At 37.2% G+C, this 60948-nt stretch overlaps 3 protein-coding genes across 5 annotated transcripts; 1 reads left to right on the forward strand and 2 right to left on the reverse strand.

The window, feature by feature from the left end:
- Positions 1-18009: 18009 nt before the first annotated feature.
- Positions 18010-20626, reverse strand: LOC113119140 (stathmin-like). Of its 3 annotated transcripts, none has more exons than XM_026288373.1 (5): positions 20496-20626; positions 19309-19376; positions 19046-19218; positions 18623-18814; positions 18010-18543 (listed from the first exon to the last, which is right to left on the reverse strand). In XM_026288373.1, exons 2-5 carry the CDS (start codon positions 19322-19324, stop codon positions 18478-18480), a joined length of 447 nt encoding a protein of 148 aa, XP_026144158.1. In that variant the 5' UTR covers positions 19325-19376; positions 20496-20626; the 3' UTR covers positions 18010-18477. The 3 variants fall into 3 exon arrangements, with proteins under 3 accessions (XP_026144158.1, XP_026144159.1, XP_026144157.1); XM_026288374.1 differs by having other exon boundaries at positions 19309-19355; positions 20496-20595; XM_026288372.1 differs by lacking the exon at positions 20496-20626 and adding an exon at positions 19989-20056 and having other exon boundaries at positions 19309-19355.
- A 10829-nt stretch (positions 20627-31455) lies between these two features.
- On the reverse strand, positions 31456-46390 carry LOC113119141 (cAMP-dependent protein kinase inhibitor beta-like). Its single transcript, XM_026288375.1, has 3 exons — positions 46262-46390; positions 32474-32630; positions 31456-32380 (listed from the first exon to the last, which is right to left on the reverse strand). Exons 2-3 carry the CDS (start codon positions 32613-32615, stop codon positions 32298-32300), a joined length of 225 nt encoding a protein of 74 aa, XP_026144160.1. The 5' UTR covers positions 32616-32630; positions 46262-46390; the 3' UTR covers positions 31456-32297.
- Positions 46391-48697: 2307 nt separating this feature from the next.
- On the forward strand, positions 48698-59680 carry LOC113119142 (glycoprotein endo-alpha-1,2-mannosidase-like protein). The gene is made up of 4 exons (XM_026288376.1): positions 48698-49831; positions 49995-50104; positions 55006-55082; positions 58327-59680. The coding sequence occupies exons 1-4, from the start codon at positions 49327-49329 to the stop codon at positions 58961-58963; spliced, it is 1329 nt and encodes a 442-aa protein (XP_026144161.1). The 5' UTR covers positions 48698-49326; the 3' UTR covers positions 58964-59680.
- The last annotated feature ends 1268 nt before the right edge of the window (positions 59681-60948 follow it).

Below are 60948 nucleotides of genomic sequence, written 5' to 3' on the forward strand. Positions count from 1 at the left end.
TTGCTTGTTTCTGGCACAAACATTTTCTTAGCAAATTCAACACCATGTAAAGCACATGCAGACTGTTATCCATGGTGATTGTGTAACCAAGTATTCATCTGAGGATCCTTTACACTTAGATAAAATAATTAAAAATGCAATAAATAAAATATCAATGTGGAGGAAGTTGTCTGTATCCATCTGTCTTTCCAAGCATTGTAGATAATTTGTGCAGTGTTGAAAGCAACCAGAATACATAATACACTAATAAACTTTAATAAATAGGTATATACATAATACAAACGTATTAAAGTTTATTTTGTGTATTATGTACTCTGGTTGTTTTCAACACTGCACAAATCCTCTACAATGCTTGGAAAGACAGACATCTTGTTTTATCTCAAACAAGAAGAACAAGTTGTTTTGCTAATCAGGGAAAACCACCTCCTTATGATTGTAAAAATGTCTCTGCTCTGTGAACTGTGGGCAGTCTGGTTTTGATAAATGTTAGACATGAAATGCACTCTGGTGTAAATGTCATAGCTGTGAAATCATACACCGTTGGACGTGAGTGAAGTGCTGGATGTCAGTGTGACAAAATGAGGAGAAAAAAAATGGTAATTACTCTGGGCTAAAAAAAAAAAACACACATATTAGCATACCCACTGCAGCAGTCTACAAATTCAATATTTTACTAATTAGCATCAAACACACCACCTCAGATCAGCACATGTAAGTAACTGCCCACTAGTGTTCACTGCATTTATGTCATTAGGAAAACGTCTTTGACTGAATGTGAAGAACACACACAGTGCCACATTTTAATTATTTTAATTGTAACAACGGCAATTTCTCTAATCATTCCACTTCAGCTCTACTCTCCTGCTCACTATACGGTAGCATTTATTTTACAGTTGTCTCTGAATATCTGTGAATACTGTATATGTGGAAGTTCATTTTCTGCATAAGAGTTTGTACATTCTGCATAATTATTTGCATTATTATTGACTTGACTGCACAGACACTATTAGATGAGAACTGAACTGAACTGGATGATGACGTCACTGTTCTCTCCAGAGCTGCTTTATAGATTAATTAAACTCATCCCATGATTGACAAACTTTACATAGTTATTAAACTGAATTGACTCAGCAATGAACTGATTTGAAATGAATAATGACTGTTGTACTCTTTTCAGAACTGCTTTACCGCAGAAATGAATTTTGTTTGCATCATTGATACTATTTCCTTGTTTATCACCATAAAGCTGCTTTGAAACAATCGGTATTGTATAAAGTGCTATATAAATAAAAGTGACATTGGCATTACTTGTTGTGATAGGGCAATTTGCAAGCAATTTTGGAGCAGGTGTTTTGATGCTGGAGAAACTTTGCTTATTGAAAGCATGCAGCTCTGGATACCTGATGCGGTTAAGGTTAATGAACAAACTGAAGAAGCAAAGTAAGAAGTTTTTTTTTTTTTTCCAGACAGTGATCTTGTGTACCCATCTCAGCTCACAGAAAAAAAAGAAAAAAAAGAACATTACTGATTACAGTTATCAGCCCTCGGCAATATTCCAATAAACTGAATACATGAGTTGCTTATAGAACTAGATTTGCATTTCCTGAAGTAAATAACAGTGTTTGTAAAGGCACAAAAAACAATCATGTTAAAGGTTACATATGATATTTCTATGCCATGGTGGCCCTGTGGCTGTAAAGATGCAAAGACCAAAACAGATTTACGTGTATATATAGATGATATTTCTTCAAATTTGTTACTGCAGTTAATGATTTTAATTATTTATTCTAATATTATATTAATGATGTATCCATTTGTTATTATGTTTAAATATAATTCACTTATTATAAGTTAAAATAAGAGTTTGATTGCCACAAAATGTTGAGACAATGTTGTGAATGAATCACAGAAATGTAAACAAGCAATGAATGCTTTAAGTTGCTCGTTTCATATTTGTTAATATTGTAGGTAAGGTAATCAGAATTATTTTTATGTATATGTTGGTTATAGTGAGTTGGCCAGAATAGCCAAGTGCCTAAACTAAACTATGAGCAAAATGTATGTATAATGTCAGTCAACAGTGATGTGACACAGTTTTAGTGTTAAGTCCAGCTCCTACATCATGTATAACGACAGCATTTTAATATATGTAAAGCCATCTAGGTTATTGATTATACATATTTCTCAAACAGGGTCCCTTGTTGTAACACTTTTTGTTTCTTCACTCTATCTCTCTTTTAACATTACATGACATTTATTGGCGTTTTAATGCTATTATAATCAAACATGTCTGTGTTCTTCTCACACAAGCAAAGAAATTAATTCAGATAGGGACATCTTGCTGGACACACCACATATTACAATTTATATCTACATGTGCATCAGTTGAGTCTAATGGAAACTATAACAAGATTTATCTCACTGTTAGAATGCAGAAACAGAGAGCCTCGGATAGATACTCTGAAGAGATTACTAAACAAAGAAGCCCACAGTGACCACATGGCTTAAACAACACAGAATCAGTTCTAGAACATAATTACATAAAAAACATGGTTTCCATCAACACTGATCAAATATAGTGTCTCTCTCTCTCTCTCTCTCTCTATATATATATCTATCTGATAGACACACAGGTATGACAGGTATTCAAATAGGTTAAAGCTCAGTCTAACATAATGAATTATGAATTAATGAATTATGATTATTTTGATTACAACTGGCCAGAACTAGTCAACAAACAAGGAAGTGCATCAGTAGTTCAGAGTCAAGTATCATGTTTGCAGTACAAATGAACCATAATCAGTCCTTTATGGGAAGTGTGAATGTCTCATAGTCTGTAAAACTTTAGCAAAATGTGAATATATCTATCTATCTATCTATATATATATATATATATATATATATATATATATATATATATATATATATATATATATATATATATATATATATATATATATATATATATATATATATATATATATATTGAAATCAGTTTGTTGCTTTCTTTTATTAGTGTTAACTTATTTTATTCAACTGGATAAATTGTTTTGATAAAAACAAAGGTTTATTATTGTATTGTAACTTGTCTCAGATGTTTCTCTGCGTCGCTTTTTGCATAACTCCGGGTCATCGACACCAAGCTTCGTTGCTATTTCTTTCTAGGAATGAAATACTGTCTCTACATCTTTAAAGTCTGTCCGCGAGCAATCGTACAGGTGCAGATATATTTGTGCAGCTCAGCTATTCGACACTCGGAGTATTCAGGAGATACTGCTCTCCTTAATGACCTCCGCTGAATGAGGAACGAACAGAGAAAAATAAAATTACATGTCAAAGAAGGTGGAGTTTCAGAACACACCCACCAATTGTGTTACCGCCACGGACCAATAAAAAATCTAAAGTGTTTAGGAGCCATACAAAGTACCTCAGAAAGTTCACTTTGGTGAGCCATTTCGAACTGCCAAAACAAACTCAAATTTGGCCTGACTGTGTTCGAAATGACATTATATCAGTTCATTCTTCAGTTTCGTTTGAAATATATCGGGCCTTTAGGCTGGTCCTTCTCAGCGGCCTATGGGCGCTTGTCAATGTCACATTCAATGTCAATGTGAACAGAGGAGTATGTCATGTATTCGTAAAACAGCAGACAAGATTTTTAGGTAACCAATTTGTAACAATTTTACTACTGGGGTGCCTCAGGGCTCAGTTATTGGACCACTTCTCTTCTATGTCTACATGGTATCACCAAGTTCATGTTCTGTAATTCAGAAACATGGCTTTTCATATTACTGTTTTGCTGATGACACTTAACCACTTAACTTAACCTCTCATTTCATACTGATGAGCCAGCGATAGCTGCTTGCATCTTAGCATGTCTATCAGACATTTCTTGCTGGATGAAGGACCATCCACTTTAGCTCAGCCTTGCCAAGAAAGAACTGCTTGTGATTTGAACAAACCCACCACTTCATCACAATTTTACCAGTTAAGCACATCAACCAAAACTCCTTCAAAAACAGCCAGAAACCTTAGAGTTGTGATTGACAAAAGATTAATTTCTCAGAGCACATTGCTAAAATTGCCTTTTATCTAAATATTTTCTTACAAAAAAGTTTTATAATTCATTTTCAATTAGTTTTCTAACTGCTTGTTTTTCTTTAAAAACTCTAAGACCAACTTTCTATGTATTTGTTTTTATACAGTTTACTTGTTTATTCTGATTTCTCTTTTCTTGAGTTAAGATGTCATGTAACTAAAGATTTTCTATGAAATATATTTTTCTGATCTGACAATATTAGTGCAATTATTACACACAAATACTGTTTTAATTCCACAAAAACTAGTCTAGCCTTAGGGGCCCAGGCATTGAACTTGAGCTTTTTTAACGATTTATTTAAAGCTACATATCCTGCATTTTTTGAAATGCTACATATGTATGTGTGCTTGAATTGCATTTAACATTTAAATACCTACAAATACTAATGAGATCACAATAGTCTGTGAGCAAAACAAGAAACAAAGATATAATAATTACCAAATAAAAAGACAGAAACACCACAGAACTGCTGTATGGTGTAGTTTTGAATTTCATATTGAAATTTTACGCAGCACTGAATCAGAAGTACGGTGAGCCAGATGACTACAGGCCAGACTAAACGTCCCAGCGTGGCTGATAAACGTCGCCCAGCAGTCACACTTCTCTGACTTTAGCTGGGTGTATTGTCTTTCCTGTGACAGTGAAGTTAGTTTTAGGCCCCTCGGGTGTTCACATTGTCTCAAGACAGCCTCTCATTTGACTGAATCGTAACAGCGGAACAGGGAGTACATTAGGGAAAGTGCGACTCTGCTGTCATTCACTGTTCTGCAGGGCTTTTCCAGTCTGCATCTTTTCCAACACCATCCGTCCCTTTACCTCAGATTCAGCCATACGTAAGAATTTACTTATATCTGCATTACAGCATTCTTCCAGAACTCAAAACCAAACTGTGTGTGTGTGTGGGTAGTCATTTGTTTTTGTCATTTTGTCACATATATCATGATTGAAATGACAAAAAAAAAATCACACAATGAAAAAAAAAAACAATATATATATATATATATATATATATATATATATATATATATATGTGTGTGTGTGTGTGTGTGTGTGTGTGTGTGTGTGTGTGTGTGTGTGTGTGTGTGTGTGTGTGTGTGTGTGTGTGTGTGTTTAGGTGTGTAAATGGGATCCAGGGGGTGGAGATGTGTAGGTTTAAGGGTGTAAATGGGATCCAGAGGCTATAGATGGGTAGGTTTGGGGATTTGTAAAGTGGTAGCAGTTAGCTCTCAAGTTGGAGTTGGCGCACTACTGTAATATCAGTGTACTTACATGGTAACTCCTCAGGATCTATCCACAATATAAAGTGTAACATCTGGACACCAACCACAATTTATATGTAAAGCCTAACTTACTGGCCGCTGTTGTGTAACATAAGAGTAATTACAAGGTAAATCTAATTTACAGTATAACACTTTCTTTACCAAAAAGCCATGTTAGTCATGTTACACACAGTGGTGTATAAAGTACCTGAAATTCATACTCAAGTAAAAGTAAAGATATCTTACCAGAAAATTACTTTGGTAAAAGCTGAAGTCACCATTTGGAATATTAATTGAGTAAAAGTCTTAAAGTATGTGATATTTATTGTACTTAAGTGCAAAAAGTATTTATTTATTTTTTATCTTAAAGGGTTAGTTCATCAAAAAATGAAATTATGTAATTAATAACTCACCCTCATGTCGTTCCAAACCAGTAAGACCTCCATTTATCTTCTGAACACGGTTTAAGATATTTTAGATTTAGTCCGAGAGCTCTCAGTCCCTCCATTGAAACTGTGTGTACGGTATACTGTCCATGTCCAGAAAGGTAAGAAAAACTTATTTGAAGTAGTCCATGTGACATAAGTTAACCTGCATTAACCAGTAAGTTAACCTGCATTGAAACTGAAAAGCTATTGTATGTGTCTAGATGCACATATTTACTGTGTTTGAGTGGTGTTTGTCTGTGCAAAAATCAGTCCCATGCCACTCAGTACTGATTTAGGTGTTAACTAGACTACTGCTGTGCAGTTTGTTCTGAGTAGGAGGCACCTGCCATTTTTAACTGCCAATAATATGAACAATCACTGGCATGCTTGAATATGCCGTTTCTTTCTTCAAAAAAACCACTAGAAACCTCTACTTCTAACGGTTTCTGGTTGCCATATTTTTACTGAATCCCCTCACCAAATTTGGCCAAGTACACCCTTTTTATTGACCACAGACAGTCTGGACCATAGTTTAACTTCTCACTTCTTACAGTACAGCATCACTGCAATTGAAACAGGAACATGTTTTATTTTTTGTATTATTTTTCCCCCTCTCTATCATCCAGGACCTGATCATGTTCAACCCTGCCAGTTTCAGAAGTTAAACAGTTTTGAAGGCCAGTCATTCTTCAACTCATGTTCATCCCTTGTCCTTACACTGTCTTCATTCTTGTAATAAATTTGTCAAATATCCAAACTTAATGAAATAGTTATACTTGAGGCTACAGGTCAATTTTAATTTAACCAAACAAAAGGCAAGTTGAAGAACCCTTTAAGTGGATAGGTTACAATCAGGCCAGAGTGAATGCTTCACCAATGCAATGCAAGCAAGTGGTCCTATTATGAACTGGGAAAACTGGGAAAAGCAACAGTGCGTGAAATCAAGTTTGCATGGCTTAGTGCTTTCACTTGCATGTAGAGTATGTTTGACCTTAGTTGATTAGAATATTTCATTCATCAGCTGTAAAGGTATTTAAGGACAACATTATGATAGTAAGCAATAACAATAAACAGCAATTAGTGTAATGAAAATTTGCTTGATGAAACTGGCCTAAGATTCTGATCTCACCTACAGCTTTGTTAATGATAACTCCCACTTTTTTTGCAAAACGAATGCCTGGATATGATGAATGTTTATTAACTAGTGTGTTATTATCATTAGCCTTTGTGTGCTCGTGTGTAATAACCCTCCATCCTTCATTTGAACCCCCTACCATGACAACTGCTAAATCTGAACACAACATCAGTAGATCATTTCCATGATTTAGTGAATAATCTCTGTGCAAAATAAAATAACAGAAAACTGAACATGATCCTCAATATTATCTTGCACAATAAAACAGTTAAAAGCTATTAAAATCTCTGATGTTCAGTTTTATAAATATCCTCTTAACTATGAATTAAATCCCTAATTGGTGCGCAACATAAAAAATGTTTAAGAATGTCCTTACAGACTAAAAATTCACAGACATAGTATATATTTAATCCACAATTCATATACATTTATTCTAAAACTCAAATAAGTTTTTTTTTCTTCACCCTGAAAAGTGATAGCATTTCCTAAAAGCATTGTAAGCCTAAGTTTATCACATGGAAAAGTGGTGAACGAATGAACCAACACAACCTCATTAGAAAAACCTGTCTGTGTTAACATGCATGATGACATTATGTTGCTTCTTGACCATTTTGTGACACTTTCAATGTGAATTGACCAGTAAGCAGTCCTAAAGCACACTGAGTTTCATTCAGAATTGTCAAACATGAAGATTTATTTTAAGATGCTTTATGGATGGTGAGTGGCACTAAACGGTTCATTCTCAATTTCATTTAAAAATAGCATACCACCTACACTAATGCCTGCCCTAAACCTAACGGATGCTGTTAAAAGCATGCCAAGTTCCTTTGCGTCTACAGTACAAGTCTTTATAGCACGTTTATTGTAACTGATGTTCCATGGGACTCGCACCTGAGCATCAAGAGTCTGTACCAGGTATGCTACTGAGCAAGTTTACTGTAAAAGAAAAGGGTAGCACTTTATTTTACAGTCCTGTTCCTCATGTACATACTATGTACTTATTATAGTAATTACAATAACTACGTAATAACTAGGTACTAACCCTGAACCTACCCCTAAACCTAACCCTACCCCATGTAGTTACCTTGTATTCCCAGAACTTTCTTAGGTAAATACACTGCAAGTACACTATAAGTACATGTTAGTACACGTACTGTAAAATAAAGTGCAACCAAGAAAAGATGTATATCTAAATCTTTGGACTTGGTACAAGTGTTTTGAGGTCATTATATCATAGTGGTGCGAAAGGAGCTGCATGAAAACACATAATAAATCAATAACCTGCCCCTGTAATCATAGTTCAGTCAGGAACCACTTTGGCAAGTTTACTTGAGTTTATTGAACACAGTTTATCTTTGGCGGTATGGTTCCTTATGGGGGTTCTTGCTCCCAGAATAATTGAACATACAAGAGCTTTAACATTAACCCCCCTGGAACCATGAATTTAGAAATACATAATAATTAAGACTTTTAATAAAGTCTTTAAAGCAAACTGTGATAATCATGTAGATGTGGCAGTGGTACGTCTATCCTGTAGCCTGGTTATAAAGATGGGTGTCTCTCCGCAAAGAGGTCCATGCCAGCTAAGATTTTTGGAAGCCTTAGTGATCTGAAACAAACAAGACAACAGCCAGAAGGTGCGCAGTAATGTGCTCATGCATATAATGGGGAGGGAGGGAGGGTTGCGAGTCGTTGAGCATACTTACCGAGCAGTAGTGGCACGTATATATATGTCCCGTGTCTAATAGGAGAGAGGTGGTGATTGGAGCGATTTGACAGCTGACCGCATCAGCTGTTCACAGCCTTGCCTCCGTGGCCTGACTGAACTGACGCTGCGCTCGATTTCAGATTAAAATGAATAAAAGTTGTTGTTTTACTGCCTCTAGTGTTCACTTCAGCCGGAAATTGTAATGAATTGTGCATATTACTTTCAAAACGGTTATAGGCATATTTTTTCTATAAGCCTATGTTAGACAAAGGATCTGAAATACTGAGTGAATACATTACAGCTCATTGTGTAGTAGACATTTAGATGAATCTAACAGAACTTGGTTTATTTTAACGCATTTTGGCTGTCTTCTGAGGGGCATCATCAATTACTCCCCACTATTTACATGCTTTCATCCAAAGACACAGTCAATGCAATGATAATTCAGAAGCAGAAGAAGATGAACTCGACACCTGCACACAAAGACGCTGACAAAAAAAGCAGAACTGATGAAGGCCAAGAAGAATCTGAGGGGAAGACCATGCTTTTTTCTGGGCCAAACTGCCACAATATACAAATATTTGTGCTGAACTTCTGTAAGCGTAATTTTGTGAGTGTGACATGTTTTATGTAAATAATAATAATAATAGTAATAATAATTGTATTTGTAAAAAGTTCTAAGAGAAAATAACACAGTCTTCTGCCATTTACACAAAAAAAAGAACAGCAGATCAATAGTTAAAAAAAAAAAAAGCTAGAGGAACAACCATTAAAGGCACAATATCCGATCAGAACTAATGGCTACTATTGTGCCACTGTGTATAGGGTATTATTTATCATTTGAACAACCATAATCATTTTTGTTGCATTACACTATTATGTTGATATATTTGCAGACTGGAGTTAAAAACATAAAAATAATACAAACACATAAAGTAGCATCTCCTTCCCTTAAAAAACATAACTGGGAATCTTGACTAGAGAATATTTCTCTGAACTTATTTCTCCCTTTAAATCAACTGTATAAACTTGATTTTGACAAGTATGCCAGCCCCAAAAAGTCGAGTGACTCTTTGGGAAAAGTCTTCATGTTATTGTCAGTCCATCCCTGCCTTCTTCCAAAAAACAGCTTGTTGAATCTTAAGGATGAAATAGATAGTGTAAAGTGACTGTTCTAGGCACACACAAATAAAACACGAATAAAACATCCCCTTTTGAATCTAGATTTGTTTTGTTAGCGAGAATCGTGCTTATCAATGTGTAACATCCCTGGCAATGCTCTCATATTCATGTGGTGTCACAGTGACGACGGATGGCACACGCAATTGAATTTCTGAAAGGTCTGGAGTGAAAACCTCATCCTGTCTGATGTCTGTGGACTGTTGATGTGGTTCTGAGTTTGCTGTGAAATGGCCCCATGTCAGATGTACGTGATGGATTTCAAAGTCCAGGGTCAAAGTGTGCAAAGAAGAGATGTATCATGGTGTGAATGACTGAGGCAGAAACATATCCACCCACCGAGGCTGAGCAGAAAGCACCGTGAAACTGAATGTCCAAACACTCATGCTCTCATGTTATTGCTGTAAGAGATTGTTAAACTCAGTTTCTGGAACCGAGAAACTGAATCCAGTCATGATGACCATTGGAGCAGAGGTTAGTTCTGCAGCTGTAGCTAACAAACATTAGCTTTTACCATCAGGAAACGATTCTGCCTCCCTTACCTTTTATTGCTCATTGAAAAGATACATTTCTGTGACAAAGAAGAGATAAATAAATGACAAGAACTGGTACTTTTTACTTAGGATGTAAGTTCATTCAAGTGCACAAATCAAGTACTTCAGTAAAAGTATAGAGACTATAATAAAAAATATTACTCCCAGAGAAGTTTTAAGTACTCCTCTTCAACTGTATTTCAGAAGAAGTAAAAGTAAAAAAAGAAAAGAAAAAAAAACTTATCTACGAGTAATTATTTTGTAATTTTAACTTTAAAATTTTTATATTTAATAGTTTTATATTGTATATTTTGTATAATCCTACTTCTCAAAATACCTAGTTGTGTCATAGACTATCGAAATTTTAAATATATTAAAATATCAATTTAGATTATATTTCATCTGTACGAAGCCTGGCATGCGCACGATTTACTATTTTGTTCCCTCGATTTGCTAAATTGTGTACACGATTTATAAACTGAGAGAACAAATTAGTAACTTGTGCGCACGATTAAGCAGATCGAGGGAACAAAATAGTAATGGTGTGCATGTTTTAGTAGATCGAGGGAGCAAATTAGTAAATTGTGTGCACGATTGATTTATTTTTTCTTGAATGTCATGTGAGGGGCTCCGTACAATTGCACTTCATGTGTGCAAACAAGTGTAGGGGAAAAAAAAACAATATAAATATATATGTTTTAATATATCTATATTTAAATCTCTCTCTCTCTCTCTCTCTCTCTCTCTCTCTCTCTCTCTCTCTCTATATATATATATATATATATATATATATATATATATATATATATATATATATATATATATATATATATATATATATATGTACTGTATATGTGGTTGATTTGAGATGTTGTGGAAATGACACTGTTAAAAATTACAAAACATCTTCTGTGTTGCATGTGCACAGTTGGACACACTAGACAAATAAACTATCCAGAGTGTGGTGGGAAAATGATTTGAAGTTAATCAACATGGCAGAAAAAGAAGTGCATATTCGAAGAAACGCCCACATACAGACATTTCTTTCCTGGAAGTAATAGAAACCATCTCTTCACACTCATCTCTGCCATCATCCATCCAGAGAACATGTTGTGAAGCCTCCGCACTTCTCTCCTACTTCATCCCTCGCTTCATTACGATGCCACCCAGTCTGATGGGGAGTAGTCAGCCCTCATGGACATACATTACTAATGTTACATGTATAGAGTGTACTTCACAGAAAATCAGTTTAACTTTACCCTTACATTTAATTTGAAACAATATGCAAACATCTCTGAAATGTATATCACTACTGTCAAAAACAACTTTTTTGTATACATTTATACTGAATAGTAATGCAATAAATAGTTGGCCTGTTCCTAACACAGTACTTCCAGAGCTGTGGTGTCTGCAGCTGGGCAGGAGACAGACCTGAATCATGTGAGAGTAACAGTAAAGCACTCCTAGAGCAATTCTGAGATTGCTAGTAAACATGCCACCGCTTTAGCTTGCTTGCTTTCTTTCATCAGGGCCAGCACACACAAAGGGCTGACAGGAGGCAACATTACAAAGAATTGTGGGAAAATCAATCCCAGGTTTGACATGCAAACGATGTGTCCCACAACTCCTCAGACTAATGTCAGGCTTGTTGAAATAAGTGCTGAAGCTTTTAGCAATCATGCCTTCTGATCTGGTTCACGGTATGTGTGTAGATTGAAAGTAAAATACTTTTAAGGATTTTACTTTTGTGTGGTGTGGTGATGGCTTTTTCTAGATTGTAAAAGAGAAATAAGCTGAAGAACAGAACAGGTACTGGATATTTATATCAGGACATTATTCATGGACATTTATTTTGGCATTCAAATACATCACAATGCAATGCATAACTCAAAATACGGGTAAAAAAATCAATCCGAGAAAAAAAATAAAATAAATACTTATACACGTTGGTACAGTTCACTGGGCGCGATTATTTATTTATATTTCTCAGAGTGTATGAAGGATGTGTAGTGTAATTTTCCTAATTTTAAAAATGCAATAAACAAATACATTTTCAGCTAATTATCCTTTTTTAGGTGAACTATTCTCATGAAAATGCACTGCACAGTAATCCTGACCCAGTCCCCTGAAATAATTATACCTGTGAGGAGAGATAACGCTGATTAACCTTGTACAGGCTCCGCTGAAATCTCTTTAACTGCTCATCTGCCCACACTGCAGTTACTCTACATTCAGTCGCCCCCTCAACAGTCTTCATCACGGTCAGACACAAGCACCAACAAGACCCCGTTACACCTTTTGTCAACCAGCACTCACCCAGTGGCATTCAGCTGGCTTGTCAGCCCCATATATAATCCATCAAGACACAATTAATGCTAAAGGAAGTGGACACCACCTTGCAAGACACAGACAAATGGGCAGAATCTGAGAGGAACAACTATACATAGCCAGAAGAAGAATTCATTACCGCTTATCAAGTCTCCCGTGTTTCATTCAGGACAGGCCAAAGATTTTGTTTCCGGATTTCATGCAGGTTTTTGCATTAGACTGAAACAATCTGAGGGAAATTCTGTCTGAAAAAGGAACGCTAATGTCAAGTTGCTAGTGTTTTGGTAGCATATGCCTAACTTTTACATTACGGAGTGTCTATTTACATTAAGTGCAAAAAACCAGCTTTGTTGGCAGAGGTTTTACACTAACTCCGCCCACTAATATGTGACTGGAATAGACAACATTACAAAAGGTGACTGTGCATCAGTTTTTCCAGTGTAGGTGGTAAAACGTGAGTTAGTCTTAATCATTTGAATTAAAATGATCATTTACACTCAATACATTATTACTGCATACTGTTTTATAATGTACAATACTGAGATACAATATAAAACCTGCAGATAATTCCATATTTTTTCAATAATTAATATAAATAGCAGAAAATCCTGTTATTTCAACAGTGTAAATAGAATATTATGGAGAATAGATGAACAAAACGCGATGATCAGCATGATTTGATAATATTCCAGGAAAAGGAAGGAAGGAATCATATTTATAATTATATTTAAGTGCTCATTGCCAGAAAATTATTTCATTTTTTAGTGACTTTTAATCCCTTGAACACACACGTATTTCATTTTATATCATAACCGTTCTTCGTTATCCATTTTTCAGAATCCAAGATCTCTACCTAAGATCTGTGAAGCCTAGCCCAGTGCTGTATCAGACATTATGGCTGATGTTCAGTTTTCAGCTGACACAACCTCATCTAGTGAATAACCAACCATAACCGGCTATGTGCACTTTCTGTTTCGGTATCTATTTGTGTCGATTTTTCAATTTTACTCGCAAATGCATGAAGGCCAATATTTGTTTATGTGTGCATCAGTAAGCAACGTATGGCTGTAGATGATTTTAATGCAGGCTTTTATGGTTGTGCCAGCTACTTTCTGAAAGCGCTAGAAACGTTAGCGGCGTGACTATGGATGCAAAGTATTTCTACAAAATGCAAACAATATACCGGAGGTGCTGCAGTTTGAAGCACCTGGCAGAGCTCAGACAGGCAGTATAAATCTGGCCGAGTCCCACACTGACACTGTGTTTGGACCGGAGTGGGTTGAGAGCGAACGAGAACAACAGAATAGTTCACAAGGGCTTTCAAGGTCAAGGATGCTACACACACACACACACACGCACACACACTTTCTATTCCCAGTCACACAGAGCTGCTGCCTACTTATGAGAGTGCATTGAAGTGCAGTATAACCAGTTTTTTTTTTACATTCTCGACAGAAAATGTGACAGTTTTTTTTTTTTTGTCCAAGCAAAGTGGCATAAAGCTAGGGATCTGCAGGCAGTTGTGATTGTAAGGAGCTGTTCACTGGCCCAAATCAAATGCCTTTCCAAGTCTTTTCACATTGCACTTAACCCCGGGTTATCATCTTTTTTAAGCATGCTTCTAACCCTTGCTAAAGCATGGGTGTAATATGGAAGAGCATTAGCACTGCTTTTAACCCAGTGTTTTGAAATCCTGCTCTGAAGTTTTAACCCATGAAAAAGAGAAATAATCAATTGTTCAAACAGGTCTGATACTGTGTATTATTAAAGGGGTCATATGATGCGATTTTCACTTATCTTGAAGAAGAGCTGTAAAGTTGCAAAGACTAAAGACTAAAATCCAAAGAGATATTCTTTATAACAGTTAAGAGTCAACTACATCCCCCAGAAATGGCTTGTTTAAACACGCCCACATCTCTACATCACTATGTGGGACGATTTGCATAACGTCGCCCAGATGTTCACACAAAGAAAGAAGGTCTAACTTTGATTCTCACTGTTGCTGCTGCAGCCATGGTGTGAAGATGCTGCATTTCATTATAAAAGCAAAACAACTTTCTTTGTCCTTCCAAAAGTTCATTTTTTATATTTAGAGAATTTACCACTGATGATTCAGATGTGAGTTTTGAGCAGTGTAGAGTAGGCTTGTTGTTTGTCATTTATCCGATCAAAAATGCAGACGTGATTTTATGTTATGCTTGGTGATACGCAACACAACGTGTAAAAAGACAGAATAAGTCGTTATAATCAGTAATGATGTCCCCACTGGATCAGGAAATGCCTCGTTTGTAATGGGTTTTATTGGTTTTGTCTCATCGCGCTGGGACACATAGTGTTAAGGGGTGTAATATTTCTGTAACACACTTGAGGTATTCGGCCAATCAGAAAGCACTGGATAGCTGGCCAATCAGAGCACACCTCGCTTTTCAGAACGATGAGATTTGTAAAAATCGATGCGTTTCAGAAAGGCAAGGCATAGAGGATAAACAATAATGTACAGTATGTAGAAAATAATAGGTTTTTTGAACCTTAAACCACAAAAACACATTTTATTACACCTGATACACAAAATAATGTTATTTTTAGAAAGGTTATTTGACCCCTTTAATACTTTTGACACTGCAAATACGCAAATAAGAGTGTTAACTCGTGTACACCGTTAAACCTTAAAACCTATTATTTATTATTTAAAAGAAAAAATATATATAAAAATGTATTAAAACCCTTTTTTGCCATAATGTAAACGATGTGAGTGATACAGTTAAACTAGTATGAATATGATAATAAAGAAACATTATTTTGTTAAAAAACGAAGAGAAACTAAAGAAAGAAAAAAAAAACATTTATTTAAAAAGTCAAATCTACGGAGCCCCACACATGGCATGCAGGAAAACAAAAAATAGTAGGCTAAATTGTGCGTGTGATTTACTATTTTGTTCCCTCCATTTATAAATTGTGCACACGATTGATTTATTTTTCCTTGCATGTCTCCGTACAAATCAGATGCAACCATGTGAAAAGAAATAATAATTAAAAAAACATAAAACAAGAAATCATAGCATAAGGACTCGGGGTTGATTATGTGACCTTGTTATTAGAAGGCAAGTTATAAAATAAAAATGTAAATTATATTTACTAAGCAATATATTTTTTTCTGTAACTAAATAGTTTCCTTTTATATGTAAAAACTAAGATGAATATGTGTTCCCTAACATATTCAGAGTGTAAGAATTTTTTATGGATTATAATGCATACACCATGTCATTTCAAATGCATATATGAATTGAAACTCCTCTTGAAAATGCTTTTAAAGTTCACCATGAATACAGACAGTGCAGGTCTTAAATGAGGTTTTTAAAGGAGTTTTTCTTTTCTTTATCACGAGAGTCTGTTCTGTTCTGTACTGTGTGCTGTTGACCCAGCCCTCACTGATTGTACTGATGTTCTGTTGCTCTCATCAGATGTGTATTTCTTCCTTTATCTACATTTGGGTCGTGTGGGGGCAACTTCACTTCTCTTTGAGATTTTGTTGACCTTAATGAAATGAAATCTGAGGGGGATGTCAGCTTTTGAGAGGACGCCTGAAAGGTTTGCTGTCAGAGTGAGTGGCAGAAAGGTAAATAGACCGGGAAAAAGCTGAGAGAAAGAGCTGAAGTGACACAGTCTGCAGCGATTATAACCTTCAGTTCATTCACTGCGGGGATTGCTCCAGACATTATCATGACTATCTGCACGCCGAGATCCGTGCTGCTGCATTGATGTTACACTGACCCCAGCGATTGTCTGCGTGACCTTTGACCTCTGGGTATTGAGTATACTTTACAAAGACACCCTCACAGCGGTGCAGGACAAGGAATACGATTTCTTTTTCAGTTCTCTTTAAAGCCAGATTAGTGCGCATTAGAGGAGCAAGCCACAATCAAATCTGCTGTCAGCACAGCAGCCGAATGAAGAGGTTTTTCACAGGCCTGTCAGAAACTGCAATGGTGCATTTTGTCAGCGTGTCAACACAACAGCATCGGCCCTAATCTTGGAAGTGTTTGTGCAATGCTCCCCCAAGTGGCTCAATATACATTTCCTCAGAAACATTCTAATAGAGGTCTAATAGAATCAAACTAAAAATAATAATAATAATAATACACCAGTAAATAAATAATTCAAATCTGTTGGAGCACATTCGTTACTAAATACTTGTCCTTATATGTTGAACTTGTAATTATCTATATAAGCTTGAAGAGTTTGACATGATTGGCCCCATAATGGTATCCAATTCTGAAACTACATTTGAATGCATTTTATTTTAACATTTAAAGAACAGTTCACCCGAAAATGAAAACTGTCATCATTTACTTTACTTTCCCTCATGTTGTACCAAATGTGTATGAGTTTCTTTCTTCTGATGAAAGAAACGAGATATTTTGAAGAATATGGGTTACTAGATGCTGGTAGCCATTGACCTCCAGATCATATTTTATTTCCAAAGATGGGGGAGACAAAAAAAAAAAAAAAGGATAAGGTAATTTAATTCCAGGAATGTCCAGATTCAAGTGAATCGGTGTAAGATGAGCTATGATTATTACTACCTGACCAAGATAAAGGTGTCAATTTGTAGAATTGCATTCACTTCCCACATCCCAAAACCTATGTTTTGAAGTCATAACTTCGCATACCCTTAAAGATGGTCACCTGACACCTCAAAAGCCACTTAACTCGCATAATGTTTTTTAATTCCTCGATTTCTTAAATACACCTTGCTTGAGCCGGGGGAAACAGTTTGCAAACAGATTCACGCCGAGATACATACACGTTAAAACTGCGGTCCGTAACTTGTTCAAAACTTATACGCGAATACACCATAAATCATTTTCAAACCTTGTTTCTGGCTTATCGTTAATTGCTACGATAAATCTATATTAAGTGTTAATAATGGGACTATTTAAGACTGGTTCTGGCGGAACCGCTGCGGAGTAGCCCAGAACCTGCGTGATTCGTCAAACAGAGAGAAGTAGCTCCGGCTTCAATGTTCTTCCGCCAGTCGCACGCAGTTCTGTCTATTAACCGCTAGAGCGCCAAAAGTTACGGACTGCAGCTTTAAAGTATTGGAGCAAGAACACACTCTCCGCACCAGAGGGAGACACAATCCATGTTATACCTGCTCTTCTGTGACGGCTGACACTGGAATGGGTTTCGGATCCACAACTTCAGCTTATACTAGACTTAAATCAAGCTTCACTTTACCAAGTCAACATGAAAACAGACTTCTCAAAGATAGAATATGCAATACTTTAACTGTTAAGATAAAAATATATATTTAAATAATGTAACACTTGAAAGCCAGAACTAGTTTAATTATTTTATTTGGTACAACCATTAAGTTGACAAGTTAACTGTCAAAGATAAACATGTATTGCTAGTTTCACATGTAAAGGCCTCCAATACACGGTCTAAACTTGTACAAAGAACAGTCGTGTGCTTGAAGCAAAAACACACAAACAAGCTTCTAACCTCAAGAAAAGCAAAGAGCTGAAGAAATACAGCACACCAGCATGTTAAACATCATACACGGGTCCCTACAGGTGAAGACAGCAAATATCAGACAGTGTCGAAGCTGCGGTCTAAATAGCACACAGATAAGTGAAGGGGAGTTAATCAGTGTAAACCACTACTGTATGTGAACCGAACACTACATGTGTTTGTATTTTGAACATGAACCCATGATGACTCCTAAGTTTGGTTTTTCCCCCCTCTCATGTGAACAAATCTTTGGATGCATAAAAGCCCCACCAGGATCCCCTCTAACTGCAGGTCTTAGTTCTCCTCACAGCCGACCTCTTTGTTTTCTTTGTTTTTTCGCACCTCTTCCAGCTTCTTGTCCTAAAACGGAAGCAAAACAAATTGAAGGTTTTTAATGGTGACCAAACCAAATCAGTGGAAACACACGGTCAACCTGTACCTTCTCTTTGAACTTCTCGTTCATGGCTGCCATGATGGCCGAACGCTTCTCTTTGTTGGCTTCCATCTTCTGGTTCAGTTTCTCTTCTGCCATCTTGCTGAAATTGTTGCTTTCTTCTAGAGCTTTCTGAAGCACCTCCTTCTCATGCTCACGCTTCTCTGCTAGGTGTTTCAGAACCTCCGCTTCATGAGACTAGAGAGGAGGGGAGGAAAACAGCTTTTAGTGATCCATGACCTCTTGTATATCACTACAAGACCCTTTAGGAGTCAACTCTTTGACTCTGGAGAAAGTTGCATACATTTATTATTGACTAACATGTTTTATACAGCCTTAAGTGTTAGCTAGCATGCCTTTAAGAGGTTTGCGGAAGCTAGCATGCCTTGAATATTTGATAAGAGGTTTGTGAGAAGTATAGGTTTGCACCTTGCGTCTCTCTTCTGCAGCGTCTAGCTTCCTCTGGATCTCCTCCAAGGAAAGGTCCTTCTTCTTCAGAGGAGAGAGAGGGAACTCCACTTTGGCGTCTGGAGCAGGACTCCCAAGGATCACCTCAAAAGCTTGTCCTGAGGCACGCTTGTCCAGCTCCTTGACCTGAATATCTGGAAACAAGCTTTACTGGTTAACTGCAGGATTTAAAGGAACATCTCCGCCTCACCTGCTACAAATATCTGTATGAATACTGGTCTTACCACTTAAAGATGCCATTGTTGCAGAAGACTTGAGGGTCGACGTATGACTGAAAACCAAATCAGTGACACTGTTCAAAGAAACAAAATGTTGAACTTTTTTCCCCCCTTTCCTTTTTATAATATAACATTACACAATCCTCATACTTCACACACACTATTAGTCAGCTACATCAAAGAGGAAATATAGGCCTATGTCACACACACATATATATACAGAGAGAGACAGACAACTTTAAACATTAGGTTTATTATTATTATTATTATTATTATTTATTTGTATTTAAAGAAAACAAATATTTTTCTCGATTGAGACGGGTCCTGCTGATGTGCCCAACAGGAGGTCTAGTCACTTTTTCGAAAACTAGGTTCCCATTACAGCCAAACAATTAAATAAATTATCAAATGACGACATATCGCGAATCCAGCGTGTAAAGGTTTGCTACAGCTTCGCGGGAAAGAAAAAAAAATGGCGCGTTTTCTTAAAAAAAACATCATACAGCCCCCTCCCATAAACACTCCACCTGCACATCTGAAAACCACAGAGTTGGGGAGTGGAAAAAACACTTTGTCGTTTTAAGTCTGCACTTTTTGTGTGTTCTTGCTGTAAAATGAGCAGCGATCCTGAAGTGCGTTTTGTGGTGAGACAAAGGCGCTTTTATTAGAGACAGGAGAGAACAGACCCCAAACAAAGACCCGCGTGCACTGCTCCGCCGTGCGCGCGCCACAGCTCCATCATAACTCCTGCACGCGACACAAACATTGTGCAATCTGGCTGCAAGTTACTCGAACCTGCAACGGTCTGGTGCAAAAACCATTGTGGCATGAAGTAACGTTACACGGAGAAGATAGCGTGACTCTTCAAGATTATTATCAGCTTATCAACACATTGATTTAAAAGGGGTCCTAAATTAAGCCAAAAAGCGGGTCGGAGTAAAGCATGCAGGTGTTGGATAAACTTAAGGGATTAACAAAAAAGAAAGAAAGAAAGAAAGAAAGAAAGAAAGAAAGAAAGAAAACGCACTGTGTAGACCATGGACAAACAAGCATGCCTCCTTTAACTCGTAATATATGACATGCATGCCACGGATATATACATCAACACCTCAAATAATCCTACTCGCGCAAGATGCATAGGACAAAGTTATACAGCCGTGTGCATTTTACCATAACAATGCAAGCACACTCACCTTCACACAAAAGGATCCAGGTTCGAATGATGACAAAAGCTCGCCTCGCGCCGTTTTCTCACTTCAACGCACGTCAAGTTCGCGCATAAAAGGATCGAATTTATGTCGTCACGAAGTGATCTTGACGCCCATTGGTTGCGCTCATTGGCTCCCGGATAATGTAGTTCTATTGAGAGGGTTACGTAAAAGCGTGATACTCACGAACTTGACTTGTAGTGAATAAAACACATGTGAATGGGTTTGTGTAAAAAGAAAGTCTGCACGTTTCTTCTTTTAATAGTATTAGAAATAGTAAGCTTACTTGGGATGGCTGCTTCTTACCAATGTATTTACAACAAATTAATTAATTAATTAATTAACTGTTGCTGCAAGTATTTCAAATAGTGATCTGCTGTTGTGTCAGTGTCAGTCAGTAGGATCAGTATTACAGCAAAAAAAAAAAACAAAAAAAAACAAATGATGGTTGTTGTCACCCATGCTTTCAGTACATGAATTAAATTAAAAAAGTCACAGCTAATTAAATAAACTGATTTGTGTTCTGGCAGTATTTCTTGTCATGTAACCTTTTTCTTTTTTTCTTTTTTTTTTCTTTTTTTTATCCACATGTCATAAACCGTGACTGATTACCTCATCTCCACGTTTGGATCTGCACAATGTTGCAGGGCAAAGGGAAGTGACTCATCATGTCAGCATGAAATAATTCCAGCACAGGGATTTAGAATAATACCTTTACCTGAGCATGCTTACATTTAGTCACCTTTGCTTTCACTGATTTGAGTCTGGAACCTATAGATGAAAACATTAATGCTGTGTTGTTCTAATATGCCTGAAGTAATCTCAAATGAAACACAACTGGATTGTGATAGTGCATGCTGTGTTCTTTCGTCCTGTTATAAAATGGGCTGGAAACCTGAAAATAGCTCCTGGTTATTCTTAAACTCTTCACAGTCTCTGACTGCTGTTACATAGGAGTTTGGGGAAAGAAGGATGAAAGTACAATTTCTAGCTTTGTAAAACAAAGCTTTTAATGTTAGGCTAAATTTAGCATCTCCTCCTGTTCCCAGACACAGCACAGCGAAGTTCAGAATTGTGCTACTCATACTGTGAAGTAAAGTCTTTGGATTTTGTTCTCCGTTCACGTCTGAAGCACAACGAATGTAGAACAAGTTATGCAATGAAGTTCAAGACTCAAAGCTAAACTAGAGGCATGAGCAAGTTAGCAAGTGGCAGTAATCAAGTCAAGTCATGTCTGCTTTGTTGTCAGTTCTTCCACATGTACAGTACACATCTACAGAGAATAGAAACTGCATTACTTTCAGACCCTTGGTGCATACATAACACTAACAGTAGAACATTAAATACAGATAATAATAAATAAATATAAAGTACAACTATACAAATTTACAAATAGGTAATGTAAAAAGAAAGATATGTAAAGCAGCACAAGGCCAAGATAGTGTGCAAACCAGAGAAGTTAACAGCAGATATAATGATTGTAGTGCAATCAGAATCAGTTTAAACATTCATGGACATATTATATTTATTATTATTATTATTATTTTTCTGTCAGTCTGTGGCTGTCAGCATCTATCAGTCCTGCTGCATTGTAATTGTCTGAGAAAAGCGGATCAGTATAATGTGTACTGTATGTGTGTCCAGGCACACTGGTGGAGGAACAGATGGTGTTGGGCAGCTCCATGCCAACAAACCACAAGCCCTGTCTGTTTGGGGCAAAAACAGGCAGACATGGAGGGACGGGTGAATTTTGGTGACCTAAAACAGAGGATAGTAGTCTATTCTACAATCAGTGTAAACAAAATGTACATGAAGTCAATCATAAAATGGATTTAGTTTATGTAAACTCCATGGGACATTATCATATGTGTTATCAGATGAAGTTTGGGTCAAGTTTTACAGTGGCATTGTCAGCCAGGTTGTTATAACTTTAGCAGGTGATATGATGAGGAAGGGTCTCCCACTGATTAATCAATACAAGAACTGTCGTAATCTTCAAAATCACCATCACTGAAAGTACAACATAAAATCTGGTGAAGATGAGAGATGCGATTACCGAAGCTTGAGAGAAACTGTGTGAAATTAACATGCTGCAATATGAAATATGTAAATGACACTGAAGCCTGAAGGAAGGGAGGAAAACGGAAATGTTAATGTGTGTGTGTTTGTGTGTTTGTGTGTCCCAGTTTTTTTCATCACCACAGACCATTTCAGCTGTGTCCCACAGGGGCAGGGGGATTCTTGGGGCTCATTTTATAATACCTTCTATTGGCCTACATGGTGCTCACATTTTGCTATACTGATATATATTTACACATTTTGCTATTACTGTAGATATGCAGGTTAGAAACCACAGTGGTTGACAGCTGAGGATCATGAGCCCTATTAAGGTGTAGAAACCTCTTGCATTACGTTTTGACGGTTTGCCCAAATAAACTAATAAAGGTATTTTTTGTATTATTATTATTTCATTTAGTTTCTTTGTACACGTGTGTACATTGCATGATAAGGCAAGTGGATATTCTGAACTTTTTATTTATTTTTTTACCAATACCAAATAACATCAATCTTAATAACAACCATTAATTTTGTATGCAACTATTTATCAGTCATATAAAATTGTCCATGAAGGCCGGAAGTGAAAAAAAAATAAAAAAATTAAATTCAGGTTTGATAAACTTTTCTTTTACAGACAAATTGAGCAAAAGAAAATAGATTTTACTCAGACTGAAAAGTAAAAATTAATTAAATCCTCATTAGAAATATTTAAAACTAATGCAATGCAAGAAATTAAAAAGACAGTTAAGGTATTGAACATTGCACAGCTAAATGCTTTGGGTCATTGGGTCAAAAGTAAAGGACTCAAAACAAAACCCTGAGGAATACCCCTGGCACTCTACAAAGGCGCCTGCCATGCACCCATTGTGTTCTTTCAATTTGATTATTCCTGAACCAGCAGATGTTATTTGAATCTGGTTTTCAATATATCACGGTAAACCAAATCAAAGGCTTAGATTAGGGGTCTTCAAGCTCTTCAGTCCTGGAGGGCCACTGTCCTGAAAACTTTAGCTTCAACTTGTTTCAAAAAGCTGTCTGAAGGTTTCTATTATGCCTAGTAAGACCTCTGTTAGCTGGTTCAGGAGTGTTTAATTTGTGTTGGAGCTAAACTTTGCAGGAACGTGAACCTCCAGGAGCAGTATTGGACACCCCTGACTTAGATCAATAAAAAGATGACCTAAGAGCCTCAGGAAAAAGACCTTTTTTCCCACTAAAGCTTGATGCAATAAAAGATTATGTTAAGTTAAAAATAAAGACAACTATCACTAAAAAGAGTTTCAAAACCCTTCAAATCAAAGTTTCGAAAATCAGTTTCCAATTATCCTTTTCTTTTCTCTTTTTTTGTTTTAAATAATTAATGAACTAAACCAAACTTTTAATAATTATGAATTAAATACATAAGTTCTGTCCTAATTAAAATACAGTAATGACTTAATGCATATTTAATGTGTCTAATGACTACAGCTATCTTTTCAGTAAAGCAAATTAATATAAAAGTTGACGATTTTAATATATTAGTATTTATGCTTATGCTATTAATGCTGTCTCCTGCAGAGCTACATATGTGGATGGGGAGGAGCACTGTTACTGTGTATCAATCAGTGTATGTTGCTAATAATGGTTCCCCTAGTGCTGGTTCACACGTATCAGTGAAGCTCATTGGCTTTCTTTTGCTATAGCACTTGCTCATCGTCTCAGAGGAGCTCTCAAAGCAGTAGATTCAACACATAATCATTGCTTTCTTCTGGGTCGTCGTACAGAGAGAATACGAATAAAGTTGTCTTGTTTGTTTCGGAAAGCAGAGCTTGACCTGTTTTATTATTATTTTTCTGGAAATGAACCAGACAGCTACATAATTCCTGTCTATATTTTACAGTTGGGCTAACATATCACTTTGTGAAGGGAGGATGCTAGGATGTTTTATTTGTACAGTTTCAGATCCAAGTTACTGATGATATTAAATGCTACATAATCTTTTAATAAGAAAAAAAAATGTTGCCGTGTTAAATAAATCTGTTTAAACAGTCTGGACTGTTTCTTTTTATTAATGTTGCGTAAAGTTTTTTTGTTTGTGTTTGTTTTTTACTTAGTTTTTTAATGAATCTGTGGTCCTTTCAGGAAGCAAAATAAGTGTATTAATCTTTGTAACAAGTAAAACTGACTGTGTTACCCACACTTTCCTGCTCTCTGCTCATATGCTCAGACTAGAATTGAATTAGAGCCAGAGAATCGATGGTGATTTCTTCTTCTTCTCCAAAATGCTCAAAAACTCAGGAAACTTTGCACTTGCATCAGAAGTGGCAAAAACTTACATCTGACATATGTTTTACATACTGTACATGTACGAAATTTGGTAGACACATGAAACACACCAATAAAAAAGTATTGCAAGTTTAGTGCCGTTTTTGCCATTTTCAGGTGCTTTATTTAAAAAACTTCTCCTAGATATGTAAACAGATCCACACAAGGTTTTGGTTGTAGGTCGTGTCCGTGACAGCCTGACAAACTTTGATGTTTTGCCATGAAATAATAAGTTGAATAATTCAGGCCCTAAACTTCACATGTTTGATAAGAGTCCTGACCTGAAGAGATCTATATTCCCATATTCAGTTATAGTCATAGCGCCACCTGCTGGCCACAGGAAGTGACATGTTTTATTCCCTAACTCCTCCTCCTAGAGATTTAATGACATCATCATTATATTTGAACAGTCTATGCTATGCTGGCAGCATGAAGTTTGTCATATATAAATGACATATCCCTCCTAAATTTACCACTTTAAATTAATATTGCTAACCGTTCGCTGTTTTGCTAAAGCACCGGGTGCAGGTGAGTCCGGGTGTGAGGGCCCTTTTAACGCTGCAGTTTTCATTTTATATTAAATTAGATTTATTTTCGTATTATAAAAGACCTGTTTATAGAAGATTGCTGTCAGATTAATAATGTATAATTTGTAACAGAGTCAGTAACACAAGATATTAGGATGCTAAATCAGTCAGCATTACAATCAACCACAACCCTAAGGCCCTGTTTACACTTGCTATTAAGATGTGTTTTGGTCGATTTGGTCGATCGGACGATGGAGACACAAACCTGTTTACATCTGGCATTTGAATACGTCTCTTCCGTCCACTTTTGACCAGATTACATGTGGCTGCTCAAATGCCACATCAGCAGCACGAAATCAATCCAGTCGAATGTGTTTTCGACTACCTCTGGAAGTGGCTGAAAGTGAGTAAGATCAAAATCTTTCACACCCAGTTTACACCTGTGTTTAGTGTTGTCCACTTGTGATCCAATCCACCAAAATGAAAAAAAAAGTGTATGCTGTCACCCATTCAGATGAAGCCATGAGAGGAGGAGCACTGTGTTATGTTATAAAACGGATAGTTCTGGTCCTTGATTAATTCTGACTTTATTCTCTTAATTCCAAAATTATATCTCACAATTCTGATGATGAAAAACAACTTTCCATTCTCCTCTTTCCCCAGTTTTAGTCCCACACTTCTGGATAATTGAAAAACTCACTTTTGTTGAGTTAAATCGAGTTACTTATAAAGTCCAAATTTGAATACGTAAACTTGTGAAAAAAAATAAAAGTCTGAATTGTGAGAAAAAAACAGGTAAATGTTACATTAGTGTTACGTTCATGGATTTCTGTTCCCTTATTACCTCCTGTGTGCTTAAATACCCTGTCTGTTTAGTTTTTCATTGTCTGTGATTAACCTGATGTAGTATTTGTAAGTTAAGGTATTGATGTTAATGTGCTGCATATTGTCTGTTATTCTCCCATGTTTAGTAAACTCCTCATTTGGTCAAGATCCTACTCAAGCGCTTTTTTTTTTCTTCCTACGTTAGCATACACACTAACTGTAACAGAATCATGGACCAAAACAGTTTAGTTAGCGGCATTTTTCTTTCTTTTTGGTTTGTTTTCCTCCATGTCCCGGAATGGTGATTCCAGCAGTCTGACTCTTGTGCCTGGAGCAACTGGACCGTTCGCTGGAGGACCATACCAGGGATCTCGATCTGGCATACCTTACCCACTTCCCCGACAGCTCGCGCTCAAATTTCTACCACACCGGCCTGAGCGAGCGGTGTAAGGCACGCCTACCATCGAACGGTCCCTGAGAGGATTTTGCTGCTTTCGTGGAGTGGGTGCTGGAGAATAATGGATCTTCATGGACCATCTGCACCGCCGCAAAAGGATATCTCCAGCCCCACTCCTGACCCAGAGACCAGCCAGCCACCATCAAGCCGCACAGAGCCAGAGCCCACCGCAGCCGCAGAGCCCGAGCCAATCACCGACAGGGTGCAGGACCTCGAGAGCGCAACTGCCCAGGTGTGTGAGCCGGCAACACCGTGCATCGTGGGAGTCTTAGTGGAGATCGAGGGCGTGGAGGAACTTCTGCGACTGAGGGTGAGCTGTTTTCGGTTACTAGAAATAATATGGAGCACCTTATGGACTGGTCTATGGAGGTAATTCCTGAATCCAGCTCTGTATCTCCTGTCTCTCTGCTGGGTCTGTCCAGCCCTGATCCTCCTGTGTTTCCTCCCATCCTTCCTCTCTCCTCGACAAGCCAGTTCCACGACCTCATCTCTGCTGGTGCCAGTCTGTCCCGCAGCTCACCCTCAGTCCGCGCCATCTGGGCGCGATTGTTCGCCACTGGACTGCCAATCTCCATCTCCGCCATGGCGCGTGAATTCCCTGTCTCTGCCTCCAGCCTCCGAGCCCTGGACTCCTCCTCGGTCCTTCGACCTACCGGCTCCCATCCCTCCGGCTCTGTCAGGCTCCTCCTTCCCTCTGGTTCCACCTCTATCCTCAGTCACTCCAGCTCTGCAGTGGTCTTCCAGGGCCCCTACTCAACCTTGGTCGCCTGAGCCTTCTGCTCCACCTGGCCCTCCGGATCCTCGGCTTCACCCTGGCTCTGCGGCTGAGCTGTTCCATCTTGGGCTCCTCACCCACCGGTGCAGTCTCCGTCTGTTGGCCCCCTTGGTGTCCCCTTCTCCACCATGGCTCCTCCCGCCATCGACTCCAACGTGGATCTCCATCTTGGCTGGTCTCTGGAGGACCATCTGTCTCCTCCTGCTCCAGGCTCCTTGCTCCCTCTTCGCCTACCCTGTCTGTTTAGTTTTTCTTCATCCATGATTAACCTGATGTAGTATTTGTAAGTTAAGGTATTGATGTTAATGTGCTGTATATTGTCTGTTATTCTCCTGTGTTCAGTAAACTCCTCATTTGATCAAGATCCTCCTTGAGCGCTTTTTTTCTACGTTAGCATACACCCTAACTGTAACAGTTAGATAAAATGTTACAGGTTTTAAATGGTATTTCATGCTGTAACTGTAACAATATGCCCCCTATGAACTGAATATTGGTTAAATGTAACAGGTTTTAAAATTTTCATGTCGCTCAACTGGTAGAGTATTGCTTTAACAAGTGCAAGGTTGGGGGTCCGAATCCCGGGCAACAAATGATAGGAGAAAACTGTTAGCCCAATGTCTGCGTTTAGCTTCAAATGGCATTTTTGGCGACAATATTCTATAAAAACCATGCACATTCCTATTCTGACATATACGCATAAATGTGTGTGTGTGTTATACCTGTGACACAGTGATATTGGGCTGTACCACTCCTGCTGCCAAACCGTCTTTAAGCTCCAGTCATGCAGGTGGTGATATCACTGCTGCAGGACCTGTGTGTGTGTGTGTGTGTGTGTGTGTGTGTGTGTGTGTGTGTGTGTGTGTGTGTGCTCTGTTCACAGCTTTGTGATCCAAATCAGGACAAAGGATGAAGTCACCACCAAGAATTTCCCAAAATACAGAAGAGGGAAGAGACCTGCTACATGAGCAAAACAACTAGAGAAATCAAATCCAATCCTCTTAAAAAATCATGTTGAATCAGCTTTACAAAATAGAAATATATGAAACCGTGAGCGATGCATTCAGATCATCATCTGAGTGTAATTACAGTGCCATAGTGAGTGTCTGCTGTGCCCCACTCGATCAGTAATGGTTTGATCTGTCGAGTCAAACAGTGGAAGGATGTAAACGCGCCTCACGAGGGACTTCTGAAGGGTTGATCACTGCTGGAGATACAGCAGGTCACTGCATCAGACGCATGCATGACTGCTTCTGTCTGGTCTGCCTTTGGAGGAAAACTGCTGAAAACAGATCGACTTCAGCAGTCTACAAAATGAAAATTTGAAATGCATTGAAGTAAAAACGGACTGAATTTAATAGCAACACTATTAAGGTCCAATTCTTACTATTAACTTATATTGTCTGTGTATCAGTACTCATATTCTGCATGAGCATATTTTTTAGATCCCTTTAATCCCTGTACCTAAACTTATATTGTGATAACATGTACTGTATATTGAAAGAAAGGCTAACAAACAGTGTATTTTATGTGCATCTACATTTCTTAAATGAGGAAGCTGACAGCTAATAATGTGTAAATGTCCCGAGCAGCTCCCCAAAACAGTCTGTTTCTTCTGGATGAGACAGCATTCGACAAAGATAACTATAGCAACAGAGCAACCGTGCCCATGAGACACTGCCTCGCATGAGTGAGGTGTCAACCTTCAGGGGACAGTGACTGAAGAACAGCATATAATATCAAACTGTGGTGTCTGAGAGGTGATTTGGGTGGATAAGAAGCATCCATCCTTCTGTCAAATCAGAAATAGCTAGAAGACAATCCCTGCTGCGACCTTTCATATTTGGGAATTTGAGTTTTACACTCATGCAGACACATGAGTCTAGACAAGAGCAGTGTAGAAACACATCGGCAGGGGGAGAGTCTCAGCTTCATGCTTCTTCAAACACACACCTCTTCTAAAGGAACAGAGAACTAACAACGCCCCACTGAGTCATTACCCGCTTCATTCAATTCACATGCATTCTCTTATTAGTGATGTCAAGCTGACAAGTTTATGACAGTTTAATATCCTCCCCAGTGTCCTCTCTCTCTCTCTCTGTGTGTGTGTGTGTGTGTGTGTGTGTGGTTAAAGATGATTTCTTCCACAGAGGTGTGATAAGAGTAAACATGTCTCAATGTGTGAGAAAGAGGAAAGTCTCCATCTAGAGGACAAACGGGGAAATGCACTATTATCACCTCAATCATAGCAGCTTGGTTTAAAAAAAAAAAAAAAAAAAAAAATATATATATATATATATATATATATATATATATATATATATATATATATATATATATATATATATATATATATATATATATATATATATATACATATATATATATATATTCAAACAACAAAAAACGTATTATAAATCATTCAGAGGCAATCTGTTCTGGGATAAATTACATTCTTCCAGCTCTTTTATAAAAACAAAACAGAAATGTACGTTTTTTTTTTTTTTTTTTTTTTTTTTTTTTGTCTCCTTATAGGATCAAGCATTAATAGGCTACAGAGGTTTGTTTAAATCTCAGCACTCATAGTCAGAGCAATAGCATTTATTTTAATTATCCTAGCAAATTAAAATTTTGCCATCATCATCAAACAGCTGAAGAGGAAATTTACAAACACAGATCAAAACAGCTCTACACAATAGAAATATATAGAATCTTAATTTGCCAAAACATAACCATATGGAGCAATGGTTTGAATAGGTGTGTTATTATTAACAAAACTGCCATGAAAACACTTTTCCTTAAAATATCTGAAAGAAGTGGATGATTATGGCTTGAGCCTAAACAGACAGAATCAGAGCAATAAACATACTCTCACTAATATCTAGATCTCAGTTCTGATTTCTGAGAAATACAATATAAACAGACAACCTGTTGTAGTTATTAAATGCCTCTTATCTTACCCCAAATAACACTATGTACAAATCCCACGCGGATCCGTGACGGCTCGTGCCAGCGAGCGCAGTCCCGTTTGTTAATGTGCTAATGGCTGTGAACAGACGTCCCGTCTCGAGCTGCTGACTGGCAGAAGGTGGCATTGAAAGCTGTGTTTTCAGACACGATGCATACTGTGTGGCAACAGCAGTGACGGCACCTGTCCCCCAACATACGCTGATGACACACTTCTACCTCTGTCTGCTGTCAGTGAACACATATCCCAAACCAACCTTTCAAAGAGAGTCAAACCTCTCTTCATTATTACATTAACTGTTAAACACTTCTTTTAACATTAAAAGAAAGCTTTTATAATACAAATATGCTAGGACACATATTCTGATATGTTAAGAGTTAATAAATGCAGGGTCAACTGAAACACAAATAGAGACTGTATTTGAAATATTTAAAATACATTATTTCATTAAAGATTGCATACATTTGTCAACTTATCAATATATGTCAGTAAGAAAAAAAAGAAAGAAAGGGGGAATTAAAAATATATACATATGACTTAATGACACTAAAAAGATTAAGTAAATATCAAATTATTTTTTTGTTTATGGCACCTAAAAAGTACTTGTTTTTCAAATGATCTGAGCTGCATTGGAGGACATTAGAAAGCACTAGAGCAGGTCTTGAGAAACGCAGCTTTGTCTCTGGGCTTCATGAATATTTGTGTGTCTCATCATTGACATAAAGCCTGCCTGCTTATATTTAGCAATAAAGTTGAAAAGAAAGTGATTACTGCTCATCTAGATCACGTTCATCATAATTATCAGAGCTGTCCACATGGACACCATTTCCATTTTGCTACTCCAGCCACTTTTATTTGCCTTTTTATTTGAAGTAAAATGAGTTTGGTTATAAATATCATGTGTATTAAATTATTCCATGTGCATTTTAGTCATTTATGGCAGTGGCTTTATGTGTAGTATTATTAATATACTATTAGTATTTCTTAATAATTCAAATTTTGAGTTTTATTTAATATTTTCATTTTTTTATTTACAATAGTGATATTTTCTGATGTTTTTTAATCTATATTTGTTTCTGCTTTTTATTATATATTTTTTTTTACATATTGCTCGATTGTAATTGTAAAACTGTTCTCCTTTTCATTTCTTGATTAAGTTTTAGTTTTTCATATTACATTTGATTATATTCCTCCTTTATTTTATAACAAAAAAATTAAAATATGGGCCCACTTTATATTCACTGTCTTTATGATGTACTTCCAATTATATTATTTGATTCAATATGTGTTTACATGTACTTATAAAAATACCTTCCTGTTATTAAATCTGTGTTTGATTTGATTTTAAGGTGTCCTTGTTACAGTGTAGTTATCCATTTAAATACTTAAATACTTATGGTTAGGGTTACTTACTTGTAACTATGCATAACTAATTGTTATTATAACAGTAAAAGTAAATGTAATGTGTAACAAAGACATCTTAAAATAAAGTGTTCCCTTTGATGTCTGTAGTTACATCTGGAAAATGAAGTAAAATGTGCAATAATATATATATTTTTTTTTTACTAGAACACATCTAATATAAATTGAGACCAAAATTATTTTTAATATTTTCTATTTTAGTTTTAGTTAAAAATAAGAACACAGGTGTCTTCAAAGCCACGTTCTGATGTTTCTGCTCACTTAATGTTACTCTTACCGCTTAGTCTGCAGTGAGAGTTTGACTGACCATAGACGGACAACACCATGTGACAATCTGACACACACACAACATATGCAGTAATCCAGTGTTGTCCCTAAGCTATCGCCACCTGTATATGTCCTTTTACTTTTCACTTCATTAGTGATGTTGGACAGGCGTTCACTGAGGGAGGAGTTTTCAGGATCCCTGCTTCTCATCTGAGCTCTCTGGAGGGGGCGGAGCCTCCTGTGATGTCGGAGACTGAGCTGCTCCGGGACAGTCTGCAGAGCGAATGACAGGTTAAGGTGTGTTTGTGTGTGTGTGTGTGTGTGTGTGTGTGTGTGTGTGTGTGTGTGTGTGTGGATCTGGCGGACCTGTGAGCGAGAGCTCGGCTAGTTTGAGGGGCAGGTCCGAGGGGCTGACACCGGCAGGAGAGCCCAGGATGTCAGGCAGAGCATTACGTCGACCTGATCGACCCGACGACGCGAAATCCAACGCCGGCTCCACCTCCGTCATCGCACCACAGCCATTCTGCAATCAGAATCAGGAGAACAGACCGATTCAGCAAGAACAATAAAAGCTGTTTTCAGAAAGTAGTGGGTTCATTTAAGCGCTTTAAAAGCAATAGTGTCATTGCTTTGGAAAACAAAACACAGCGAAACAGAAAAAAGAAAAAAGAAAAATGGTAACCTAAAAATGGCAATATATAAATTAACTGTTTTTCAAAAAAGTTATGTAACAACATTGAATCAACCTGTATAGATTAATTTATATCAGCAGGTTTAATGGGTTAAATTATCAGAACTTTCTTAAATAAATACACTGTAAGTACACTATAAGTGCATGTAAGTAGGCCTACATCTACTGTAAAATGAAGTGCAACCAATATCTCTATAAAATTGCAATAGCAAGTAACCACTTTTAACAGTATATGTTACATATTTAATGTACACTATTGCATATAGTGTTATATCTGTTCACACCAAAGCCTACTGAGGATAGTACATATACTGGAATAAATGCAGAAACTGTTGTTCCTATGGTAATGGACAAAAAAATAAAAGTCTTCTAGACAAACATATAACCGTCTCTCTTCCTGTTTAGTGGCTCTACGTGAACTCTCTGCCCTTGTGATTTCATCGATTTTCACAGAGAAAAAAAGAAAATCCTCATAAAAAAAAGTAGGAATGTTACAACGAATCTCAAGTTGATACCTGCCCAAACTGACATTAACGGTCATAAGCTGGCTCTTGTCTGAATGCATCCAGTGCAATATTATGCAAAGTATAACTTCTACATCTGTAAGATTCACTCATAGAAATGTACAAACACACAGAGAGATAGCAAGCCATCTGTTCTCACTCTGGCCTCACACATAAAGAGTTCATCTAGTTTACTGTAGGTCTGGAGGACATCATCTCCCCAATGAACCTCTTGCCAAAGGCACAAACTCAGCAATCTTTTCTGAAGATAGTTTTGGTTTTTCTTTGGAAATAATATAACTTTGCAAATTTGTTAGAAAAAATAAAAAGCTTAAATGATACCATTGTATAAAAATGCACACCCTTATCTGGGACAGTTGAAGTTTAGCTCAGGAATATTCATATGAAGTTGAAGTATGAAGGTGAAGGTAACCTGTGGCGTATTCAACTTAATGGGTATGATTTGGAAAGGCACACGCATCTTAACAAATAGTCTAACTTAATAAATGGTCTAAAGCTGAAAATACATTGAGCAAAAACCAAGCTCTGAGGTCAAAAAACAGTATTGCGTCAAGCCACACGTTAGTAAGACGTTTAGCATGTGGATGCTGATAAAGCCTAGTCTAAAGGACTCTTGAGTCAAGAGCACAGCATCTATTCACTAACAGGGCCATCATTACACAAGTGTGAGATTCTTACAAGACCAAAAACACAGATTAAAAGTTCATAGCACTTAGAAACAGTATGATGGTGTTTGCTTACAATACATTTCTGAGGCTGCCGTTAGATACAAAAGAAGTCCAACTGTGAAAGTAATGTAATTATTAAAGCTGCATTTGCATCTGTTTGTGGAGGGATCTTCCTTGCGTGGGTTGTGATCCAGCGTGGATGAATCTTTTTTGAGGTGAATGTGTAGCTTTCGGTCATGTGGATATTTCCTGTATTTAGTTATCGCTGATTCTAGCCTACGTCTTGGAATATATGACCCAAATAATAATTTTCACCATATATTCTCATCTGAACAAGTAACAAGTCTGTCACGTTTGTTCTGACCAACTGAGGAAAAAACCATCACAATAAATCGCACTACTAATGGTGATTTAATCTAACGATCATTTAGCTCACATCACATCAAACTCTACAAATGATCATCATTGTTATACTTTATTCTAAAATAATTCATGTTAACATCATCAGCACTGCATAGTGTGTCAATTAGAGTTTAGATTTCAGTTTCTGTACAGTCTCATCTCTAATTGTCACATCATTTGAATTTCATATTAAGAAATTATTTTAACCCAAAAAGCTAACTTTGTTCCCATCGAACTGGTTGTCTTTAAAATACACATCTTGTGTAAACCCAGACTTTCTGTATTCAGAAGCACACTTAAAATGGGAATATAATTGAATTGAATTCACATGTGTTTCATATAATATTTTGTTGATTACAATCCACCATCAAAATGATTTTTTGACATTGAATTATTCCAGCTGCTGTGGGAATAGGCTATAATTAAACGATCCTCCACCTGCAGGATCCTCACATGTGATAGTCTAATAGCCGGGACAGCTTCATGTTTACAGACATGAAATAATGATGCAGTGCCTAGAAAATTTCCCGTGAAATCCTACCCGAGCCACTCAAATTAGAAAACATTATTATAAATTAACCGCTGTGAATCGTGCTGAAGTAAGGCGATAGTTTTGAACACTGACTGGTTATGTACTTTCTCAAATATTGATTTCGGATAATTTTCAACCAATAAAGTTACAGACAGCAGTTTTAACCTGGAATATACTGTAATTTCTCACTAAAATTTTTTACAGTGTAAAAGACGGAAAAGGCAGTGTACAAAGTGAAGTGCATTAATCAGTGTGCCATTGTATGCTTGTGTTTGTTTCATCAGTGAGGAGCATATTAAGAAGATTAAACTCCTACAGTCATTCACAATGAACAAATAAAACCAATCAAAAATAAACAGCAACAGTAACAAAACTCATATTGCACCATTCATATGCTGTATGCTTTAACGCAGTGTGAATTGTTAATGCCCCCACAATCCCACAATGTCAAAGAGGTTCATTCGAAGGTCTTTAATTACTGTCCCTCTATTTATAGAATGTGCATGTGTCTCTTCCCCTTGTTCTGCTTCCATGGCAACCGCCACATTATCATCCACAGAAATGTAAAGCACAGACTTCATCCATTTACAAAAAACCTCCCGGTCATTAAAAATAAATAAAATGACAACAGAATGGATCAAAATCTATTGAATACAGATGTGCTTGAGGTTGTCATCATTTTATTCTATATTACAGTATATTACAGAAATATCTCAAACCATTGAATTTACAAACTACATAATTTATTATCATTTTTCTATAAACTTAATAAGATTACAGTTTGAAATGTTCACATTCACTACTATTCTCCCATTTTACTGTTAAAAGAAAAGAAAATTAATGTAAAAAAAAAATGTATTGTGAAAGCATGGGAAAGCGATAGAAATAAAGAGGTGATAAAATGAATCCTCTGGGATGGATTAGACATCTCTCTGTCTCTTTAACCCTTTAGTCTTTTTTTCTTCATCTCACCTTCTTACATTCTCTCCGTTTTTCCCCATAAGCCTTCTGAAGGATAAAAGTCTATTTCCACATTTTGTCTGTAGGATTTTAGGCAGATTAATGCCCCTGTCTAAACCTTATCTTAATCACTCACACACCGAAAGAGGAACACACATTTACATTTACATTTAGTCATTTAGCACACGCTTTTATCCAAAGCGACAAAAACAGCAAAAAGAGCAATGATATACAAGTGCTATAAGTCTCAGTTAGCTTAACACGTAGCAAGGGATTTTAAATAATATGATAAATAAAAAGAAAACAGATAGAATAGAAAAAAAATACAGCAAGCTAGTGTTAGAGGTCTTTTTTTTTTTTTTTTTTTTTTTTGCTTTTGTAAATTGCATAATAAATGAAAAGAAAACAGATAGAATACTAAAAGGTTAGAAAGCTAATTAGATTTTTTTTTAAAGAATAGAATTAGAATATTGAGTGTTAAAGTGAGAGGGTCAAATAAAGATGGAAGAAATGGGTTTTAAGCCGATTCTTGAAGATGGCTAAGGACTCAGCTGCTCGGATTGAGTTGGGGATGTCATTCCACCAGGAGGGAACATTTAATTTAAAAGTCTGTAAAAGTGACTTTGTGCTTCTTTGGGATGGAACAATCAAGCAACGCTCACTTGCAGAACGCAAGCTTCTAGAGGGCACATAAGTCTGAAGTACTATGCCATGTAGACAGAGAAGAGAAGTGGTCCAAGAACTGAGCCCTGAGGCACCCCAGCAGTTAAATGTTGTGACTTGGACACCTCACCAAAGATACTTTAAAGGACCTATCTGATAGGTAAGACTAAAACTACTGGAGTCTGGTTCCTGAGATGCCCTTTGCCAATAGGCTTGACAGGAGGATCTGTTGGTTAACTGTGTCAAAAGCAGTGGACAGATCAAGCAAGATAAGTACTGAATATTTGGATTCCGCTCTTGCCAGTCTTAGAGCTTCAACAACTGAGAGCAAGGCAGTCTCAGTTGAATGTCCACTTCTGAAGCCAGTTTGGTTGCTGTCAAGGAGGTTGTTCTGTGTGAGAAAGGCAGAGACTTGGTTGAACACAGCTCGTTCAGCTGTTTTTGCAATTAAAGAAAGAAGATAAACTGGTCTGTAGTTCTCTAAAAGAGATGTGTTGAGGGTGGGTTTCTTAAGTAGTGGAGTTACACGAGCCTGTCTAAATGATGAGGGAAAAACACCAGTGTGGAGGGATGTGTTGATGATGTGAGTGAATGCAGGTATAACTGCGGGAGAAATGGCTTGAAGGAGAAGAGATGGAATAGGATCAAGTGGGCAAGTAGTAGGATGATTAGAAAGGATGAGTTTGGAGACTTCTGCCTCAGAGAGTGAAGAGAATGATGTGAATGAGTGTATGTTTTCTGGTAAGATGTGCTTGAATGTGGTGTGGAAAATTGTGCACTGATGTTTTTAATTTTATTAATGAAAAATGTGGCAAAGTTTTCAGCTATTAGAGTTGATGCAGGAGCTGGAGGAGGAGGACATGCAAGAGTTGTTCATTTTGTTATGGTAGTGTGCCCTTTTTGCAGTGGAGACATTAGCAGAGAAGGAAGAGAGGAGTGACTGATACAAATTAAGGTCAGTAGTATTTTTGGATTTGCGCCACACCCTTTCAGCAGCTCTAAGCTTAGAACGATGTTCACGCAGAACATCAGATAACTAAGGGGCAGAAGTGGTGTTAAGGGCTGGCCTGGAAGACAAGGGGCAAACAGTGTCTAAACAAGATGTAAGAGTGGAGCAGAAAGAATCAGTATGTTAGCATCAAAAGATGCTAACAGTTTAGGGGAAGGAAGTGAAGATGAAAGGAGGGTGAGAGTGAGCGTAGGTTAAGTCGAAAGAGGACATGCCATGTTGAGGTTAAGAGTGAGGAGGAAGTGATCCGAGGTGTGCAGTGGAGTAACCAGAACATGATCAGTGGAGCAGTGTCGTATATAAATAAGATCCAGTTGGTAGCCTGATTTGTGAGCAGCAGTAGTTGATGCTCGGTTGAGATCAAAAGAGACAAGCAGAGTTTGAAAGTCTGCAGATTATCTAGGATTATCTAGGAAGATGTTGAAGTCTCCAAGATTAACTAGGGGAGTAGTTTACCATTCTCAGGAAAGGTTGAGAGAAACACATCTAATTCATATAAAATTTACCTAGTGGTACTGGGGGTCGAAAACAACTATATTTTAAGAGGGTCGGTAACAGTAACTGAATGAGATTCAAAGGATCTGATGATACCCAAAGATGGTAAAGGATTAAATTTCCAATCATTAGAGATGAGCAGACCAGTACCTCCACCTCTTTCAGTCAAACGGGGGGAGTGGGAAAATAAGAAATTATTGGAAAGAGCTGAGCATGTAACAGTGTCCTCTGGTTTGATCAAGGTCTCTGTCAGGGCCATGAGATATAGCTTTGAATGACTAATAATAGAAGTAATGAAATTGGCTTTGTTTACAGCAGACTGGCAATTCCAATAGATAAGGAAAGTAGTATATTAGCAGACATAGGGAAAGTGTGCAGGTTGTTAGGATTGCACTGCCTACAGTGTGCAATTTGTGGTTTGCAAGTGGTAAGGATAGAAGGGATCTGGAAACACATAGTAAGAATTGGTTATAAAAATAAAAACTAAAGTGAAAAAAGTAGTAGGAAAAAGGCTTAATCAAAACAATCCAATCTCTTGCTGGTGTCTCTGCCTGGTGGAGTTGATGGTCTTTACACTTTTCGGTCTTCACACAGGAGGGCTGTCGCGACTGCTGCCGCAGTATACTATCCTTTTTTATACACTTCCGACAAAATGGAAATTTTATTTAAAACACACTTCACTGTTTATCACAAGCAAGCGCACAACACTGACAAGGTATGCGATTGAGTATGAGACAAAACGCAGCATGTCTCAATACAGTAAACAAACAAGCGTTTCCTAGAAATGGCAACTGTGCTAAACACTAATGAGACAAGATATAAATACAAATCTGCTTTTTAACTTCCGGTGATTAACTGTTTCTCTCTAAGACTATTTCTGTACACTGTCTTTTTCTAGCGCTTGAACACAATTTACTGTTTATCACAACAAAGGTCTAAGCAAGTGCACGACACTGACAAGACGTGTGACACAATCCACTCACAACATCCAGGCAGTCATTTTGGAGTTTGTTTACAAACCTGATTCCAAAAAAGTTGGGACACTGTACAAATTGTGAATAAAAACAGAATGCGATGATGTGGAAGTTTACATTTCTATATTTTATTCAGAATACAACATAGATGACATATTAAATGTTTAATTTGAGAAAATGTTTAATTTTAAGGGAGAAATAAGTTGATTTTAAATTTCATGGGATCAACACATCTCAAAAAGTTGGGGTAAGGCAATGTTTACCACTGTGTGGCATCCCCTCTTCTTTTTATAACAGTCTGCAAACGTCTGGGGACTGAGGAGACAAGTTGCTCAAGTTTAGGAATAGGAATGATGTCCCATTCTTGTCTAATACAGGCTTCTAGTTGCTCAAATGTTTTAGGTTTTCTTTGTCACATCTTCCGTACCAGGATCCTTCTTCTACACAGTCATGTTGTTGTAATTGTTGCAGTATGTGGCCTGGCATTGTCATGTTGGAAAATGCAAGGTCTTCCCTGAAAGAGATGGCGTCTGGATGGGAGCATTTGTTGTTCTAGAACTTGGATATAGCTTTCAGCATTGATGGTGCCTTTCCAGATGTGTAAGCTGCCCATGCCACATGCACTCATAACATCAGAGATGCAGGCTTCTGACCTGAGCGCTGATAACAACTTGGGTTGTCCTTAGTCTCGATGACGTGGCGTCCCATTTTTCCAAAAAGAACTTCAAATTTTGATTTGTCTGACCCCAGTACAGTTTTCCACTTTGCCACAGTTCAAATTAATTAAATTAAATGAGCCTTGGCCCAGAGAAAACGGCTGCACTTCTGGATCATGTTTAGATATGGCTTCTTTTTTGACCTGTAGAGTTTTAGCCGGAAACGGCGAATGGCACGGTGGATTGTGTTCACTGACAATGTTTTCCGGAAGTATTCCTGAGCCCATGTTGTGATTTTCATTACAGTATCATTCCTGTATGTGATGCATTGCAGTCTAATGGCCCAAAGAACACGGGCATCCAGTATGGTTTTCAGGCCTTGACCCTTACACACAGAGATTGTTCCAGACTCTTTGGATGATATTATGCACTGTAGATGATGATAACTTCAAACTCTTTGCAATTTTTCTCTGGGAAACTTCTTTCTGACATTGCTCCAATATTTTTCACTGCAGCATTGGGGGAATTGGTGATCCTCTGCACATCTTGACTTCTGAGAGACACTGCCACTCTGATAGGCTCTTTTTATACCCAATCATGTTGCTAATTGACTTAATAAGTTTCAAATTGGTCCTCCAGCTGTTCTTTATATGTACATGTAACTTTATTGCTACCTGTCCCAACTTTTTTGGAATGTATAGCTTTCATGAAATCCAAAATGAACCAATATCTGGCATAACATTTCAAAATATCTCACTTTCAACATTTGATATGTTATCAAGCTATGCTTGAAAGCACAGTAAACTGCTAGTTGTTGTGGACAGCCTTACTAATTTTATATGTATTTATCTGACAAACACTATTGTCATTGTCAATTACCATTGTGTAATGCCTAATGTCAACATCAGAGGCAGCAAACCCTCGTCCCCTTAATCCGTTTCCGAAGCCTTGCTATGGTCAAATATAGATCTCAGTGTGGTCCAGGGACAAATCCAGGACAGCAAGCTCAGCAGTAGGCAGAAGTCTGTATGCCTGAGACCATCGTCATCCCTGAGATGGACAGTGCACCTGAGACCATCTTTGACCCTGAGATGGACAGTATGCCTGAGACCGTCATGGTCCCTGAGACGGAAAGTGCGCCTGAGAAGGTTGTCGTCCCTGAGACTGACAGTGCTCCCTAAAATGACATTGTCCTTGAGACTGAAACTGCCTCACAGATAACAATGCCATTGACACTGATACTGCCTCTGAAACTTTCACTGTCATTCAGTCCCAAAAAGCCTCTGAGCCCGAAATTCCCACTGAGACTGACACTCCCTCTAAGTCTGGCCCTGCGTCTGACAATGACACTTCCACTGAAACAGACACTGCCTGTTAGACTAACACAGCCTATCAGATTGAGCCTGCCTCTCAAATTGAGACTTCCTCACAGACCGGCTCTGCATCTCAGACTGACAGTGCATTTCAAACTGACAGTACATCTCAGACTGACATCGGCTCAAAGACAACACTGCCTCTTAACTTCCATTGCTTTGGAGCCTATCACTGCATCTGAGACTACCAATGCCTCTGAGACTGACAATACCTGGAAGACTGCCCTTGAACATATCGAGGGTGCTACTACCTCAGAGACTGAGAAGACCTCTGAAGCTTGCACTGTCTCTGAGTCTGACTTTGAATGTCTGATGGCCGCTGCCGCTGAACTACCAATGGCTCTGATCCAGTTACTGCTTCTCAAACATCCACTGTCTATGAGATTCTTACTCCCTGAAAACTTGAGTCCCTTTTAATTTACAGGATCTATCCTATTCTTTATATGGTTCAATAAAAAAATACCTTTTTACTTCTACATTTCTTTATTATTTTGTGTACTATTGTTAAAGGAAGAAAATCCATGCCACAGACTTGATCATTGACTTGATTGCAAATATATCCACATACACTATTTAAACTGAACAGAGATGACATCACTGAATTAAATGATGAACTGCCTTTAACTATCATTTTGCATTATTGACATACTGTTTTCCTAATGAATGTTGTTCAGTTGCTTTGACGCAATGTATTTTGTTTAAAGCGCTATATAAATAAAGGTGAATTGACTTGACTTGACCACAGTGAAGTCCAAGGTAGGAGCAATGCTGAATGCCAGTAAAAGTAAAAGGCAATGCTATCTTATTTCACTTATTTTATTATTATTTAAGTACATTTAGGTTTGTATTCCAACTGTTTGATGCTAACACCTTGCAAGATAAGTACACTGGTAAATAATATATTAATTAAATGGTATTCAATGATGTAATCAATATTTATCTTGCCCAGTGCAGTATTAACTATAACTATAAGTAGATTCCATGTCAAGGTTGTATCAAATTAGCTCAAAGGGAATAATCATTATAATTAACAACTAATTTGTTTCTCCAGTGAACATTCAGTGTCATTTCATATCAACATAAGAAATATTATTTTGATCACCACAAAAAATAATGCATTTAGTGGCAAAATCGCTTGTAAAAGGGACTTCAACTGTGAATTCAGACATACTATTCTTTACACATTATGTTTTTTTTACATAATATACAGAAGGTAAGTATGTGATCTAGGATGCAGTCTGTTTTTAAATGAATTGATTAACTAAATGACTAAATGTTATTCACTCATAAAGATGGTTGTATCTTTTCTGATTGAATCAATATTTTAAATAAATTGGTTGACTAAATGTTTCAATGATTTAATCATAAATACAGCTTTCTTACTATATAGTGGGCAAAATGTAAAAACAGTGGTATGTGTACATAGAAGTATGCACGAATAATGGACAAATTTTATAAAAAATAAGTGCTTTTTCAGAGAATATCCATATTTTGGAAGCAGCCAGTCAATTGATTAATTCCTGAATAAAACCATGGTTTAATTAAACGGTTGTCAGAAGGGTTCAATGATTAATTTCACTCATTTGGTTCCTGAATTAATCAGTGTTTTGAATGAATTGGTTTACTGAATGATTCAATTATTGACACATAAAGACTGGTGTGATGACATATATGCTGGGATATTAACTGCAACTGACAGTCACATACAAACAGAAATCAGGACAGAAGTGGTCAAAAGTGTACACAAGGTGTGAAGGGGAATGTGTCTCCCTCGTCTGCTTGTGATTTGATTGCCCAAAGTGCATCTTAATACCAGGTTTAAGAGGTCTGAAGACTTCTGCTCTGCACAGGGAACATCATGAGACACTAAATACCAGCACATCTCAAATGTGTGCAGCCTGACTACTTTCAAGCATTTTATGCTACTAGTTCTCCGAAAAGAACACACACTCACGTAAACACAATCATCACAAAGCCTAATGGATGTCCTTTTTGAAGTCTGAATACAGAGAATATAATCTTTAGTAAGTCACAAGAAAAGATACATCAAATATTCATGCCTCTAATAGCTACTCTTTTATCTTGTAAACTTGCATCTGTTGTTTGATAAGACTATATCTGAGGAAATAAAGCCTTTTATCCAAGTGTTCAAGAATTTGTTCTTTCTGGTAATTCTTCAGCCCAATATACAGGGTGTTCATTTCTTGGGTGGTATAAACAAATAATAGACCATGCAAGTCATATTAAACTACACTCTCTCAAGTGTGTGCACTGGGTGGACGCTTTACTGGTACAAGCCAAAAGAAACTCAGAAAACAGCAGAACTGTTTGGAAATGGCCGGTCCAAACACAACACACACTACGTCCTTTCAGAGTGCTTCACCTTGATCTGTAGTTTGGTCGTTTAGCATATGTGCAGCAGCCATCAGATGCCATCTGGCTCAAAAAACACTGGCACAAACCTACAAATCTGAACAACAAGGGTTATCAAGCTTGTGTTCGCCCTGCAGCATAAATCAGTTTGTCTGAGAGCATCTTTTTTTTTTTTTTTTTTTTTTTTTTTTTTTTTATGAGCAAAAAGGTTTAAATACAAAGATTGGACGGATTGATAGATATGGGGGAATAAAAACTGCACAACACATTACAAACACAAAAGGCATACTGTCAAAAATTATAGTTTGGATAAAAGCGTCTGCTAAATGCATACATTTAGATCAAATTCAAATTACATTTAAATTTAAAATTACATATAAAGATGTATTTTATAAAGTCCTACTTAAGTGCCACTCAAAACCCACTCTAATGTTCATTTGCATTTCATATTTACTAATACAACTAATATTTAACTTGTATTTAATATAAACTAAAATTCAATCTTATTTAAAGCGCTTAAGTGTCTGAAAACACTGCTTTCAGTTTGCACGTAAGTATACAGATTTAAACTATATTATTCCCATAGGGTCAGATGCAAAAAGGGCTGTTAATATATAAATCAAACTGACTAATTTGTAATTGTTCATTACTGCCATTGGCTTACAAAGCGAATTTTGAGTAAATACTGTGTTTATTTAAAGTCCGCCATTTTCTCCATCTCACGTCCTCTTAAATTATATAATATAATCTGCATTATATTGATTATTGGCCAGATATCAATGTAATCAGTGAAGCACTGCTGTCACTAACCCTGTCTGTAACTTAATACATCTTATCTTGTGTAATATACTAAAAGGAACACACTGATCTATCGCTGGTGTTTAAGTGAATTAAAAAAGGCTTTCTGTCTCTCTAGAAACCTCCTTCTATCTTGACAGTATAATTAAAGGAAAGGTAGAGAGAGAGAGAGAGAGTTTCTTCCTGCCACTGAGAAAACTTAAACCTCTAAACAGTGTGTGTGTGTGTGATATGTGTATTCAATTATAAATATGTAAATGTGCAAGTGTATAATATGTGTGCAGACAGTATTTGTGATCGAGTGTGCATCATCACAGTTGACAAGTGCTAGAAGACTCATGACTGAACCACACAAATCACTTTTAGTACTAGATTTGAGTTTTTCCAGTCTCCCTCATCCTAAGTAGCTTCAGATTGAAGGAGAAGGGGAGAAGCGGGAAGATGATTAAACGTCTTGTCAAGGTCAACACAAAGAGGCAGCAAACACAGTGTGACTCTAGGCATCTCACAAAGCCAGAAAAGCGTGGGCTGACTGCGCCGAATTACCCAGAATACCACACTGAGACATCTTACACAACAACCACATGTTGCTGGGAATCAAAAGTACCAACAGCGCATTAATGCGTCCCTTGCTCTTCTCCGCTGCACAGCATAATAGCTGCATGTCCTAGAGCTCCAGGCGGGGGGTAAAGAGACAAGCATGATGAGATACTTATTCTGCTCCGCGGTGACTCATTCGGTTAAAGAGATCACTCCAGAACCAGAACATCAGCTCTGAGGAGGCTTAAGAGGATGATGTCCTCTCTGAATCTGACGGACACTGGCAGAGAGATTTACAAACTGTTGTACGTCTGTAAAGTCGTTATTTAAATTCTGCAGTATGACTCTCGTAAAGGAGGGAGTGTTATAAGACCATCCAGCCTGATCTCACGGCAATTCGTACACTTTTAAGAGGTAGCTAATTCGTATGAATTTGTACGACCTTTACATGATTTGTGCTTAATTGTACGTATTTTACAACTTGCACAATTCGTATGAAGTTGTACGAATGACTTACACCTAACCCCGTCTCGAAAACTACCCGTCACTGGGGTCTAGACAAATCATACGAAATCGTACGAGTGAGATCATACGAATTCGTACGGATTAGCCACCTCATAAAACACATACGAATTGGTCGTGAGATAGCGTTGGACCATCAGTCAACACGATTATAAATGAGCTATAGGACTGTGATCACTATGTGTGTCCAACAACCTGCTGAGGCAGAAACTGGGAGGTAGGTTTAACAACAGCATGGCTTTCTCAACACACAGTTAACAGTTATGGGATTAAGTAGCACATTACTACAATTAGATGCAGATAAATATGGGAATATTGTATTAAGGTTTGAGAGAAACAGTGCAAAAAAGTTCACCAAAATGTTACAACACATCCCAAACCACCTTCATAATTTATTCTTGAACTTTTCAGCACTTTATAATGGTACAGTTTTAATACTTTTATATTGTATCAGCACTTTTTTGTCATACTTGTGATAATATGCAGTGTTTCTATTTATTTCTTTACTCTATTTCTAATTAAATGTACCCGACTCATCTCATAAGAAACAGGTCATATTTAATGTAACTGATGCAGTCATATGCGCAAATTAACCTCTGAGAGAAATCAGATTTAAGACTGACCTCAGAACTAAATAATTAAAGATTTCCATATTATATTCAGACTCAGTGGCTTCTGCAATATTAATGTACGACGTTTAAAAAATATATACATTTTTAAGATGATATTCACTGACATTTACTCTCAAACACAGCAACATGTTAAAGCAATATTTTGAATATATTTTATTTGTAATATCCTATAATATATAATTGTTATAATATCTTAACATGCACGACTTTTCATTGTCAAATTAACACATGCAAAAAAATGCATATACAAATGTAATATTTAAAAACCAGAGAGGTTAAATGCTGAGCTATGATACTGGCTAGTATTAACACTGTAGTCTTCTAGATAAAAGCTTCACTTACCAGTGAGCAGCCCTACAGCAGGATGGTTTTCATTTCTGCGTTCATCCTGTTTGTCTCGGGCAGAACAGGTGTGTATCAGGGCATCGTCAGTGTGTGTGTGTGTGTGTGTGTGTGGCATCAGTGTCTTGAACAGTTCACACAGGCTCGGAAGCAGACTGTACCATCTCCAGCTCTCTGAGGGGGAGGACAGATGAAATCAGACTGGTTTATTGTGCTCAGTGCTCCACCTCCATGAGGAAAATGAAAACGGCTGCCAATCCAAGTACGAATCAGAATGTGTTTTATATTTTGAGTGTATTGCCTCAACAGGAGTTCCACCCATGAAGTCTAATTAATTCAGTGGCTTTGCAAATATCAAAACAACAAATAACTATAATCTCTGAATGTCACAAAAAGTGATTGTTGAGTTGTACATACCAAAACGAATCAAAATCCATTTATGGATCCTTTAAGGGGATAGATTATGCAAAATAAATAAATAAATCACAATTTACTCACTCTCAGTTTGTTTCAGACCTGTATGATTTTCTTTCTGCTGCTGAAATTAAAAGAAGATATTTTGAAGAATGTGCGTAACCAAACAGCTGATGGACCTCTTTGATTTACACTGTATTTTTGTTTAAATGCAAATAGTATTAATAATAATAATAAATTAAATTAATTTGAAACGTAAAGAAAGAAATTAAAAGAAAGAAAATACATTATATCAAATTTTGAAATAAATAGCACAAAAAGTGAGTTAAAGGTGTTAAAACAAACAAAAACATAAGGTTTTTTTTAGTTCAAAATATTCGTTTGTGTTCTACTGAAGGAACAAAGTCACCTACATCTTGGATGCCCTGGGGTTAAGCAGATAAACAATAACTTTTTTATTTTTTTTGGTGAGCTATCCCTTTAAAGCTGCAGTCCGGTTCTTTTGGTGCTCCAGCGGTGGTCTTGCGGAAGAACATTGTAGCCGGAGCTACTTCTCTCTGTTTATGTCTATGACGAATCACGCAGGTCCCGGAATACTCCGCAGCGGTTCCACCAGAACCAGTCTAAAATAGTCCGACTATAAACACTTAATATAATTGTACTGTAATGATTCGACTATTATATATATTTTGTACATGTTGGACACAATACGTAATCCTAATTTCTCACTTATTCTTTCACATAATGATGTTTTACAGTAAAACAAAATATGCCCTAATTATTTTTTATTTTTTTTTATTTTTTTTATGACAAAGTTTTCTGTTCTCATATTAAATGTCGCTAGTATTATTGTGATCTCATTGTATCTATTCTCTAAGGTATCTAAAGACCCTTCATCTACCAAATAATCGAGGAAATCACGAGACTGACAGACTGAACGGGAGTGCTCTGTGAATTCACTCAGAAAGAGCCGCTCGATGCATTGTTCTCCACCAGATGTCGTCTTAGGACACTAAATGTGATCAAACAACGTTTCGAATGGAAGACAGAAAGTGTTTGATGGATGGGAAACCTGTTTGGATTCAGAATATTTCAAAAACGTTGTATCATAGGGGTGGTGGATGAGTCCGCATTAGTTGTTGCGGTGTAGGTGCATTTTAAGTCTGATGAAAACAGATATGTTCATGTGATAAATGTAGCCTACAGTAATTTCAATGAGCTATAGCTGGGTGGGCGGGGCTGTGGGTGAGGGGCGGAGATTTAACAGGTGGGCGGGGTTGTGGACGTGGGAGAGGAGTTCAGATATCAGAAATATAGATTCGTGGTGTTATTTTGTTAGCATTTTCTATAAACAGGGCGTCCGTATTGGGCTTTTCAAAAATTAGGACACTGGGCTTGGGTGGCGGGATAGGGTGGTATAGCAAAAAGCATGTCAATAGGAAAGCCAAAACCCAAACAATTTAGCAATTTATAAATCCTGACTGGAGGACTTTTTAAGTTCTGAAAAAGAGGACAGGTCACCCCATCTGTAATTCTAATGAGTATAAATTACTCAGTATATACTGAAATACAGCAAACAGTAGCGTTTTGAGCAATACGTCATTTATTTATTTAATTGTGTGTGTGTGTGTGTGTGTGTGTGTGTGTGTGTGTGTGTGTGTGTATAATTTATTTATTTATTTATTGTTTTTACATTTTGTTCTGGCAGTAATACCAGGTGCTTTATTTCCCTTTTTTATGTGAAGTATCCAACGTTTTCGCTTTATGTTGCAATTTAATTTTATTAAAAATCATGTTTATTAGAGATGATAATAAGAATCAAGTATATGAACGTTAAGAGGTAAAATATGTATAGCATACTACTCATTGAAATGCATATCCTTGCATAACAAGCATTATTTTACATTCTAAAATGTATAAATAGTATGCCATTTTCAGTATATACTGCTCAGTATGCAGTGAGCATCACGCCGTTGTGAACACAGCCAGTGTACTCGTTTGAGCATGCGTGCAGGGTGACAAACCCACGAGACTCCACCTTCCAGTAACAAGAGATGATTTATCATCAGCACACAGTCGACAGAGAGGCACAGAAATCAGCCGATGCTTTCACAAAGCCTTTGCATCTGATGTGAAAGTGTTTTATATTGCGCAAAAGGATAAGGAAAACAAAGATCCACGCGTGGGAGAGCACGAGAGAGAAGACGGTTCAGTTTACAAGTGGGGAGCAGCGCAAATATAGCGATGGAGACGGATGTACTGGTGCATGTGATAGATTCATGATTGCATGAAAGCTTTTCCGTCGAATTAAAAAAAAAAAAAAATCTATGCAGTGTTAAATTAGAAATATAGCATGTGCTGTCAGGTTACGAGTATTCCGTGATAATTAAGCTTAGAATCTTCGTTGCATGTTCCGAAATTAATCAAAGCACCTTTTTTTTTTTTAACACATTTTTACACTTTGTTAATGTAATGTAGATGATGGCTTCCTGACAAGGATCAAGCAACCAATGCAGAGTGCCAGATGCAAATCTGCTAGAGGAAAAAACGAATTGGAAATGGAACTCAGGCATTTTACAACCCACTTTTGGAGGCCTCGGTCATACTAACCCCTGTATGAACTGCTGTTTCCAGCACCACGGACAGCGACCATGAACAGGTTACGCAGGAAAGCATGTGTGGCTCTTCTACTTTTCACTTTGTTTATTTTTGGTACTATGATGGGCCTACGAACCCTCAAACCCACGGATGGCTTCTCGGATCTTGCTCCAGGAATGGAGCTGATGCCTTTGGTCGGAGAGCGAATGGACCAGAGACCCAATCGTGTAGCTGAATCAGCGGGTCAGAATGGTGGTGTGGGCAGTGACACTAAGATAGTGTTCTCCAACTCTGGTCCCGACCACAGCATATTCTATGACATTCACATCTTCTATTATTTATGGTATGGCTCGCCACAGATGGACGGTAGTTACATACACTGGGACCATGTACTAGTGCCACACTGGGACCCCAAAATAGCTTCCAGTCACCCTAAAGGACGACACAGTCCTCCAGATGACATTGCATCCAGTTATTACCCTGAACTAGGACCCTACAGCTCCAGAGATCCAGATGTCATTGAATCCCACATGGCGCAAATCGAAGCTGCGGCTGCAGGTTTTACGGCCAAGACACAATTTGATGAATTGTGCTTGTAATTTATTATATTTATGTTTCTCTGGTTATTATAGTACAATGTAGATGGGTCGTTCATCATTAAAAACCTTAAAAGAGAAAAAATGTTGCTTGTAGAGCAATGTATTTCCACTTTTGATGCCAGGTGTGGTGGTCCTGTCCTGGTACCCGCCTGGTGTGGCAGATGAACACGGCAAACCCACAGAGGATCTAGTGCCAGCTGTAATGGATGCTGCTCATAAACACAGTATCAAGGTAACTGGTGAGAGACCCATCAAACTTATCTGCTTACACAAACACTTGGTTTATGGAGAATGGTGTATTTGTTTGAAACACTGTCAGAAAGGAATCTGAGTGTGTACATATATAATTATAATCAAGTATCATAATTAATTTAGATTGCTCAGTCAATCACTCCGCTTTAATTGGGTAATATAACAAGCTTTTAATGAAGTAACTCAATGCTCCTTGGTTACTAGTCCTAAAGTGATGTCTTGGAATTAGTAACAGAGGCTTGGGCTCAGCTGTTAAACTGTTAACTTTAAGGAAGATTCGTAGTAGGTCTGCACCAAAGAGGGATTTTAAAGACACTCCGTTGTTGTTCCTTTTTTTTTTTTTTTTTACACTCGTGTCATCGGACTGTTAAACACAATATAACACTCGTAGACATGAGATACGGCTGTATATACATGCTGTGCCTTTCAACCCTCACAAACCACAGAATTTTAGATTTAAATTTTCCATTTGCATTATGTCATATCATAAATAGTAGACACTCAAGTACTATGGAGAAATATTAGTTGAGCTCCAACGCATAAACCAAAAAAGATATGTCCACCCTGTCATGAACATATATTACTGTTAAATACGTTTTCATAGCAAAATTAAGATGCAAATTATATTTTCTGACATGTATGATGTCCCTTATGTCACTAAAGGGGATGGCCTTTTCTGAAAGTGGCGGATTTCCCATTGCGACAAATTAAAAAATTTTATTAAATAAAAATATATTTTTTTATTACCAAATGATTAATACACTCAAATTGAGTAATCTCTTATTTAACAAAATATTAATAGGAGATTTTATTTTTATTGTATGATTTGACAGTATTCTGCTATTATAAAATTTTAATGAGCGGTGAATGAGCATAGGCCAAAAAAAAAAAAAAAACACATTCTCTTACACAGCCGCAAAATAAAATAAAAATAAATCTAGAAGTGCATATCAGTTAACATGGCAGTTATTTATTTACAGGACACAAAAAGGCACCCTACAGTGATATTGACCCATATATATATATATATATATATATATGTATGTATATAAACGAACAAACCAGCAAGGGACAATACACATGTATGTCTTAAGTTCCACATTTCCCAGTGTTTACACCCTCATGCTTTTAACATGTCAGATCCCCAAGCTTTTGTTTTGGTGGAATTTTACTAAAATGCTGTAAATGCCCATCCATAAAAAGTTATGTGTGAATGTAAATTAAGTGAACATACACTTGCAAAGGTGAGTTTGTCAGAGCAGCATTTACAGCACACCAAGCTGCATGTGTGTAGATGAACACAGTGCTGCACTTCACTCTGAAACATGAAGTGCTACTATATAGCTGCTTTTTAAACTATATAGCTGCTGCTTTAGATCATAGCGTTTTTAAGATATATTGTTTTATTGATTAACTGCAGCCTCATTTGTTTATTTTAATGTAATATTTTTCAACTCACAAACCCCACATAGTTCCCTCACAATCAACCAGAGGTTTGTAAACTATTTGTAAAATGTGAATTTGATGGCAAATGCTGCCCTGAAGTGGTCCCTTCCATTAAGTAAATCTTTTATGAACCTTTGGAAACAAAGGTGTTCCTTTAAGAAGCCCCAGTGACCATCTGATTATACCCATTTTTGCACTTTTTTCTTTTTCTGTGAGTGAAGGTATATCTAAGCATTATGTGCATATGTCATTCTATGCCAGTGTAGTGACTCTTACCTGATACCTTAAAGTCAGTGCATGTTATTCACCTTAAATGGTAAACATGACTACCGTGTTAAAATAACAAATATATAGCCTATGTTATAAGACCTTATTTCTGTATTGCAGTTTTCACATTACAACGCCCATATTGGATATAAATAGTATATCTTATTTTGTATCTTATCAGTTTCCTTATAAAGAAAGTAAATATGATTTGCATTTGATCATTCCTTGAACAATCTATTTACAAACGCAACAAGACATGAGCTACTAAATATATTAAGTAGGCACTAAAAAGGTTTTCCGGTTTTCTGCAACAGCTGAATTGTTTGTGCTTAGATGAGCCACTTATTGTAATTTCTTGAGCTCACTAGTGGTTGCATAAGTCTCAGTGTTTACTGCCTATAGCTGTGGTTAACATTTCTACCTGATGAGAGGAGCTCAGGCTCAGAGCTGTTAATGGGCTTTTTTGTCCATCATGAGCCCAGAATCCCCTGGTGTTTAAAGAAGCAAGTCTGTAACACCATGCATGTGATGACTGTCATGTTGTCATTGTATGAGCTATGTTTTCTTACAATGTGTCATGGAATGGTTGAATTTTAGATGCTACAGTGGGACTTTTAATTTTTAAACTGCTTTATCAGCATGCCTTTTATCAGTAAAGTAATGTGGAAAATGTCAAGCTGTTTCCCAAATGTCTTGACTTGACCAACTGCTCTGTTTTGGGTAAACAAAGGGTATTGGGTATTCTGAGCACCAATGTAGACTCTCAAAATGCACAGGGGCTGAATCTTTGAACAAAATCTTTGAATTAGTTTGGAAACCGAAAGCAATAGCAGTCATCTGTACACATTCATGAATGCTCCTTGTGGCGGCTTGGGCAGTGGGAAGCGTATCTCTTCACTGCATGTGCTTTGTTTCCAACCAAGATTGATCGTGTTGGAGTCTGGGCTTTATGTTTGACAATGATGATGACAATTCTCAAAAAAAAGTAAAAAACACTGAGCTTTTCCACAATGTACTGTACATCAGTTTGGTGAGGTTTTTAAAATAATGTGAACTAAAAGACGAGTGTCTTGCTGATTAACATGATTCATGTGTTCTGGTAAACCACGTCCAATTAATTTGCTCTCTACTTGTGGCTGCACATTCATGCTAGCAGTAAGTTGTCTGATGGTGTACATGAATGGTGTAGTCTAATGTGTTGAGAAAATGAAGGGGCCAAACACTGAACCCTGATGTACCCCAGTGGTCAAAACATGTGATTTAGACACCCTGTCTTCCAGAAACCTTGAAGAACCTGTACATGAATGTCATATTTGAGTTTTCACTCTGACCTAGGGATGAGCTGTCAGCTAGTTTGTTGATTTATTATTCATTTTATGTGCTGTGATTTCCCTTTTAGAGAAAGACTGCCTATGAGGTCTACTTTCTTACCCAACCATGTAGCATTGGTTTACAATTGTTTCTTTGGCATTTCAGCTTTATCTTGGTGTCACACATTTTTTAGATGCAAGTGCACAGCAAGGCATATAGCCCGACTGAGTGGATTGACGTCATGCCAGTGCTTATACAACACCCACTGTATCTTTGTAACTGTGCCCAAGGCCATACCTCATTCTGTACAGACACATTCAGCCATTGAAATGAAAAATGATTTGTTTGTACTTTAGTCTTTCTGAGATTTTCAGTTTGTTTAAATCTTTCCAACTTTCCATCAAAGTATTGTAGAGTAGAAATCATACATTTTGTAAGATATTAGCATACCCATCATACAACATCAATAATGAGAAGAAAGGCAGAGAAAGAGACTTTATTGTGAGAACAAAACCAGATTTCTTTTGCCGTATCAAATCTCTTTAGTTCTTTGAAACTAAAGAAAGAAAAAGAAAAGATTTATAGCGTGGTATTCGCTATGCAGTGAGTGAACAAATGATAGTAAATACAGCAATGTCACCATCATTGTTTTATGCATTTGAGTTTGTCACTTGTGTGAGGTGAGTACCAATGAACATGTGTAGAAGTTATATTTTTCTTGCTTTCCTCTCTTTCTGCAACAACTCCACCATTAAAAGTCATGATTATAACAATCAGTGTTGTTGTAACAAGTTGTTGACTACATTGTCAGTCAGTCCTCAAGAAGTAGAGGGACAGTTGAACTTCCCAGGTGTCGAGTATGTTATTTTTGTTATCAGCAACCACCTCCTCAAAACACTAATGTAGACGGTCATGTCCAAATGTCTGATGTCAACCGTCCATGACAGAGTGGTGTCGCTAAATGCAGATGTTGCCATGGAAACAGTTTATGAAGATCTTCTGGACTGGCGGTGTGGAAAAGTGGTGGGTGTTTGTGCTCGGCTTTTGTCTTTTTTTAGGCCCTGAGGGTTTTGCAGTTCAATCAGCCTTGTGCATGTCGCTGTCACTGAAGTGGAGAGGTACTGTCTCCTCGGAGTATTCAACACGACACGTCTGTGTCTTAAGTAACTTTGTTTCTGGGACTTTGAGAAAGTCATGTGTCAGCCACCTTACAAAGCTGTAGCAGCAGGATGCAGCAATATGTTCAGCATGTCTGAAACATGGGTAATGAAGTTGTTATTCACAGATATTCTTCACCTCCAGTGCATTATGAACTGTTAGGGTATCACGTTAGTTTAGGGACCAATTCTCAATATTAACTATTTGTTTATTACTAGCATATTGACTGTTTATTAGTACTCCTAAGGCACATATTAATTTCTTATTCTGCATTTTTTAAGCCAAAAGCTATAGTTAATAGTAATAACTGGACATTAAAATAAAGTATGACCAACGAATGTATATTTTGTTCATAGGAAATCACAAGTATTTGAACACGTTCATTGTTCATTAATGAACTACACCTGTGATTTATCTGCTAGGACTCCTGCATGAACTTGAAACAACTTCCTACATTTGCTAAAAACCATTTGACACACCAGTACAAGATAACACTTGTTTTGATATCTTGCATTTACTACAATGACATTAGCACATTATTTAAGTGTCCAAATACATTTTTGTTGCTTTTATATGCAGCCTACGGTACCATTATCAATGTATGTATCAGTTTATTACAGACATGTATATTTGATACATGATTAAGAAGCTACTAGAAATGGTTTTATTCCTTACTTCATTACCTTTGGTTCTTTACAGGTTGCGTTTCACCTGCAGCCCTACAAAGGCCGGACAGACCTCAATGTGCATGACAACATCAAATACATCATTGACAAGTAGGTTGCATCTCCTCAATGCCTTCATACCTCCTTCACGGTGCCAAAACTAAAGATCAGAGCGATCGAGTCTGCTAACCTGAAAGTCTAGCCCTTGTCCATCATGATGAGCTGGGTTGCTCTGAACTCCCAGGAGGAGTTGGGCTGATATTCAATCCAGCCTGGTGAAGAGAAAAGAGAGTGGTGTTTTAAAAATGAATCATTAATCATTCATGAAACAGAACGTATAACATGACCTGATGGTATTACAGCTAACTCACTCAGGTTGAAGAGAACAATGGCTGCACTGTGTAAATCTACAAAGCTGTAACAATCTAGTGACTTCAACAGGCCGAGTCATTTTTTGCAAATGTATTTAAGTTATTTGTCCTTGAATTGTTCTCTAGCAACCGGAATGCCTTGGAATGAAAGACATCATGTAGATCTGAGCTAAGTAAAGCGTAGGTTTACATGGTTTCTGAGTATCAGATACAGTCATCTGAACTACTGTAAGAGGCTCGACTTCAGAACAAGGACACGTAACATTCCAGAAGCACAAAACACTTTTCTAACACTGTACAAATGTTGTATTTTAGTTAAAGTTAGCATTAAAGGGATCATAACTTGGATTTTGTTTTAATTATTTAAATATGTTATTTGATGTTTACTTATAATGTTAAGGAAGTTTTTTGCACAAACAAACACATAAATATGCGGGAAAATGATTATTTTCAACCCTCTTTCTGACCCTCTGACTAAAACTACCTGTTTTTAAGGGCCGTGTCCTTTAAGGCGTCTCAGTAATCGACCACTGTTATGATTGCCTAATGTAATTGCACAGGAACAGTATAAACACCCCCCATTATTTCAAGTGTTTTTTACAACACCAACCCTCTGAAATGATCTGTGATGCCATTAAAAAAAACTATCAGTTTGTTCCTGACACTGGGATCCTTCTGATATCTGTACAAAGATGCCTTGGAGGCAGTGTTTATTCAAATGTTTGTGCCCGGGTGACGTCAGGTTTTAACGGTACAAGGACTGCTTATATGCCAAATGATCAAGGCAAATTTGACCTTCCCGCTCTCTCTCGTGAAGCCTTAAACTGGCTGTAAAAGGGAGTCAATCCTATAGACTCCCCATGTTAAAATAGCCAGCTTCATAAAAAAAAATCATGTTTACAGCCTGGTTCAAAAAATTATTTTGTTGTAACTAATTTAGCCCTTTATGACGACTGTGAGAGGGTGAACTTTTTTAGAACTCATAATTAAGGGAGCCGCCACTTGAGTGGAAGGGGGATTGCCGCTGCTGTCACCGCCGTCGAGATTGGTGGGCGTGGTTTCAGTAACCAGCTCCCGCCTTTTTGCCCATTTTCGATTATCCGGGAGTGACGCTCTGTGATGTGCTGCCAAGATGGTGACGGCCTGCTCCGCCCACTTTTGGCTTCAAAAACACTCTTCAGAAACCTATGGATGACGTCACGGACACCACGTCCATGTTTTTATACACTCTACGGTCATGACCCATTTAATGAACAATAAGCAATACATTTGTCAAAGTATTTATTATTCTGTGTTAACATTATAATAAATAATAAATACAGCTGTTCATTATTAGTTGATAGATAGATAGTTGATAGATATAACTTTTAATTGTAATAGAAATAAAATGAAGATGTTGTCACTGTTTACTCCTCCTCCTCATGCAATTCCAAACTTGTGACTTTGTTATTTTGACAAACGGTTGTTTTGTTTTGTTTGTCCACACTATGGTAACCAGAACTGTTTTATTTAACTATTTAAATATTTAACTTTGTGTTCCACAGAAGAAAGAAATGTATACCAGTTTGGAACAACATGAGGTTTGAGAAAATTGTCATTTTGGGGTGAACCATCTTTTAGTGAATGCATTAAAAGTATGTTTCATTGTTAATTCATGTTAAAGGGTTAGTTCATCCGAGAATGAAAATTTGTCTAATCTTCTACTCGACCTCATAGCATCATAGGTGTGTGTGACTTTCCTTTTTTCAGAATAATCCAATCGAAGTTATATTAAATATTGTCCTTGATCTTCCAAGCCTTTCAATTGGGTAACCAGGTGTTTGTCGTCAATAGTCCAGAAGACGTGATAAAGTGCGTGCATCTGTAATAAATCGTCCCTCACGCGGGGGACTGAATAAAGGCCCCTGTAACAAATCCATTTTTTCCTAGATGTGCAGACTGTGTTAAGACGTCGAGATGGAAGCTGAATGACGTATGCGTCGTGCGAGCCTCTGGGAAATTTAGGAGCAGAAGAAACAAAGTTTCCTTACTTTAGCAAAGTCTTTTCTTGGCTTATTTCGAAATCATCCAACATATTCCTTTAAAAAACCTCATTTTGTGCTCCTAATTCATGACCATTGTTTTGTTTTGTTCTCTCTCTGCACTCGTCACTAACCACACAGCACGGATGAACTACAACATCCACCTGCACGTCTACTGGTTCCCCACAGTCAGCAGAAGTGAGAAATAAAGTGTTTATGACATTTGAAATCTGGATATTTATCTTACAAAAATGCATGGATTCGCTACAGGGGGCCTTTCAGGAGGACGTTTTATTACAGATCTGCGCACATTATTTCACTTCTGAACTGTTGACAGCAAACACCTGCTTACCCCCATTGAAAGACGTGGAAGAGCAAGGACAGTTTTAATATAACTTCAATTGGATTATTCTGAAAAAGTTATGTCACATAAACCTAGGATGCTTCGAGGGTGACTATGGATAAATTCTCATTCTCGGGTGAACTAACCCATTAATTAAAGTAATTTATGTTAACAAATTGAATCTTATTGTAACGTATTAACATATTTGGTAGCACTCTATTTTAGGGTATCTTAACTAGTTGCTCATTTGCATTCATATTACTAGAATATTAGCCATTTATTAGTACTAATTAAGTACATATCAATGCCTTAATACGTGTCCCCTATTCTAAAGTGTTACCACATATGTTTATGTATTATATTTTAAATAACTCTTTTCAGTAAGGTTTATTCCATTAATATAATGCAATAGGTATCAAACCGTAAAAACAAACATTAATTTATTATGAACACACAACAATTAAAAATGAATTTAATGTAGTTTTATGTCAAATAGATAGGAAATCATTACCAATTACTGTATGTATAGATATCTAAAAATAAATCATGTAAATACATCTATAAAAAGTACTAATATTAAATTACCAATTAACCCAATTGCTCCTCAAATGTTTTCACAGATACGGGACACACAGAGCTTTCTACAGGTTCAAGTCCAGCGCTGGGAAGATCCTTCCGCTCTTTTATGTGTACGACTCGTATCTCACCCCACCGGAGACCTGGGCTGAGCTGCTGAGCGTCAGGGGCTCTCACAGTCTCCGAGGAACGCCTTACGATGGCATCTTCATCGCCCTCATCGTGGAGGAGCGTCACAAGCAGGACATCCTGGCTGGAGGCTTCGACGGCATGTACACCTACTTTGCTTCTAATGGCTTCTCCTTTGGATCTTCTCACCAGAACTGGAAAGCTATTAAAGCATTTTGTGACAAGAACAACTTGCTGTTTGTGCCTAGCGCTGGACCTGGCTATGTGGACACCGCCGTCCGGCCGTGGAACAACCACAACACGCGCAACCGAGTGAATGGACGATATTACGAGACTTCATTGCAGGCAGCGATGTCCATAAGGCCTGATATTATCACAGTGACGTCGTTTAATGAGTGGCATGAAGGAACTCAGATTGAGAGGGCCGTGCCCAAGAAGACTGTGGCCCGTCTGTATTTGGACTACAAACCCCATCAGCCAGACCATTATCTGGAGCTCACCAGGAAGTGGGCAGAACATTTCAGTAAGGAGAAAGAGCAGTGGCTTATGTGATTGGGTTTTCATTTAGAAGGTTTGCGCATGTTATTGAAGTTATCAACGTTATCGATTACTTTCTTTCAATTTTGATATGGTCTTCTTTTTCTCTCACTCTGTCTACTGATAAACGATTGATTTACCGTCAATTTTCTTGCAGTTTCAGTGCAAGCATTTGCAAGAACAATTCGCCCAAACATGAACATTCTGTCATCATTTTTGTGATTACAAATCTATACTGCATTTGATTTGTCAATATATTTTTGGAAGCTGAAAACCCCTTTGCATCTGTCCAATTTCATTCAGTCAAGTGCATATTCATACATGGGACATCACAACTAGCACAAGACAAGTGAGACAAGCAGTTTGGCATCACTGACATCAAACCTGGCGGGAAATGTCTTGATGTGCCATATTTGAGTGAATATGACTGTAAACACAAGGCTAATACACTGTTTTTGTATGCTTTAATGGATTTTATGTTTTTTCTCTTGTTTATTTTTGGACTTCAGCAGCATGCATCCTCATTCCCTGTCATTGTATGGAGAAGAGAAGTGTGGACATTGTGCTATATGCCTGCTTTTGTATTCCAAGCATGGTTTGAAAGTACACAGAGCTGGGTGAATTTACAATTGAAGCTATTTCTTTAAGATTATACACTGAATCTGACTTCTAGCAGCAACAGTGAGGCCTCAGTATTAAAATAATACTTTTATTGTGTGTTTGGATTACATTTAAAAAAATGGTTGGTGGTTGTGGATATGGTTTGTTTGAATAATGACTGATTTATTATGTGTAAATCCTAATAATGCACATTGTAACTCATGTCTAATATTAAACAATAAAAGGACACCTAAATCAACTATTTTGCCTTAATGTTGTATTTTACATACAATAACTGAGCAGAATGAATTTCTAAAGCCATCGTTTAACCATATTTTTCTGTAAATTGTCACGTCTCAATTTAAACGAGAATGCTTTTATAAACAATTTACACAAAAAATGCTTAGTTTATTTTTTAATAGACAATATTATTGTATGCAGTATACTCTTAGCTACACTTATACTGATGTAAACTAATCTGAATTTCATTAACTCTATTCATCTAGGACACAGCACAACACTGACATTTTACGACTAGTGGACAGTGTTGTCATGTATGATGAATGTTTAGTGTAATGATCACAACACTGTAATTAATCAAACTGTATCTGGACAGATTTTGGCTGAATGTTGCTTCACATTGAGCTATTGTTAGCCAATGCTGTTACAGCAGTCTATGAATGTCAGCCTTGCACAAAGCAACACATTCAGAACAGAACAGGCACTTTAACGATGATGCATTACCAGAGTACAAATTGCACCACACATGAAACAGTCAGCACTATGCTGAAATAACCACACAAAACTATACAAATAAACCTTTTGGAAATATTTATTGTTATACAGTGTGGATGTTGTGTAGCCCAGGCAGTTGCTAAATAATTATTATTAAAATAATTCCTTGTATTTTAATGCAGAGTTCATTTAAAGTCATATGTTTTACAGTTTACATTATTTGTTGTTTTAAAAAATTTTGAAATTCATTTGATGAACCCAAATTAAAGTTTTACTTTAATATGTCATAGTCAAGTCAAGTCACCTTTATTTATATAGTGCTTTTAACAATACAGATTGTGACAAATCAACTGAACAGCATTAAAGAGGAAAATAGTATGTCAATAAAGCAAAAAAGGCAGTTTATCCTTGAATTCAGTGATGTCATCATCCGGCTCTGTTCAGTTTAAACTGTGCAATTAAGGCGACGATATCGCCGGAAATTAAGTGTACCCAACTAAGCAATCCGGAAGCAACAGCAGCAAGGAACCAAAACTCCATCGGTGACAGAATGAAGAAAAATCTGGTGAGAAACCAGGCTCCCGAACAATGTTAGGTAGGTTATTGCAGAGGATGGGCACTAAATAGGAAAAGGATCTGCCGCCCGCAGTTGACTTTGATATTCT

The sequence above is a fragment of the Carassius auratus genome, chromosome 19, assembly GCF_003368295.1.
Source record: "Carassius auratus strain Wakin chromosome 19, ASM336829v1, whole genome shotgun sequence".
In the NCBI taxonomy this organism is placed as follows: Eukaryota; Metazoa; Chordata; class Actinopteri; order Cypriniformes; family Cyprinidae; genus Carassius; species Carassius auratus.

What these genes read in the sequence shown, in the direction of transcription:
- LOC113119142 (XM_026288376.1), top strand. Translation starts at nt 49,327, where the DNA reads ATGAACAGGTTACGCAGGAAAGCATGTGTGGCTCTTCTACTTTTCACT. An exon ending in AATCGAAGCTGCGGCTGCAG is followed by an intron (nt 49,832 to 49,994) that starts GTTTTACGGCCA and finishes TTTTGATGCCAG; the next exon opens with GTGTGGTGGTCCTGTCCTGG. An exon ending in CTCATAAACACAGTATCAAG is followed by an intron (nt 50,105 to 55,005) that starts GTAACTGGTGAG and finishes GGTTCTTTACAG; the next exon opens with GTTGCGTTTCACCTGCAGCC.
- LOC113119141 (XM_026288375.1), bottom strand. Translation starts at nt 32,615, where the DNA reads ATGACGGAGGTGGAGCCGGCGTTGGATTTCGCGTCGTCGGGTCGATCA. An exon ending in AGCCGAGCTCTCGCTCACAG is followed by an intron (nt 32,381 to 32,473) that starts GTCCGCCAGATC and finishes TTCGCTCTGCAG; the next exon opens with ACTGTCCCGGAGCAGCTCAG.
- LOC113119140 (XM_026288372.1), bottom strand. Translation starts at nt 20,044, where the DNA reads ATGATGGAGCTGTGGCGCGCGCACGGCGGAGCAGTGCACGCGGGTCTT. An exon ending in AACAATGGCATCTTTAAGTG is followed by an intron (nt 19,219 to 19,308) that starts GTAAGACCAGTA and finishes GCTTGTTTCCAG; the next exon opens with ATATTCAGGTCAAGGAGCTG. An exon ending in CTGCAGAAGAGAGACGCAAG is followed by an intron (nt 18,815 to 19,045) that starts GTGCAAACCTAT and finishes CCTCCTCTCTAG; the next exon opens with TCTCATGAAGCGGAGGTTCT.